The 72089-nt window shown below is 34.5% G+C and overlaps 1 protein-coding gene across 1 annotated transcript; it reads left to right on the plus strand.

The window, feature by feature from the left end:
* Positions 1–35103: 35103 nt before the first annotated feature.
* Positions 35104–52016, plus strand: LOC142351155 (uncharacterized). Its single transcript, XM_075403271.1, has 3 exons — positions 35104–35214; positions 43353–43530; positions 51599–52016. The coding sequence occupies exons 1-3, from the start codon at positions 35175–35177 to the stop codon at positions 52008–52010; spliced, it is 630 nt and encodes a 209-aa protein (XP_075259386.1). The 5' UTR covers positions 35104–35174; the 3' UTR covers positions 52011–52016.
* Positions 52017–72089: the final 20073 nt, after the last annotated feature.

Genomic DNA, 72089 nt, shown 5'->3' on the forward strand with positions numbered 1-72089 from the left:
CAGTTTCCTCAATTGCAGAGATGGAGGGAACACACATGCAACCAGTATATTCGTCACGGAAATTATGCATCACATTCCAGAGAATTTGTTTTTATTTATAAATGCAATGCAACATGTATTATTGTAACTATAACCTGATCAAATATATCACATGTTTAATTGACTGATTAAATGGTTTACTTTTTGGTGGTTGAAAATTAATCTGTGATTGAAGACAATGTCGCCTACTCAATTGCCAAATATTTTGATAAAAATGCTGCAAAGTTTTAAAAAAATTTTAAGAGATGTTCGCGAAATTTTTGTTAAGCCAAATTGGGTAGAAGCAATGAATACGATGTATACTTGAACGGATAAAATTGCCTAAAATTTAAACATTAAAGGAAACTGTTAATTTCTCCAAAATAGATCTAATGGAGGTCTAATTTTTCTGGTACTTCTGAGCACAAAAACATTCATTGTATGCTGAAATTCGGTATGAAAAACGTTCATTTTACATGCCCCTGCTAACAAAATGGTCATTTTGATAGACTACAAAAAACTAAGTCAAATAGTATTATGATAGAACTTCAGACGTCGATGTTTTGGGCGTATAAATAATTTGATCAATTGTTGGTCTTATTCAGACCAGAAGGCAAGAAAGAAATCCTTGCAGCAAAATTCAAATCACACTCTCAGAGCAAACTAAAGTTTTCGTTGGAGTTGATTTCACGAATTGTTGGAGTAATTACGAATCAAGCTGTCCCTTAGCGATGGTAGCAACTTGGTAAAAACTTCCGGCACTGACACTGACACTTCTCACACTGACACTTCTCCGGCACTGACAATGGACTTCTCACACTATCGAAACGCTTGTTGAGAAACCACAGTGTGGAGAGCATGACAGAGAAGAATATCTCCGATTGCAATATGGCTAATCGACTTCAAATTTATCTTTATTTGAGGAATGAGCTCCTACACGCTGAATATTTGTAAATAAGGAAATTTGTTAAATTATTTTAGAAAACATAGGCTTGACTAACAAGCAAATAATTTCCCATAAACAACTTGTTTGTCAGGAAATTTTGTGTTCTGTTGCTCGGGTTCTGTTTAGAAAACATAGGCTTCTGTTTAGAACCCGAACCCCTGTTGCTCGGGTTCTGTTTAGAAAACATAGGCTTGACTAACAAGCAAATAATTTCCCATAAACAACTTGTTTGTCAGGAAATTTTGTGTTCTGTTGCTCGGGTTCTGTTTAGAAAACATAGGCTTCTGTTTAGAACCCGAACCCCTGTTGCTCGGGTTCTGTTTAGAAAACATAGGCTTGACTAACAAGCAAATAATTTCCCATAAACAACTTGTTTGTCAGGACATTTTGTGTTCTGTTGCTCGGGTTCTGTTTAGAAAACATAGGCTTGACTAACAAGCAAAAAATTTCCCATAAACTACTTGTTTGTCAGGAAATTTTGTGTTTTGTTGCTCGGGTTCAGTTTAGAAAACATAGGCTTCTGTTTAGAACCCGAACCCCTGTTGCTCGGGATCTGTTTAGAAAACATAGGCTTGACTAACAAGCAAATAATTTCCCATAAACAACTTGTTTGTCAGGAAATTTTGTGTTCTGTTGCTCGGGTTCTGTTTAGAAAACATAAGCTTCTGTTTAGAACCCGAACCCCTGTTGCTCGGGTTCAATTTAGAAAACATAGGCGTGACTAACAAGCAAATAATTTCCCATAAACAACTTGTTTGTCAGGAAATTTTGTGTTCTGTTGCTCGGGTTCTGTTTAGAAAACATAGGCGTCTGTTTAGAACCAGAACCCCTGATGCTCGGGATCTGTTTAGAAAACATAGGTTTGACTAACAAGCAAATAATTTCCCATAAACAACTTGTTTGTCAGGAAATTTTGTGTTCTGTTGCTCGGGTTCTGTTTAGAAAACATAGGCTTGACTAACAAGCAAATAATTTCCCATAAACAACTTGTTTGTCAGGAAATTTTGTGTTCTGTTGCTCGGGTTCTGTTTAGAAAACATAGGCTTCTGTTTAGAACCCGAACCCCTGTCGCTCGGGATCTGTTTAGAAAACATAGGCTTGACTAACAAGCAAATAATTTCCCATAAACAACTTGTTCGTCAGGAAATTTTGTGTTCTGTTGCTCGGGTTCTGTTTAGAAAACATAGGCCTCTGTTTAGAACCCGAACCCCTGTTGCTCGGGTTCTGTTTAGAAAACATAGGCTTGACTAACAAGCAAATAATTTCCCATAAACAACTTGTTTGTCAGGAAATTTTGTGTTCTGTTGCTCGGGTTCTGTTTAGAAAACATAGGCTTCTGTTTAGAACCCGAACCCCTGTTGCTCGGGTTCTGTTTAGAAAACATAGGCTTGACTAAAAAGCAAATAATTTCCCATAAACAACTTGTTTGTCAGGAAATTTTGTGTTCTGTTGCTCGGATTCTGTTTAGAAAACATAGGCCTCTGTTTAGAACCCGAACCCTTGTTGCTCGGGTTCTGTTTAGAAAACATAGGCTTGACTAACAAGCAAATAATTTCCCATAAACAACTTGTTTGTCAGGAAATTTTGTGTTCTGTTGCTCGGGTTCTGTTTAGAAAACATAGGCTTCTGTTTAGAACCCGAACCCCTGTTGCTCGGGTTCTGTTTAGAAAACATAGGCTTGACTAAAAAGCAAATAATTTCCCATAAACAACTTGTTTGTCAGGAAATTTTGTGTTCTGTTGCTCGGATTCTGTTTAGAAAACATAGGCCTCTGTTTAGAACCCGAACCCCTGTTGCTCGGGTTCTGTTTAGAAAACATAGGCTTGACTAACAAGCAAATAATTTCCCATAAACAACTTGTTTGTCAGGAAATTTTGTGTTCTGTTGCTCGGGTTCTGTTTAGAAAACATAGGCTTCTGTTTAGAACCCGAACCCCTGTTGCTCGGGTTCTGTTTAGAAAACATAGGCTTGACTAAAAAGCAAATAATTTCCCATAAACAACTTGTTTGTCAGGAAATTTTGTGTTGGGTTGCTCGGGCTGGTTCGCTTGTATCCACTCGTGCTCGTCGCTATGATACTCTGATTCGAAAATCTCACAATAAATCAAGACTTTGAATTTCTTGGGGAGCGATCGTTGCTAGGAAGCTTAAAATACTATCAACTCTGGCGTCCTGTAGTTGCCGCCGCGGCATTTCAAGTCACCTTACGTGGATTATCGCTCGCTCTCATTGAGAAAGCAGGCTGTTCAGTGTTTCATTCATTCACGCAGGTTGCCGTCCTACCGTAGCATGCCATTTGATTTGCCGTAATTACTTATTGTTGGGCTAGTTTTTCTCACGAATCCCAGATGACAGACACGGAGTCGTAAGGCCGAGCACTCTGGCAGTTCGATCAAAAATGTTTCTCTTTACTGCTCAAAATAGAGGTAAATATTCAACACGTCGGCTACGTTGGCACGAAGATTGTAATATTAGGATTTGCTTTCTCTGAGCCGGCGTGATTAAAAGTTAGCCTTAGTCTTGAGCTTTGCATTTTTAGTTAATACGACGAAAATTTCCAAGTATTAACATTGAAATTTCAATTATGACAAAATGATAGACATAGTTTTCAATTTCGTTCTTTTTTTAAATGAAAACTAGTTTTGATGTTCAGAAATGTAGACAAAGAGTGGATAGCTTTACCCACCTGCAATTAATATTATTGTCATGAAAATTTTGCAATGCATTTCTGACAACCGTCTTTATTTATCTGAGCAAAAACAATATGAAATAACACAAGAGCTCAGAGTTTATCATCTGTTTAATTAATTGTTTGAGAGCGTTTTCATTTCTCTGTCGGACAACCTAATTTACATGATGTTTCAAAAATACATATCAACAGAATAGACGCCAAGCGGCACTCAGATCTGAAACTTCAGAAACAAAAACTCAAGAACGAGGCTAACAACATGTTCTTTGTCTACCATGGGCGAGTCAGTTCTCCATCGACTCGAAGTAAAAACACAGGCTGGATTCCATTTATACGAACTGTCAATCAATTACGGTTCCTAAAGGCAAATAAGGTGCGACAGCCTTGATACCATGCGCCGTTGCTGCCATCAAAAATTTTAAAACGTTTTTCATGCTTCACATTGTGGGTTTTTCTTACCAATTCTTACTGGTGATAAAAATGTACAAAATGTTTTGCCATTAAACTGGAAAACGAATCATTATTTACATTAGCCTACGATCACCCCAGTGTGAACAACTTCGAGAACCATGTGTATAGGAATATTCCTGATTGCAGTTTTGCTCATCGTGTTCAAGGAAAATTTCTTTGAGGATTTTTTTTTTACCGTTAAAGAACATCTGAAGTTAACATCCTTTTAGCTAAATTAGGCGTGTCCATTAGATAAATGAAATTCCGAGCAAACTTTTGGGTGCCGCTGAAACTGCTCTCACCATATGGGACAACTCCTGTACGTCTCGTGTTCGCAATGTTTCGCTTGAGCTGCTGTGTTTAAAGTACTCATGATACAGCGAGATTTTAATTTTGCATTGATATCCGGTGTTCGCGGGACGGGTGAAATATCACCCGGCACTATTTCTTGCCATCGTGATATCTCAAGACATCATTGACTCCTTTTTGCTCACTCCTGTTGAGAAATCAAATTTTTGCCTCCTCAATAATTCAGGACACCGTCTTGCCGTAACATACCCTATACTTTGTCGCATTTAAGAACTAATTAGCTGGTTTTTAACACGCATCTCATGAAAGAAAAAAATTCACTACTCGGAAAAATCTTGATTTCACTTCTGAAACCCAGTAAAAATTATGGTCAGATGGTCTGAAATACTTATCTTAAGAATGGATACCGAGCGGCCTAAACGTTTGAAAACTCAGAAAAAAACTAAAAAACAACATTATAAACGTATTCATTGTCTACAGTGAGCGAATCAATTCTCCATTTGAGGGAGGTGAAAAAAAATCAAAACAGCAATTTTAAAGTTCCTCTGTTTTTTCTTCTCAAAAACAACAAACACACACACACACACAATTAAAATCAATCAGGCTTCGTTAAATTATAGAGCTAGTTTGTGAACAGTTGTCACTCTGAAGCCACCTCCCCTTATGTGAAATATCACCCGGCACTATTTCTTGCCATCGCGATATCTCAAGACATCATTGACTCCTTTTTGCTCACTCCTGTTGAGAAATCAAATTTTTGTCTCCTCAATAATTCAGGACACCGTCTTGCCGTAACATACCCTTTATTTTGTCGCATTTAAGAACTAATTAGCTGGTTTTTAACACGCATTTCATGAAAGAAAAAAATTCACTACTCGGAAAAATCTTGATTTCACTTCTGAAACCCAGTAAAAATTATGGTCAGATGGTCTGAAATACTTATCTTAAGAATGGATACCGAGCAGCCTAAACGTTTGGAAACTCAGAAAAAAACTAAAAAACAACATTATAAACGTTTTCGTTGTCTACAGTGAGCGAATCAATTCTCCATTTGAGGGAGGTGAAAAAAAATCAAAACAGCAATTTTAAAGTTCCTCTGTTTTTTCTTCTCAAAAACAACAAATACACACACACAAACAAAATCAATCAGGCTTCGTTAAATTATAGAGCTAGTTTGTGAACAGTTGTCACTCTGAAGCCACCTCCCCCTCATGTTGTGTGAAAACTCATAAAATATTGTGGAATATTCAGACACATTTTTTTTCAAAACTCGGTAAAAAAACTAATCAAAATCACAAGCGTAATACACTGGTAGCAAAAAGCTACGTACACCTAACAAATTTTTTAAAAGTGCCACATAAATCAAACATACAACGTTGCCAGTTCAAGTCAGTTCTCTAAAAACGATTCAATACGTTTTCAGTTTTTTAAATATCAACTAGATTTTTTTGCATTTTTTCACATCAGTTTTTACGACACTTTTTTACCAAATTTTCCAAAAGAACTGTTTTTTTTGTAATTGCTGCTTCGAATTGGTCAAAAAATTTTAAAATAAACTAGAACCTTTGGCTTGTTTGAACATCTCACAAACAGCTTCCACCCATTTTATCAATCTTAAAACATAAGCGCTCGTCCGAACTCGAATTTGCTGTGCTTTTACGTTGAATAATGCCGTCCCATTCCCTCTGAGAGAAACCCGCAAAATTCTTTCACATGAGAAGCCTTGGGCATGTTGTTTTTTCGGTATTGATTGTATGCACGCTGTGTACTAAATTTTGAATTTAAGCGGCCTTCCTTTCGTGTTTTGTCAACGAAAGTTTGACATTTCGGATCACAACAGCGTGGCAAACAGTATATGAGCAAATCAGTGCAACTGTCCTCTCTATGTGAGCTGAGAAAATAGGAATAAAACCTCGTTTAAAATTTCAAGGTTTCACGTCTTTTTCACATCCTAGCGCAAATTAAACATTTTGAGCAGAGTACCAATTAAAGAGCAAAAACTGCTCTGTACGTAGCTTTTTGGTAACTAGTGTATATAAAACAAATAGAATGATATAACATAAGGAGTTTTTTTGATAAGTTAAGGAACTGTGGATAAAATGGCCCTTACAACAGTTCAATAATTTGACGAAATGGTCCCTGAGTGCTGCATACACTTATGCAAATTAAACAGTCATTTTGCAAAAATTTTTTACAAAAAATAAAACATAATCGTGCCGAGTCTTGCAAAGTTTTATAAGTTATTGAATCGTAAATGTCTTCCTGTAATCCTTTTTCTAAATCTTGACAAAGTAACCATCTTCTATTCGAAGACGTTTCGAAGATAAAACAGTAGTGATGTTAGACAAGACATGTGAAAAGACATAGACCATGCATAGAGCTCCAGAACATCGGTAATTAAACTAACAGAACAATGTAAAGCAAAGCGATTTCAAGACGAAACGGCCCTCATTGTTCAAATTGAACCGTACTTTTTCCACAAAAAACTTGGTAACTTTTGTTAATATTGAACATCTAAGGAGGAATGTTAAGGATCAAGTTAATAGGTTCTTGCTATTTACCAAACCCGATTGGCGGGTGCTTATAAGCTAAAAAATGTCTAGGTATACGCTATTTTCATGTTTATTATCAGTGAAAACAGCCTCTGCAGCCGCTGCAGGGCTCTACTGACATTTTTGGTACTATAAAATTTTTCCTCATTCTTATTTTAGCTGGGACTTCAGACATGGGATCACCGTGACACACCTGTCACGAAGAAGTGCATACAGTTGGAAGAGTCTAGGAATGGACTTAATTTGCATTGAATGGATGTATAACCCTGCTAGAAGTCCGTTCTGTAAGGGCAGACCCTATTTGGGCGACTTTTACAGCCTTAACGATAATACAGCGAGAGCTACTTATTTCTGCGCGCAAAGATTTACCTAGATCTACCTGACTAACTGACTGAGCGAAACACTGAAGATAAACTTCATTTATTACAGTGGTAAGTATATTCAATACTGGAGTCAATAACATACACATAGTGTATCTATCTAATAAAATGACTTGAATAAAGTAAGCATGCACAATTTAAAAGAGAGTGGACTCTTCTCGGTCTGTGATCAGTGGAGAATGTTGGAAAATACACATTCTGGATCTTCATCTGCTGCACTGTCAGTTATACTTCGCGATTCTTTCTTGGCTCCCTGATGACCACCGAACAAGGAGAAATTTTCATTAATTATACAGTCCAGAGAAAATCAGACGTCGTGGATTTTGGGCCTCCAATGTAGATGACCCAATTTTGGCCTTCCTCAGCTCACGAGGCAAAAAAATTTCAAAAACCTCAAAATTAACCACAAACGTCAATACAGTCAACTTCAGCTGTTTTAAGTACCCAGTACTAGACTAGCGGCAGTGGGAAGCTATGGTTGGACTTGTAAAAAGGGTCTACCGCTGACACTGCCGAAGAGCTGGACCCGGCAGTCTCTGCCAAAATGAGGTATTTTATATGTGCTATTTATATGTGTGCTATCGACGTATTATATTTAGTTTTTGCGAGCGTTACTCAACGGCCGGCTCACATCCAGTTCGCTGACTGCCAGCCGCGACCAGCATTCAACATACGAATTCAGAAGCTGACCTAAGTCATATAAGCTGATTATCAAAAAGCATTATAGATTGCATCACTCTCCAAAACAGGCTTTAGAAAAAAATTATGTTTTCCAAAACAATAAGGAACATCATGGCTACCAAACCCGCCTTTCGACATCAAACTGCTCAACAAACCAAATTCAATTAATCGAGAACTTAGTTTTTGGATAATTAAAGATTGTTCAGATAAGTTCCCGGGTCAACGATCATACAACTTTCTTTGATTTCGTACTAGGTCATATATGATTCTTAGTAATCATACTAGGTCATATATGATTTGTATGAATTCTTGGTAATCATACAAGGACCATATATGATTTCCTAGAAATCATACAGGGATCATACAAAAACAATTCAAAGACTAAAAACTGTATAACTTTGATTTCCCATTGAAGTTGAAAAAATTTCTTGGATATCATACAAGGTCATATATGACACATAATACATTGACTGGTGCCACAAATTCCCGTATAATGTAGTCAGATGACTTATTAAATTATTATATCGCATTTGCAATCCACATTTGTTTCTTTGTGTGCGCTAAAAGAATAACTTTGTGGTTTAAACGTATTCAGAAAACGAAGTTGACGTGATATGCAATTTTTTTCTTGATTAATTTTTTTTATAAATGAGCATTTATATGTATAAACTGGCTTCAGAGTATGTCAAAAATTTTGTTATCTCTTTGGACTTACACTTTTATTTTGTCCCCAACTTACAATTGATATTGTACGTTAGGGTCTTTTGGTGAATCACAATGTGATGCCGGGGTCTCATATAGGTGATGCCCTACCGAATAAAAACAGAAAAACATAAATGGTTGAAGATTTTCAAAATATAGATGTATGATTCTTGGTATTCGTACTAGGATCATACATGATTTCTTGGTAATCATACAAGGATCATATATGATTTCTTTGGTTTCATACAATGATCGTACTAAGAAATCAAGTATGGACAGTATGAAATCATATATGATCCTTGTATGAAATCAAAGAAACTTCAACCCGGGTTCCCTGATCTACTGGAGAACTCCAGAACTTTTGATTGAAGTATTTGAGTGGATGCCGATAATTCTCATATCAGCGCGGCAATTCATAAATTGGGTGAACAGACAAAACAGCCCGAGACAAAACAGTCCCGGACAAAACAGTCCAGGGACAAAACAGTCCCAGACAAAACAGTCCCGGACAAAACAGTCCCGGACAAAACAGTCCGAAATAGCAAAATATTCCCAGACAAAACAGTCCCAGACAAAATACTCAAAGAAACCAGACAAAACAGTCCCAGACAAAATAGTCCCAAGGCCATTATAATAGCTCTCACACGTATGATTTAACAAGCGGATAATTTAATCCTATGTTCGGTTGTGATAGTTTCATGTCAAGTCCCACGGGCCGCTGAGGCATGGCCATGGCCATTAAGTATGTTAAAACATACGGGTAATAGCGACTGCTAATTTGTTGTCGGATTATTGAATGAACATTTCAAAGTACATTGGGTATAATGGCATTAGGTACATTTTATTTGGGACTATTTTGTCTGGGACTGTTTTGTCTGGTTTCTTGGGACTATTTTGTCTGGAACTGTTTTGTTTGGGAATATTTTGCAATTTGGGACTGTTTTGTCTGGGTCTGTTTTGTCTGGGACTGTTTTGTCCGGACACGCATAAATTGAATTGAACAATGTCTTGGGGGGGGGGGGGACAAATGCAAGAAAAATTTTCAAAAAACTGATGTTATTTTTTTCCAAACTAAAGCATTTTGAAAAACTTTTTGAGAATATGTGACCTTGTGACCTAAAAAACAAACTAAAAAAAATAAATAAAAACAAATCATTTTATTAGATATCGCTTTATCAGATCGAGAAAACTAATTAAACAAAACTGATTGCAAACTTGAGCAACAACGATTTTCTTGAAAATAAAAATTAACTCAATTAACATCAGACTTTAACCACTTGAACAGAGAATTGTTTTCGCATTTAAAGAATCTGGATAAGATGTTTGCAAGTATCCGTCTTTATATGAAATTTTACTATGTTTAGAAACCTAAAAGCCAATTCAGTCTATCATTAAAGGCATCGCCGTCTTCTTAAATGCTGAACATTTTGATGGGAAAGTTTCAAAAATTTTAAGGATTTCTGAATAACTAATACTGCATAATTGAAAACTGCATATACTTTATAAGCAGTTCATACCCACAAGAAAATGCAAGTTTTGCTGGTACTTCTGTGCACATAACAATTAGGGAGGAGTTACTGACAAGCACAATTCATAAAACACAGAAGCTTATCTTGACAATCAATTCAATTGGCAGCTTCTCCTCGCTATAACTCTGAGGAACTGTTGTCAATAATTTTATTATTTTCTTTGGATTTACAAATCGATGAGTCAATCATGAGGTGTCAGTGTGAAAGACTCATGTGGTGTAAGTGCAAATTACCAATCCTGATTGATTATTAATTAAAAGCTAAAGCTGCAAATATTGCGTGAATAATTGGTAAATAATTTGGGTGTGGGGGTTTTGCCGGTTCTTCTTTTGACCCGGGTTGAAGTCGAATGAATAACTTGTAAGAACTTGGAAGTTTCTTACAGGTTCGTGAAAGGTGATGCATCGCCTTGCAAATTTCTCTTCCAAAAACCTGCAAGTACAAGTTAACCATTCGACATACAAAATCTTAAAAATTAAATTTGACTTATAAGTTCGTACAATTACCGTTCGACTTTCAAAGTTCTTGAAAATTAACTATTTGACTTCTAGGGTTCTCACAAGTTATACATTGTACTTAAATTATATGTCCTTTCGTAAGTTCTGAGAAGATAGGTTGTTACAAGATGACCATTCTGTGACTATACTGTAGCAAAAAACAAAAAAAAACGTTGCAAAATATGAATGTAAACAGATGATTAAAAATATAGAATCGGGAAAATTGTGAATTGGATTTATTAAAAAAATGATATCAAAAATGAAAGGTCACTAAATCATTTCGAAAAAATGCTGACACATTAAACTGAAACTTCAATCAAAGCCAAAATGGATAAAAGGGTATAAAACATTAGGAATGCTTCAAGAAAAATAACCATGAAGAAGCTAATTGTCATCTACAATTTATGAATGTAATTGCAAAAGGACCTCTTGAGTTGTTAAATTCGACAAGTAACCATTTGGTCAACTTAGATTGAAATGTATTATGCCATTTAAACTAAGCAACTAACTCCCACTGTCTTTCACAGTGAATTTGAATTAACCAATAAGAAATGGGCTCAACTGGATGGAACTCGCAAGAAACTTAAATGTTTGTCATTCGAATTGCATTTAGCAATTGCATGTTAAACATTTTTTGCATGAAACTTGTAAATTTCTACAAGTTAACCATCCTCTGCAAGAAACTTGCAAGTTCTTACAAATTAACCATTCGGTCTCGACCGGGGGATATAACATTTAATGAATTCCTGACAGGCGCAAATAATCCGACACAGAAGCTTATTTTAACAAAAATTTTGGGAAACTGATTTCAATAGGTCTATGACGGTGCTTGAGGCTTGCAAAAAAAACATTGATAAGGTATTTAGCTATCTGCCAAAAAATTGTGGAAAAAAATTTGAGAAGCAAAAAATTTTCACAGCTGTTAGTTGTTTCCCCTCTGTTAGCTGTTTCTTCAATGGGTCGTAAAAATCCATTAAGAAAAATTTTAATGACGTATTTCAGTGCCAACAAAATAAATTATATGAATGAAAGACAACGCAACAAATCAAAGCAAGCCTCTATTTTCCAATGAAGAAAAGAAAAGATACAAACCAGGCTGTCAAAGAAGTTGTTTTGCTTGTCTCATTCTTCAGCTAGAACGAATATGGATCAAATGAACTCTAATTTTTATGCATTATTTGCATACAAATTTAAAATACTGAGCTAATTCTTTTTTGACAATTTTTTTAACACCGTTAATTAAAAAATACGATTTAGTGGTTTTGAACAGCTCCTTGCAATATTTACGACTGAAAATATTTAATAAAATAATTTTTGTAATAGAAACAGTTAAGGCTGTATTTGCGAAAGTTTGATGCTCCTTTTCGACAAGGAAAGGAGCTCTTGAACAATTTGCTGAGGTGGCTTTTACAGTAAGACTTTTCCGGAATAGAACAAAATTTTCATCAACTATGGGAGTTAATTTGTAAGTTGTTTGCTCTCACAATCAGAAATCGGGGAGAGACAGCCTGCTCTAAGTGTTCATCGATGACAAATAGGGAATGTCTATACTCGAATGGAAAGTGGAAAAACCAAAGACAAAAAGATCGTCCTGGTTAATCTTATAATTTATATGGTAATTTATCTGAAAGAAAATGTCTCAAGTCAATAACAGCGCTTAAATTGATACAGAAGATCCTTTTTGGTTTTTCTAGAAACCACTTCAATGGATGAAAACTTAAAAGATGTAAGCTCTAAAAGGAATGTCTTTATTTATGTTCTCTAACCTGTGCCAGCAGCGATAACTTGTAACCCTGTAACTTGTGCCTCAACAATAATATAAAAAATGTTCTCCCGCTTCTTCCTGTTCGTTTTTGAGTACCTCACCTAAGCTGTCTGAGGAATGATCTTAGAGTGCCTGAGGGGTTACAGTGCAGGACTCACCGATATTTTATCTGGATACTCAAACTGATTTGGGACATTGAAGCTTAAAATATGAAGTCCGAGTTGATCTTATTGAAATCAAACAAGAAAATTATGTAATTCAAATAACGAGGAATAGTTTGGAGACGAAATGCACCTTCGGACATAAACAAATTTCGGACAAGTTTTTGGAAAAAATAATATCCCTACTTTTGAACTACTTAAACTTTGAGATCAATAAGTCCATTTATCTGGCCAATAACAAATAATTAGAGAAATTTCAACGAAAAACAAGATGAAAAACGGGAAAAAAATTAGCAAAAAAATTAATTTCGGATAATATTTAAATTTCTTTTGCCTAACCTATTTTTAAGAAAGCTCTTAGTTTTTCTAATTGATAATTTGTTTTATCAGTTCAAGACATTTCATCACAAAAGTTTGAGTAGCAACAAGAATTTTCGAATTAGAGAGCAAGACCGGAAGTTAACGGATCCAATGAATTAACAGAAAAAAGTAAACGACAGAGGAAACTGGATGGCTTGTGTGGAAACTTAAATTCTTGAAAAAAGCAGTTAAGTTATTTTTGCTGCTTTTAAGAATCAAGAAGTGTCCATATAAGCCAGGCGATTTTCCACAACCGGAAAACACCACTGTCCTTCATTTGTTATTTTTTAGATAAATTCAGTGGCTCCTTTGATTTGCAGTCTTGCTCTTCATTTTAAAAATTTTAACGCTTTTTAAATTGACTGACATTTTGATGAAATTGTTTGAAATTATCTTTTTGAATTATTTTAAGATCTGTCGATTAACTTATAGCCAGTGTATAAAAAATGGGCAAGCAGGATGATTGAACAGCTAAAACTGAATAAGGAAATTTCTTAATTACAAAAAAATCACTTTAAGGCACCGTGATCTGAAACTGAAATGCAATCAGCAGCAAGCGCTCGAAATTTCAATTTTGACTACAGTTAAAAAAACAGGCATCAATTCCTTTTACAAACCCATAGGATGTCAAACAAGAAGGTCACGGGAATCAAAAACGTGAAAATATTAAATCCATATTTCGGGATCTGAAAAATTCTGGCCAGTATCTACCGTAGTCAACTATACCAAAATGATACTCACAAAAGCAACATACTGCTCTCCATGTCCTTTTTTTGAATAACTATGGATAATTTTTACAAACAAACGATTGGTTAAGTGACACAAATCTGAAATGAAAATTTTTGAAAGCAAAAAAAGTTGTTTTGTGTGCGCATCCTTGAGGGACCCATCGAATCCAATTATCTAAAAAAGTTTTCAGTGAAACTGTCCGAAAGCGATTTTAGTTTGTCGTAAAATTTGGTTCTGTATTTTTTGAACTTCACACAAACATTTGGATATTTTAGATACATTTTACTAGTGACAAGACCAGTGAGAATATGAAACAGATCGTCTGAATTCCTCTGTTGACTTCTTTGACTAAAAAGTTTATCTAATTGTTCCGACCCCCACTTTAGTGGGGATGGAGGAACTATATACTCAACTGTTTTTTTTTTGTTCAGTCAATTTTGGCCGACCGAAATATTCATCGTAGAGAATTGTGAGTGGTATCATTAAAAACCCGTCCATTGTAGAATGCGCAATAAGAAAGATTTTTTCAATTTTCGTTTTTTACAGGGAGTTATCCAGGTTCAAAGTTTTGTGAACATTCGACTGTTTTTGTTCACATTTTCAGTAATTTTTGCTAAAATTTGGCACAATTTCGCTAATATAATTCAAAATAATGTAAAATTTTTGATGGCAGAGTTTTGCTTTTACCGTAGAAGATAGAATAACGTTGCTGAATTGTTTAGTTGAAGTTTTTTGGCTAAAATCTTCGATAAAATTTTCAAAATTCAATTTTTTTTCATCAAAAATGGCACAAAATATGCCTTTTGCCCACTTTGTTAAAGTTTGCTAGACTCAGTGACATAGAAACCTTAACAGAGACTCCCTAATCTCCAAAAGAGCGCTAGTGTAATTATGTGCCGTATGAAAGTCTTCTGGAGTTAAAAGTTTGCCGATTTAACTTTGCAGATTTAACTCGATAATTATACAAACTGAATCGTTGTTTTTTTTTAATATTTGAAGAATTCCACTCAACAATTGGTCTAAATCGCAAAGACTTGGATCAATTGGTCGGTTTGCTGGTCGCGCGACAAAATCAGGGAGAGGCTCGATAATATCATGGATTCTTAGAATCAGAGACTTTTTGGTTATTATTTTGATGCTGCTTTTTTTCAAAATATTTTGCGTTCGTTTTTTAAATGTTAATTACTGAAATTTTTTTAATTCACGGCTCCATTAATGAGAACTCCAATTTAGGTTAGCTTGAGGCCAAATGTAGAGACAGTTTGTTCTCAGAGAACTAAAGGGTTTTTATGGCTTTGAAGAAGAGTTTTAGTAAAATTTAACTGAATTCTTGTCTTTTGCCTTCAATTGTAATTCATTTGGCAGTCTGATTTTTAGTTTTAACCACTCAAAGATCTAAATTTCCTCCTCAAGAGGTGCAAGTGAGCCTTTTCTGTTCATTAGGTTCTTACCTATTGTTTCTTTTGTTATTTAATGTATTTGGTTTAAGGAAATGTCTGTGATTTTTTTAACTTTTCAATTTTTTTTATATTATTTTAGTCAACATATTGCTTATTCTCTGTAAGTACAGGTCAACTTTTCATCCTTATAAAATACCAACTAATTTTTTGGCCGATTGTTTTAACAGAAGGTTTTCTTGCTTTTGGTACTACGAGTTTTCATACAAAATTTTCTGATTTTTTTTTTTGCGAAATTGCCCATTTTTGCTGCTGTTTTTGCTTCTTTTTTAAGTTGTTACATTATTTAACAACTTAACTAAAAAATTTTACAACATTTGAAACTGAATATATGTTTTGTTTTCATTACATATGGTTTGAAGGGCTGTGACACCGTTCTCTTGCAGAAATTGGTAGAGTTTTTTATTTTTGCCCTTTATTTGTTGTTATTTTTTGTTGTCATATGTCAAATATTGTGTAATTAAAGATCTCAGTGGCCAACTATACATAAACAAAAGAACTTAATAACAGATATCTATAAATAGCTGACGGCTGTTTTGACTTTCGAATTAAAAAAAAGTTATAGTATTCTCAAACTTTTTGTTGTAATTTAAGCTTTTTTCTTCGTATTTTACAATGTTGTATCATTTTCGTAAATTAGCATCACAATTTGGAGCTCTTTTTAATGTTTTTTCGAATCAAATAAGAATTTTTCTGTTGTCTATTTGTTTTGAATGATGTCTTCAGGGCTTAGACAATTTGTTTCAGAAGAATTTTGTGAAGTTTAGTTACTTTTCAGTTTTTGTGGTTCCTTTTGTTATCATTTTGTGATGGTCGTTTTACAAAAAGACTTTGTGATGATCAACGAAGACGCAAATGAAGAGGTTATATTCTCGCTGTTTATATCTTTAAAATTTAATGGCTTCAAAACTGTTGTTTTGTGAAGTTGTTTGTGAAACTTATTAGTTCAGCTTGTATTTAATGTTATTTTAAAGTCTTATAATTTAGTCTCAATAATAACAGTCGGAATTAGTTTTCCAAATAGTTGCAAGACAAACTGTCTACTTTTTTAGTCGACTGCTTTTGTTGGCTATTAATTTTGTAAAAATTTATTTTTTAATAAAAAAATTTTTTGAGATCTGTCAATTTTCTTTCTGTTAAATTTTAGCTAAGCATCTCTATAAACAATTCACGTCATTTATCTAAAGAAAGACATTTTGCTCTTCATAACGGTTTTATATTCCTCAAATGGTCTTTATTCCTGGAACAACCAAATTTCATAAAACTAATTTTTGTGATTTTTGCATATTTGCCCTTTTTTGTAGGTTTTTGCTTTCTTTTCACATTATCACAAAAATGGGCGTCATTTGATTTACAAATGTTGTCAACTGTAAAAAATGCGAAGGATAATTTTTATTTTTTAATAATCAGCTTAATATTTAATTGATTGGGGGACATCGTTTTCGTGTATATTTTTTCGTGCAAATTTTTTGTTTTTGCGTAAATTTGTCGTTCTTTTTGTAGTCGTATGACATATCCTGGATAATGAAAGACATCAGTCACTCTCTACTGAGATATAAAAGACTCTCTCAATGATTTCATTTGATGCGTAATGTTTCTAATCAGTTCGAACTTAATTCTTTTTTTTAAAAAAAAGGAATGTTTTAATAAACTTTGACCCTTTTGCTCATTTCTAGTCAATTTTTTGCAAAGTAGCAACAAGGAAAAGTCCCATTTTTTCCCAAAAAGTACCGGTTCATCTTCTTAGTATAAAATTTTTTGATGCCATTTTGATTTGATTATTAGTGGTTTTCAAAAAATGGACAAGGAGTTTTGGTCGTAATTAATATTTGTAACGATTTGATTTTTATTAAAATCTTTTCTGGTAGTCATATTATGGTAGCCACAGGTCTCATAGGCCCTCTAGAGTAGATTGTTTTATTTTTTTAGTATTTTGTTGAACGATATGTTGATATGTTAATTTTTTTTTATCTCTTCCTCATTTGGTAGACATTTAAGTGAAAAATTTAGATGAGCGGGGTCGGAACTTAATGTGCGAACGCACATTACCGAGCCTCCTTGTTTTTTTAAGCCATTATTTTAGTATCAAGATGTTTTTGATGTCAACTAATATATGTTTCCATGTGAACGCTGGGAACATTTTCTTAAAGTAATGTTTGTGTTACTGTTATGTTGTTATCTCCAGATTGAAAAAGGATCACAACCTTTTCTAATCAGCTCATCTAAACCAGATCTCGTGCTAGAAGAGCTAATCTAATTTACACAAACATAAGGTTTCAATTGGACATCTCAAATTTTCCAGCGAAATAATTGATACACAATGATAAATGCATTTTGCGGTCATAATTGAATCTTAACTGCAGTCAAAAGAAGTTTTGAGCTATTGAAAGCACCCGGTTTGTTCTGAATAATTTTTTTCTGTAAACTGCAGCAAGTGCTTGAAAGTCCCAGGTTCACTGCAGTAAAGAAAAAGAAGCATGAGTATAATTATAACTCAAAGGATTACAAATAAAATAATCCAGAAGCAGCCACGGAATGCTGGAATGTAAATCCATCAAACCAATATTTCGAGAGAGAAACTGTCTGGCTGGTTTCCTTTGCCATAGTGAAACATAATTTGGAAAACGGTTAATAATAAATGCCAAATAAATGACAAACGGAATGCTGTAATGAAATACATCAAAGTGATACATTTAAAGGAGCACAAATGTTTTCTCAAAAATCAAATCCTGTATTCATCATTCAGAGCTTCAGCATATCCAATTTTGTTGAAGAAATTGTTGTAGAAATTGTTGCCGAGTGTATTTCACTGTGTATGAAGTTTTTTCCATTTTGTTACGAAAATTCTTCAGGCAGTTGGTGTCGGCTAATTTTCTATTATGCGAATTACTTTCCAGCTTAAACAAAAACCCCCTGGTTAACACGTATTGAGAATTTTCCAAAAAGGAATATAAACTCGTTTAACAAATTTATAAAAACTTTGGTGAAATCAACTTTACTGAAGGCCCGGAAAAACCCAGAGATGAAAAAGTTTTTGAAAGTCAACGTTAGTAATGTTTTACTAGATTGCTTTCTCTAATAAATTTACTGAAAAATGGTAATATTTTTTTAAAGTAACAGAGAATATTTTTTAGCGGTTGCTCTCCTAAGAATTTGCACATCAGAATTGACACAGTAGAGTGATAAATTGAGCCAGAGTCATCTGAATTTTATAGATGAGACACTTTTAAAATTTAAATAACATCTAAATTTTTTCATATTTACTTTTTCACATTTACTTTTAAATCGCATTCACTTTTTCTGACGAATACGTTGAAAATTAAGTTTTTAATGAATACTGCAAAAAATAATTCAATTTTTTTTCCAAGCAGAAATTTGGAGATTTTGCGTTGCCAGTTCAACTCTATAAATAGTTTCTGAAATTTTCTAAAACATGAATTGTTATTTTTGTTTTAGACAAATTTCAACCAGGCACCATATGGCTAAATTGAAATTTTCAAAAACTCACAAAAGAGTTTCAAACCGGAAACGTATATTTTCAACCCAAATCACTAAAACGTTAAAAATGTGCAATGCATTATCTCTAACTGCTGTGCATTTTTCTAACTGCTATTGTTCAATTGGCAGTCATATCTGGTTTTTAAATGATCAAAAGTCTTATCACTTTGTTGACAGCCAGTAACTTAATATTGGCAATTTCTAGCGGTAACACTTGAACATGTAATGCAATATAAATTGCATATTCAATCGCTTGCTGCTATTTACGAGTAAAATATCAAGAAAACATTTAATACTGCACTAGTATTAGGCTTACATTAACAAGAGATTGTTGGAATTACATTAGTTGCTGCTTTTTTTGGTGCTTTTAGTCAAACTATGTTTGCGATGTGATCGATTGAGCTCAATTGGCCAAAAACACATTCATCTGGAACAACAATTATGATGAAAATTGGTTTGAAATGCGTGCAGTTTTTCGTTGCCAATGACTCAAACAATTTTCAACAGTACAATATATGTTTACGCAATTGTTTAGCAAGCCTTCTTTCGAATTTCAACAATCAGAAAATCATGTGTTTTTGTGTGTTTGTGTGTGTGTGTGTGTGTGTGTGTGTGTGTGGATGGATACAAGAATGTATTTTGCTTTAACGTGAACCCTTTGTCGCTTTGTAGTCAATTCAATGATAAAGGATAAAGAGATCTCCTCTGAGCCAGCTCTGTCAGTAGTTGTCCCAGAGTGGGTCTGCTCTGAGCCTGCTCTGTCAGGAGTTGTCCCAGAGTAGGTCTGCTCTGATCCAGCTCTGTCAAGAGTTGCCCCTGAGAAGGTCTGCTCTGATCCATCTTTGTCAAGAGTTGTCCCAGAGTAGGTCTGCTCTGAGCCAGTTCTGTCAAGAGTTGTCCCAGAGTAGGTCTGCTCTGAGCCAGCTGTGTCAAGAGTTGTCCCAAAGTAGGTCTGCTCTGAGCCAGCTGTGTCAAGAGTTGTCCCAGAGTAGGTCTGCTCTGAGCCAGCTCTGTCAAGAGTTGTCCCAGAGTAGGTCTGCTCTGTTAAGAGTTGTCCAAGAGTAGGTGTACTCTGTCAAGAGTTGTCCCAGAGTAGGTTTACTCTGAGCCCAGCTCTGTCAAGGATAGCACAGAGTAGGGCTACTATGGGATCTCTACTGTCAAGTGAAGTCGCATAATTCTACTCTGGAGCTACTCTGTCAAGCGTAAAAAGTGACCTGATCAGACTCTGATCAAGTTCTGAGAGTTTTTCTGAAATTACTCTGTTCCAGCTTTGATCTAATCTGGAGGTTCGGTACGGGGACCATTGTGTTTTGCTGGAGGTATCATTTTGTTATATTTCATTACAGCATATTTCATTTTGTCTGTACTTCTCTTGGCTGCTTGCTGATAATCTTTTTTGTCACTCTTTGGGTTGTGATGATAGTTATACTTGTTATTCGTGAGTGTAGACAAATTTTAATTTTTCACATATTGCCGCTGTTTGCAATTACAATAGTCAGAAGTCTTTGAATGTTGATAGGCTTGAATCTTTGTAGAATTAAATCAGGTGCTCTCCAATTGGCAAAATGTTTTTTTTGTTACAGCCAATTCCCGAGTATGACTGGCAAATGGAAGATATCTTTTCAGAAGAAATCTGAGCATTGAAAGGAGCGCAAAATTTGTTTGGTAGAATTTAAAATCCAGATATGGTTGTCAATTGGAAAATGGCATTAAAAAATTTCAGGGTTTTAATATGAGTTGAAAAGTTTCAGTTGTCACATTAAAAAATCTTTTTGCGTTTTGGGAAAATGTCTTTTTAGCCGTTTTGTTACGGGGTCTGTTTGACAAGATTTTTTTAAGGTTTGAGTGTTCTAAATCGTCATTTAGAAAAAATAGTTTCAATTGACCGTATAAAAATGTTGATACTGACGCAGATTTATATGGAAGAAAATCAGACTTTTTTAATGACAACTCTTAAATAATATCATTAGATGATTTAAAAGTTTTTCCTTCTCCTGTAAGAAATAAAATAAAAACCCTTTTTTTAGAAGAGAGTGAACTAGCAGAACGTTTATGTCAGTGTCGAAAGAATGAGTTTTCATTTTAAGACATTTCCCGGCTTTTAATAGAACTGGGTTCAGGATCCAATAGAGGGCAAACGACTGGTTCACAATACATTCTCCGAGAACTAAAGTTTTGTGTTAAATGAGCTTACATTCCGGGAAAAACTTTTTCAAACAGATCCAAACAAATCATTTTCCTTCATGCAACTGTTCAATGTATTGCAAAGTGTATTTCATTTTTCAAAAACTGGCATTAGACGGAAGTATGCAGTTCGAGATGCGTAGAGTTACAGATAAACTTTTTTTACAACGTTATATCTTTTTCAGATAAATTTACGTCATCTTACTCCAGAATCATGTAAATTCTTGAGCTCAGAATGATGACTTGATGAAGAAAAGATTTTGCTTTTTTTAAACAATTTGACAACTGTTTAAATAATATTTTAATTATCAATACATTTGATATCATAATTGAGTTGATAGTAACGGAGATTGATATAAAAAAAATCAGACATCTTTTTGATGAAAACTGCTAATTAGATGATTTGTTTCACTTTATGACTCGTTTCCTAATTTGCAAAATATTACCACATCAACAGCTATAAAATGTTTACGTATTTTCCGGCTTTTAAAAAACTAAGTGCGTAATGCGATAAAATGCTATTGACTGGCTCACAGTACAATTTTCAAGAGCTAAAGTTATGTGTTAAATGAGCTTAGATTCCGTGCAAAAATGTATCAAATAGGTAAAAAAAACGAAATTGTTCAAAATTAGTATCAGATGTAACTCTGCCGAAAGAGGTGTCTATATTAATAAATAAATATTCTCATTTGTAATTCGTTAAACCGTTCTCAGGTATATTTACATCAGTTTTAGCTAGAAATACGTAAATTTTAAAATTCAGAACGATGAATACATGAAACGATTTTGCTGAAATATTTTGACCACTAATTTAATATTTTTATTAATAATATATTTGACCTCAATAATTAAAGATTTAGTTATGCAGTCTGAGCTGTTTAATAATCCCGTGATTGGATTGTTAATACAAAAGTTGTAAGACAAAAACAACAGCGCGCTGGCAATATGCGAGCCGGAGCTTGCGAGCAATGATTCATTCTATAGCCCTTGCTTCAGCCAGCTCAATAAGAAGACGGACTGAGATAAGAGTGCGAACACATCATATTGTATTGATAACATGCCGCGGCTACTGTCACTGGTTAGAGAACGAGAATGATGGCATTCACTATACCGTTTGATATTTTTTAATTTGCTTTCATAGGTTGAAATTCTTCCTTGAAAAAAGAGAAACAGCAAAATGCTTCTTAAACATTCGAAGGCCATTTTCTGTTTCAGAGAATTTGGCTTACGTTCAGATACGGTCCGTTGTTTACTGTGAGAGTACGTTTTGGTCATCAATGAACACTATGAGACGGCTACATTTCTCCATAATGTGAATGCGAGATCGAACGTTTGGCGATCTAGCTTAGCTATTCGATGAATATTCTGTCCTATTCTGGAACTGCCCTGCTGTAAAAGCCCACTCAGCCAGCTATTTCTACATCAAGAACAATCACTCCCCAGGTTGAGGTGCCAGGGAGTAACCTCTGATCAGATTGATATGCGCTCGAAGCTCTCCGATCAGACATTCCCAGACAAAAGCGACTACGGATTAGACCGAAATCAGTCCATTTTCCAAACCTTTATGCGACCCAGACCCAGACCCATTGCGGACCAACCATTGTACAGACGTCTGTGCGCTGGAAATTACTTCTGATCAGATTCAAGTGCACTCAAAAAAGTCTGATCAGAATGGTTTTAAATTATGTAAGGATCTCATAATTTTGCTATAATGTGTTCAGTTGACAAAAAATTAGTGTTTCCAGTAATATATTCGACTAAGGAAAAGCCAATTCTAAAAGTATTGATAATAAAAATGAAAAAAACTCAACTTTTGAAAAAATTTTTTGCCATACCGTTAGTGCATGCTTCTGACACAATGGACTAACTTAGACGACTTTGCATGAGAAAAGTATTGATATACAGTTAACCAAAAGTTGTTCCAAAGGGGACCCGCATTTGATATCAGCTGGTTCTGATCTGAGCCATCAGAGTCTATGAACAGAACGCTGCTTTATTTTTGCCTCTTGGAAGACCCAGAATCTCTCAGTCAAAACAAATTGGACAAAATGCGCTCGAAATGGTTTCTGATCAGAGCCAATTGCTTTCGATTTCTTCTCTGATCAAAATAATCTGCGCTTGAATGATCAGACCAACCCAGACCAAAGTGATCAGACCAACCCTCTGAGCTTACCAGCCCAGACAGAAGTGACCTCCGATCAGACCAAAATTATACCATTGCCAAAACTTCGATGAACTTGAATCAATTCCAGGACCCTGTAATTTTGGTCTAGAAACACACCTCGTTCGACTTGAATCTGATCAGTGGGCACCTGGACCTTGGTCTTAGTTTACTTAAGGGAGCATAATAATCTTTTATAGAAATTGTTGTGGATATAGGTGTGCGTGTTTCGGAAACACACCCAAAATTCACTAACATATGTATACAAAGTCTGAACTGCTTCTGTTAAATACTTTAACTAATGCTTTTAACTATTGCAATTTTAAATAGAGTTCTCAAACAACTAACAAACCATATTTAAACAAAAAACGGTTTTTTTTATTGGTTAATGAGGAATATCCAGCAAATAATAAAGTGTTTTTTCAATTAATCGTTTTTTTGAAATAAAAAGATATCACTTTTGAATATTATGAGCAAATTTTTGGCAAAGAATTTTAAGCATTTGTAGTTTTCTTATGAGGCGGGAAATTTTAGGTTTCTTTAATCAATGTAGGTTAAAGCTGAAGAAAGAGAACAGCAAAACAAGTTTCTGAAGAGGCTTCCTCATGCTTTTTTAAAACTTTTACTTTGAATAGTAAAATAACTTCCCAGGATTCTGAATATTAATGAAAGTTACCTAGTTTTTTCTCGCGTAGACAATGCTTCATTTAGAAGAATAAGCTCCACTAGGTCTTCAGCCGGATCACTTGGCAATTAACCTTGGTCGGTCAGTTTGAGCACTGGTTTTCAGGAGCTGCATCGATAGTCATCTGGAAGCCAAGTACCGTGATTGAGTTAGCAGTTACAGAGCACACTTTTAGGTATTGTATGCAACCTTCCAATGCAATGGAAATCCTCTACTAGAGTCCCATCCAGCTGCTTTTATGCGTTTCATTAGTGTATGCGCGTCACTTGTGTGCTCTTCCTACTGTATGCAAATTTTCCAGCCAGCTGTTTCAGAGTCTTGTCTGTCCCTTCAACTATTTTTTTTGCGAGTGAAACCACGAAATCATTAAAAAATAGAGTATATAAATCAAAAGAATGAATTTGCCGAGGAATCAAAAACAATGTGTGTTTTTTTTTTAAAAAAAATTACAAATAATGCACTCAATGACCAGGATCAGATAAATTGAAAAAATAACATTGCTGCAACACACACTTTGCAAAATTTTTGTGCCAATCTTGTGGTTTTCTACAATTTCAATCTGTTAGCACTCGTTTCTGTATTTTCAATGTAATAAGAATATCTAATAAGGATTAACGTCAATTGAGAAAAATTGTTTAACAAGCTTCACCGTTTCATCTGCCAATCGTCTTTGAAAAGAGAACGGTCTCTTTGTAATTAGAAGAAAGAAGTTTACCATCCAAAAATTTTTCTAAAATTCTTATGCGGTTAGATCTTGTGGAAATGATGCAAGACTCTGGCATGATTCTTTTTGTTAGATTGCGTCGGTTTTATAAGATAACCGGCAAATTTTGATAAATGTACGCAGAAGTCTTAAGGGTCACTTTATCGACATTTTCTTAGTTGCTCGAAAACCCTATGTTAAATATTGCTATTTTCCGTATATATTACGTTACACTATTGGGTTTGTTTCCAGAACTCAAAGTTTTTATTGGTACTTCAAAAAGCTGCTTTTCAAATTGTTTTTGAATGAGTTTTAAAACAAACAAGATGAGCTTTAGAGTATGGTAGATTTTCGGATCTTGCGGACATTTTCTGTTTTTTCCACATCGAATAGGAAGAGGATTGATTTGCCCAGGGTAGACAAGGAACAGGTTGATATCCTGGCTCTGAGATCCATTACGCTGGGCCTCTGCTCTTAAGATACGCAATTCTGAGACATCATGTAAATAAACAGAATAAAGAAATCAACTGAATCATTTATTTAAACAGATGATGAATTCTGGTCAGTTCAATTATATCATATCATTTTTGCGACCGTAATAAAGAAACGGTTGACTAAAAACTAAAAGCGGTGCGGATTTTTCTCAACTATAATTTTAGCTAAGACTGCCATCTGAGTTGGTTGTACAATAACTGGTTACCAAGAGTTCTCTAAGTCAACGATTTTTGTAGCAGCTGCTACGAACTGATTGAATTGTTCAACGAGACCTAATGGTTAGGTTTTTCCACAGCCGTTCATTTTGTGTAGGAAACGCAGAAGAGCTATCCAATTCTCAAAGCCCCCCGTTTGGGCATCTTGTAGGCATTCGAAGATTTTATTTTCACCTCGACAAAGTTAGAATTGACGCTCCCATGGTAGACAAAGAACATGTTGATAACCTCGTTCATAAGTTTTTTTGTTTCTGAAATATCAGAGCTGAATGCTGCCTGACATCTATTCTTAGGATGCGGATTCTCTAAATATCAAGGAAACTAGGTTGTGCGAAAGAAAAAAGAAAGCCGCTCAACCAGTTAATTGAACAAATGATAAATTCTGAACACTTTAATTACATCAAAATAAAATAAATATTTTGCAATCATAAATAAAAACACCGGTGTAAAATGTGGTGCCATATTTTTTTAACAATAATACTGGTGGAAGGTAAGAAGCATCGTCAACTTGATCTATAAAAAATTGGAAAATCGAACCTATTCTTTTAAACCGAATCGGACACCTGGTCGATCTTCTTGATAAAAAACTGGTTATGTTTGAATGTCATTCGTGACCTAAATTGGAAATACAAAGTTTCACATCCACGCTGAGTTTTCATAATGCTGACTTCGGTGAAACAAATTATTTTGATTCTACAGTCTTGCTGCCAATGTGGCCATAGTTTTGACCCGATACGTTAACTGATCTCTATTTTTAGCAGTTAAAATATGTTTGATAGAATTGTCAGGGCTGTTGTCTTTAGGATTCCAGCTTCTTTGTTAAAAAACTCCAACCTCAAATGTTGAATCACAATAGGAAGAAAACAATAGCAGACACGGGTGAAACGTTAGTGAACTAGAGCAAAATTACTCGAAAAACAAACACGCAAAAATTTTCTGGCACCCAAATTTTTTAACACCCAGATTTTATCTACTTGTTTGTTTTATCTTTATTTGATAGACCCTTAACGGAGGATGTTGATCCACGAAAATTTCCTATCTTTTTATATCTTTATTTGATGGATCTCTAACGAAGGTTGTTGATTTAGAAAAATTTCCTATCTTTATATTTTATTTTGATAAATCCCTAGCAAAGGTTGTTGATTTATTTATATATATATTTATATAGCTAAATTTTTTGATTTTTTAATTTTTTTAACGCTCACTACCTCTGTGTTGCGGCTAAGTCATAATACCTTTACTCCTCAATCTGTCGGAAACATCCATTGAGCGACACTTGAATGACGATTTTGAGTGCCAGCAAAATAAATTTTATAAATGACAAATGCGCAACCAATTAAGGCAACCTGTATTTTTACGCATTATTCGCAAATTATACAAGCTTAAAATACTGAGCTAATTTTTTCCCAAAGACTTTTGTTCCGACCTCATTTGTGGGAGGAGCAACTATATACTCAGATGCGTTTTATTTGTTCCAACAAATTTGGCCGATCGATATACTGTTAGGGAAATGTGAATAGTATCATTTAAAAGCTTGTTCAGCGTAGAATCCGAAATTAAAATGTTTTTAAAAATTTTTCTGAGGATTTATCGAGGTTTAAATTTGGGTGAACACATGGTATTTGGCATGACTTTGTTCATTTTTAGCTTAATTTTCGTTCAGATTAGGATTTTTTCTGTAAAAGTAATAATTCAAGGTTACATTTCACGCTACTAAATGAAATAATTTTGCATTCCTTATAGACGAAAGGCGACAAAAATGCTAGTTTTGGTCTCATGGGTAAGTTTACTATAAGAAAAATTGGAGTTCTATTTGAGAGCTGTTTTTTTTAGAAATTTTTTTTCATTATTTTGTTTTTATTTCACTTATAATTTAGTCACTTTTCATATCCAGATTTTGTTAATGACAAACCTCAACACTCAAATGAAGCCCAAAGCAAAAAATCCGTTTTCTAGGAATCGCTAGAATTTTGGTTTTCTTTATGAGATGTTACTAAATATTTGTTGTCCTATCGCATATACTCGTTGACAAAAAAGGCAATAGGCTTCCTAATTCGCATTAAGTTAACCTATCTAGCGCTTTGAGTAGACAGCTCACGGCTGTTAAGAAATTAAAGATAACTTTTCGAATGTTTTTCGAAAATTAACCGATCTCAAACTTATTTTTTCAGTAACTCATTCTTAGTTATCACAGGACCTCTATCCTTTCTAATTCAACCAAAATTAGTTTGTATAGCGATTTTTACTCCTAACTATTAGTTTTTTGACATCGATATCACGAGTTTTCATAAATTTTTTTAAAACTTTTGGTTATTTTTTTCATTATTTTGGTTCCTTTTGTATTTTTAAAACTTTATCGTAACACTGATAGTTCCCACTGGTTTAGAGAAGTCTTTCAATTGGTCACAGAGGAGGTCATCAGAGAAAAGTTTATGGACTGATGGCTTCGGAAATTTCTTCACGCACTTTTTTATTGAAAATTTAATTTTTGCCTGTATTTGTTGCTGTTTTGGTTGTCATAGAACTTATTGTGATGTCCTTTTAATGACGTATGATTGAAAAATGACATAGTCTTCCTCCGAGGCTCAAAATAGCGTTTTTATTGACTTCGGTTGAAAACTATTGGAATTAATGTCGTTGATATTACGTGTTTTTTCAAAAATTTCATGGTTTTGTTATATTTGTTCAATGTTGGTCCTTTTTTAATTAAAGAAGCATCATATTGCTTTTAAAAGAAATCAAAAATGGAAATTTTTCTGAAAAATTTACTTTTTATGGCTTCGACACTTTTCTCTCTGAATTTTTTTGACTTTGCTATTTTTGGCTGTTTTTTTTTAATTCTTCTTGTAGTTGTAAAATGCTGAGAGGTCTCAAAAACCTCTAATTTAGGATCGAATAAATGATGTTTCTCAATGCAGTCAGTTTATAGCAAAAAGTCTTAAATTGTTTGATATTAATCGTTTTCAAAAATCTTTAAAAGTCTTAAAGTGTTTGATATTAATCGTTTTCAAAAATCTTTAATTTTTTTTAGTTTTTGTTGTTCTTTTCCTCAATTTATTCTCATCACTGAGAGGTCACATTCATTTCCATGTATTTCAAAAATTAACATGTCTCTTGTTATTATATTGTAACTGATGTTTTGTTTGGTGGACGATATGCGTTTTCATAAAAGTTTTGTGAGTGGTCAATATTTGTGTTTCTTTTTCTGCTTTATTAGCATCTTCGCGAAATAACAGATCCCATTGATTTTCAAGTAAGTACCAAGTGAACTTATTTAATCGTTCTGTATATATTTGGTTGATTTAGGAAATATGACAATTGAACTAAGAAAACCAATATTCAGATAGAAGCTAATGATTTTAATGACTTCAATAATTTTTGTTTTCGCAATTTGTTTGTGTGTTTTTTTGAGTTTTTCTACAGTTTTATTTAATTTGTATGTCTTAGTCCAAAGACTTTTTACTAGTCCCATTAAAGAAAAACCCCATCTGCTGTGCAGTCAAGAAAAAGTAAGTTTATGTAGCTCAGGTTTTATCTAATTGCATTTTGACGTTATTACTAGGTGCCTTTAATTTTAGATAATGAGATTTTTCTGTGAAATTTTAGATTTTGCTCTTAATGTTTTCTCGTACTCTTTAATGGCAGATCTTGTGAGCGCTGTAATGAGGCATGGATGGCAATTTTTTTCAGTTTCAGCTTTCTAATAAGAAAATCAAGCAAAATTCAATTGTTAGGTTAAATATTGTTTAAAAGCTTCGGACACATCATTGCCTTGTTTACAACTGAAAACATGCTTACACACGCTTATAATCACAACAAGTCCGATAAGTTGCTTCTTAACATAAATTATGGCAATTGGAATAGATCTTAAGCCTAACCTTTGTCAAATTCGATTGAGTGATATACGCAAATAAACCGTTGTTTGATGCCAGTGTTTCATATTGCGTTATGGAACGAGGTCAAGCGACTAAAAATCTCATTGCAACCCTAGTTTGCTCATGGATATGAAAAAAAGCTCTCGAACAATTGGCATAGGGGCTCTTTACAGTAGGGCTGTTCCGGAATAGGTCTAAATTTTTGTCAAATACGGGAGTGAATTTGTAAGATGTTTGCTCTCACAATCATAAATTGGAGAGAGACGGCCTGCTCTCAGTGGTCATCGATGACAGATACCCGGGTCGATGTTTGGCGGTAAATTTTCGTAAGAAATGAGGTTAAATGTGGTGAAAAAAAATAGTTTTCACCGCGTATTTCTTAAATCTTTTTGCGGTGAATGCAGTGAATCGCGTTGAATTATTTATTTTCACCGCGTTCTCAGTACTTTTCTAAAAAAGGATCGTCCAAGTACGGGTTCGAACCTCTGACGTCCTTGATGCCTTGACCTGCTTAGTTCACTGCGCCAACTGTCACTTTGCGATTTGGATTAGATTGAATAAACTTCGGAAATCATATGCCGTGAAATTTTGTAAGAAATTCGGTGAATTTCGTAGTGAATTTTTGTAAGAAATGCAATGAAATGTGGTGAATTATTTTTTTCACCCCATTCACCGCAATTATTACATTAATTTGCCACAAAAATTGATGCGGTGAATTTTTGTAAGAAATCCGGTGAATTTTCGTAAGAAATGCCGTTAAATGCGGTGAAAAAAAAACAATTTTCACCGCGTATTTTTTATATCTTTTTGCGGTGGATGCAGTGAATTGCGTTGAATTATATATTTTCACCGCGTTCTCAGTATTCTTCCAAAAAAGGATCGTCCAAGTACGGGATCGAACCTCTGACGTCCTTGCTGCCTTCACCTGCGTAGTTCGCTGCGCCAATTGTCACTTACAACTTTCAAATTTCTTGTGAAATCAAATTAGATTGAGTAAACTTTGGAAATCGTATGCCGTGAATTTTTGTAAGAAATTCGGTGAATTTCATAGTGAATTTTTCTAAGAAATGCAATGAAATGTGGTGAAATATTTTTTTCACCCCATTCACCGCATTTATTACATTAATTTGCCACAAAAATTGATGCGGTGAATTTTTGTCGGAAATCCGGTGAATTTTCATAAGAAGTGCGGTGAAATGTTCTGAAAAATTTATTTTCACAGCATTCAGCGCAATAACCGCATTTCTTACAAAAATTCACCGCATTCATCGCATTTCTTACAAAAATTTACCCAGAAACCTCGACCCGGGTAGGGAATGTCTATAAACTTGAATGGATAGTGGAAAAACCAAAGACAACAAGATCGTCCTGGTTGATCTTATAATGTATATAGTAAATTATCTGAAAGAAAATATCTCAAGTCAAATAACAGTGCTTAATTTCTTGCAAATGATCCTTCTTCATTTTTCTAGAAACCGCTTCAATGAATAAAAACTATAATGCTCTAAGAGGAAAGTCTTTCATCTTCTGCAACTTGTGCCAGTAGCGGTATCTCAACGATGTATTGAAAAGTATTATCACGTTTTCGCCAACTCGTCTTTCAGAAAATTGGACGCTTCATCTGAGCTGGCTGAGGAAAGATCTTGAAGCACGTGGGATAAAAATGCATGACTCACCAATATTTTGTCCGAATCCCTATATTAACTTAGGATATTAAAACTTAAAATCTGAAATCCGAGTTGATCTAATCAAAATCAAACAAGAATTAATCAGCAAAAATTATGTAACTCAAATAACGAGGAATAGCTTGGGGACGAGACTCTATTCCCGAAACAAAACCTATTGAAACTTTGATATCAATAGGTCCATATATCTGGTCAAGAAAAGTTATTTAGAAAAAATTCAAAGAAAAACAAGATGAAAAACCGCGAAAATCAAGTTAAAAAAATTTTTTTTGGGATAATGTTCTATAAAATTCTATTTTCCACCCCATTTTTTAAGAAACCTTTGAGATTTTTAATTGACAACTTTTTTAGTTCAAAATTACTCATTACGAGAGTCTGAGAAGCCACAAGAATCTTTAAAATAGAGAGCATGACTGAAAAATCCACTGAATAAGCAGAAAAAATAAAAAGTAAACGACAGAGGAAACTGGATGACGTATATGGAAACCTAAATTCCCGAAAAAAGCAGTTATGTTAGTTTTGCTGCTCTTAAGAATCATAAGTTTTCACATGAGCCAGTCCATTTTCCTCTATTGGGAAATACCCCTGTCCTTTATTTACTATAATTGGGTTTATTCAGGGCCTCCTTTGACTTGCAGTATTGCTTCCCGTTTTAAAAATTTTAACGATTTCTAAACTGCCAAACATTTTGATGGAAATATTAGAAATGATCTTTTTGAAATCTTTTAAGACATGTTGATTAAATTTTAGCTGACTTGTGTATAAACATGATTGAATATCTACCACTGAAATTGGAAAATTATGAAGAACACTTTAAGGCACTGTGGCCTGAAATTTAAATGCAAACAGCAGCAAGCGCTTGAAAGTTCAGTTATGACTGCAGTTAAAAATACCGGCCTTAATTTTTTCACAAAACCATAGGACGTCAAACAAGAGGGTCACAGGAATCAGAAACGTGAAAATATCTGCATTTCGGGATCGAAAAAGTCTGACCAGTTTTTTTTACCATAGTGAACTATACCAAACTGATAGCTACAAAAGTAACATACTGCTCTCTATATTCTTTCGTCTTTTTTTAAAAAAACTATGGATCATAATTACAAACAAATTGTTGATTAAGTGATAAAAGTGTGAATTGAAAGCGTGATGAAAGAGAGAAAAAATGGTGTATTGTTCTCTTTCGTGAGAGAACCATCGACTCCAATTTTTTCATAATTTTTTCTTTAATGAAATTGTCTGAAAGCGATTTTTTTGTGTCGTAATATTTGGTTTCGTATATTTTTTGGCAATTCACACAAACATTTTTTTTATTAGCAACTTTTTCATTTGTTCTCTATAAGAGAAAATTTTGTCATGGGTATGACAAAAATTTACACAGAAAGAGACGAGTGATAAAATGAAGCAGATAGTTTGAGATTCTACGCTGACTTCCCTGATAAAAATTTACCTAATTTTTTTTCAAAACAAAACCTTAGTCTCAAGGTGTTTTTGATAGCAACTAATATATTTTTCTATGTGAAGATTGGGAACACTTTCCTAAAGTAATGTTTGTATTACTGTTCAATTTATGTTGTTGTTTTTAGATTAAGAAATTAAAGGATCACAACCTTTTTTAATTCTCGTACTGGAAGATCTAAACTGGAAATTTACCAAAAAAATAGCGTTTCAATTTGATATCTCAATTTTTTCCACAAATAGTAGATCTAAAAGGTTCAATTTATTTATCGGTACTTAATTGAATATTAACAGCAGTCAAAAAACGTTTTTAGCTATCAAAAGAACGCAGTTTTTTCTGATCTTTTTTTTTCCTGTAAACATAAGCGAGTGCTTGACAGTTCAAGTTAGACTGCAGTCAAAAGAAGAAGCGCGTGTTAACCGCTCAATGGATTACAAATAAAAGAATCAAGATGCAGTCATGGCAAGTTGGAATGTTGAATATATCAAGTCCATATTTCGAGATAGAAATTGTTTGGCTGGCTGGTTTTTTTGACATAGTTTAACATAACAAATCGATACCTACAAAAACAACGCTCTGATCTCTAAATCGATATTGAGAAAAGCATAATAATAGATGCCAAATAAAGGAAACACTCAATGCTGTGATGAAATACATCAAACTGATACCTCAAGAGAAGCACAATATACTCCATAATCTGCATCGTTTTTCTTGAAATTAAGCAGCAAGTTTTTTTCCATTAAATCAAAATTATATCATGTATTCATCATTCAGAGCTTAAACATATCCAGTTTTTTTTTACAGAAATTGCTGTCAAAAACTTGTCGAGTGTAACTTTACTGTGTATCAAAATTTTTAAATTTACTTAGAGACCTCCTCAGACAGTTGATGTTGGCTAAATTTTTTTGTTGCTATTCATTTTAAAGCTCAACAAAGAGTTGTGTAAACAAAAATGGCATCGTTAAAACGCATTCAGACCTTTCAAAGAGGAATCTAAACTCATTTAGCGCACAATTTCACAAAAAATTGGTGAAGTCAATTTTTAATGTTCAGTTTTTATATGTTTCACTAGAGTGTTGTTCACTAATATAAATGGCTTAAAAAATGGCTTTAAAGTAACAGAGAATTTTTTTAAGTGGTTGCTCTGATAAGAATTTGTTGAGCAGTAGTGGCACAGTAGGGTGCCTAATTGAGCCAGGGTCATCTGAATGTTTTGCAAGAGAGTTTTTAATTGAAAAAAAAAACGTTTGGTTGTTTTCATGCAGATCACATTTATTTTTTCTGATGATTACGTCGAACAAAAAGATTTAAGTGAGCACTTCAAAAAGAATTTCAATTTTTTCCAAGTGAAAGTTTGGATTTTTTGCGCTATCAAGTCTACTCAATAATTAGTTTCAGCAGCATTTATTTACAAATTGATTTCAACCAGACACCGTATGGCTAAACTGATATTTTCAAAAACTCACAATGGCGTTTCAACATGGAAACGTAAATTTTGAACACAAAACAAGACCTTAAAAGATTGCATTGAATTATCTCTGAAATTTTTTCTAGCTGTTATCGTCCAATTGGCAGTAATATCCAGATTTTAATAGCAATCAGAAGTCTTTTCACTTTGTTGACAGCCACTTAGTTGTAATTTAATTTTAGTGATTTCTAGCGGTAACACCAAAACAATCCAGATATGACTGTCAATTGGACAATAACATCTTAAGAAAATAAAAAATTTCAGGGTTGTCATATTAATCGCAATGTTTTAGTTGTCACATTGGAACACATTTTTGCGTTTTGGTAAATGAATTGTTCTGGCTGAAATGAATTGTTTACAACTCTTGTAATTTTTTTCAGATTTGACCAGATTTCTTTTAGAAATGACTAGGCAGCACACAAGTTTCATTAAGAGAGTGTTCCAAAGAGCAATTTAGAAAAAACAGTTTTAGTTGACTTCAAAAAAGAGCTGATACTGACGCAGATTTATATGAAAGAAAATCAAACATCTTTTTAATGAATACTCTCAAATAATTTTATTAGATGATTTGCTTCATCATCCGTCTTCTAATATGCAAAACCTCATCAAATCAACTGCTATAAGAATGTTTCTTTCTGCTGTAAGAAAAGAAATGTGCAATTCCAGAAATTGAAACCATGTATTTGGAAAAAAACGGAGACTTGGTTGTTCATTTTGTTAGAAATAGGGGATACTAGAATTTCACACGGCAATGTAATTAGATGTCCTAAGCTCAACAGCGGAGCTGTGTTTTCACTATAACGGTTCTGACGAAAAGTTTTCTTGAGTTTCCATTCCTTTATACAAAGTGGACATAGTCTTCACTGGATACGAACCCTGAACAAAATTTTAAGAAAAAAAATCTGATCGAGTTTTGAGGACTGTTGATTTTACAATTCCGTTCTATCTCATTAGATTCGGGCCAAGGTCATTCCAAATACTATTATTTGATTACTAGTACGCAATTAAAACGGCGTACTACAGCAAAACTGCGATCTGAAATGATGGAACTGGTTATCAAGAGTTCTCTAAGAGGACGATTTGTGTAAGAGCTGCTCAAGAACTGATTGAATAGTTCAAAGAGGCCTAATTGTTAGATTTTTCTAAAGCATTTCATTTTGCGTAGGAAAAGCAGATGAGCTATCAAAATCTTGAAGACCCGCAATTGGGGATCTTGTAGGTATTTTAAAATCTTTTCCACCTCGACAGGGTTAGAATAGACGCACCCATGGTAGACAAAGAACAGATTGATAGCCTCGCTCGTGAGCTTTTTTGTTTCTGCATAAAGTTTCAGATCTGAGGTACCGCTTGACCTCCATTCTCGAGATGCAGATTTTCTAAACGTTAAAGAAACTAGGTTGAGCAAAAGAAAAAAGAAGGTCGCTCAACCAGTTAATTGAACAGATGACAAATTCTGAACACTTTAACTATGTCAAATTAAATTAACTATTTTGCAACCATAAACAAAAAACACCAGTCTAAAATGTGGTGCCATATTTTCTTAACAATGACACTGGTTGAAGGTAAGAAACATTGTCAACTTTGTCTCTGCAAATCTGAAAATCAAAACTAATCTTTTAAACCGAATAGGAAATTGTTCAAACATAAACAATTTAACAGGCAAGTCCTTCTTCTTGCCTGTTAAGTTGTTTATGTTTGAATGTCACTCGTGATCTAAATTGTAAAAAAAATTGACATTACAGCTGAGTTTTCCTAATGCTTGCTTAGGTAAAACAATTTATCTTGATTCTGCAGTCTTGCTGCTAATGTGACCATAGTTTTGAGCTCATACGTTATTTGGCCTCTAATTTGTTTTGAAAAACTGTTAAAAAATGAACCTCAAACTTTGAATCACAATAGCAACAAAATAATAGCAGATACTGGTGAAACACAATTGAAACATGAGTGAACTTGATTAAACGTACTCAAAAGACAAACATCTGGCACACGAACAAATATTCGGACAGCCAAGTTATTGCTCAGAATTTCATCTACCTGTTTGCCAAGACTATATTAGCTGCAAAAATAAGCTGACGTGTATTCCGTTGGTACAAATTTTTAACTTCTGAGAGCTTGTTCCTCAAAAAAATAAATTTGAACACGATGAGCCAAAATGCAATCAGGAATATTCGTTTAAATCATAGCCCTCGAACCTACGTGTACTGGGGCAATCATATAATAATGTATTTAATGCAACATTTCGAGTTTAATAGCATACCGCCATGTTGATTTCAATATCTTGTCACCAGTATGAAGTGGTTTTGACAAAAAACTGTTAGTGGAACCTGAATAAGAATTTTGAAATTTGATGGCAAGAATGGCGCTTGGTATCAACGTTCTCGCACGTCTTTCGCAAACTAAGATTCGTGGGCAGTCATTTTGATAGTGTCCGTTGTCGATACTTCTTAGGAGAGAAATTCAATCGATGCTTGTTACGCCGCTACCTGACCGCTTAATTTGTAATTACAACATGTGAAATCGAGTGGGCGGAAAATTCCGGTCTACTTTTGGAATTTTGATTGAATTTTCACTGCAAGGATTTCTTGCCTTCGGAATCGGAGTCCAAAATTTGACTATTTTTTTCCATGCTCAAGCTTAGTTTGCAATTCACTTAGGCATTATTGTAAGATTTTCACAACAAAATATAAACGTTTCTCAATTCACTGGCCTAAAATCCGGCAGAAAAACTTTCAAACCCGCTTTAAGTAAAACTGCCTCACATTTTGTTGGCAAAAAACTATAAATTACTTGTCAGAACAAGATTTCATTTGAAGTGGACAAAATGTGCAAAATCTGAAATCTTTTAAGTATATCCTCATGAGTGAGCCACGGTATTTCTATATCACAAAAAATCTGCATTTCACAAAAAGAACATAGCGTCAAACATAATTCAATTAATTTAGAAGCTAAGTATTTGGAATTTTGTTTTTTAAAAAGCCTTTCTTTGGGTTTTAATGCGGTTTCCATTTTTCAATGCGATTTTTCATCTCCATAGAACTCGCAATTTAGCTTGATTTAAATTCACGGTTCTGGTCAAATAATTGTTTTAGCGGGTAGGTTTGTTCGCACGTTTTTTGTCCACATATTTGAAGATTACGATTCAAAACTTTGTCGGCAATGAGTTAAGGTTTGCCCACCTGCCTCAAAACCTAATTAATCCGTCATTAATATAACAAATTTTTTTGCAAGAACCAGATTTCTTCAATAATATCAACAATTAGTTTCCTTCATAACAAAGTTTTTCCTCTAACAATCCAAGTAAAAAACTTTAGAGGAGTTTTCCGTGTAGGAACAATCGTTTTAGCCAAAATTCTTGATCTAACAGTTATATACTATATTTTCATGCCGTCTGCTTCCAAGGACTATCCCCTATCACTGGAATAACCTATCACTGTCTTTAAAAATGTACGAAAGCAAAAATGCATCAAACCACAAAACCTTTTTTATTTGTACTTGATTGGTACCAAGTTGCACTTACGAAGGAAAAAAATGAAGCCTGATTTCAGATCATTCGACAGAAGTTTTTTGTGGACGGATTTAAGTTTAAAAGTGTTTGATTTACTAGTATTTACATATTCACATATTCACTTAATGAATGCAAACTGTCTACTTCATGTTAAGCATCATTTTCTGGTAATTTATAGGAAAAAAATTACGCATTTATTTATCTGCTTTACTATTCCAAATCGTAAATAATTTATTGAACGTATGCTTTTGCAATTCAAACGTTTTCTTGAAAATTTATGAGCCATGATATAAATTTGCGCTAATAGATAATTTGTCTTTTCAATATCCAAAGACTTGAAAGACTTGAATTTTGTGTCACTGTTGAATCTAGTTCGTAGCCGGGTCAATGCTAATTGATTTTTTGCAAGTTCTGCCAGAAAAATGACTATCTTGCAAGACATGCAATAAAAAAGGTCTTATCGTTCAAACAGTTCAAAACAGTAGCAACATTTTTTTAAAAAAAGAAAAATTTCTCCAGACATTATTTTCCTGCTAATTATTTTGCTCAATTCACTGTGGGATTTCATTATATAATAAAGAAACATTGAAAAATTTCTAAATATGTGTGCTTCGAACAGTATTGCTAACAAAAGAATAACATATTTTGACCGCTAATACTTAACAGCGATTTCTTGCCTTCGCAATCAGAGTCCAAAATTTGACGATTTTTTTCCATGCTCAAGCTTAGTTTGCAATTCACTTAGGCAACATTGTAAAATTTTCACAACAAAATATAAACGTTTCTCAATTCACTGGCCTAAAATCCGGCAGAAAAACTTTCAAACCCGCTTTAAGTAAAAGTGCCTCACATTTTATTGGCAAAAAAATATAAATTATTTGTCAGAACAAGATTTCATTTGAAGTGGACAAAATGTGCAAAATCTGAAATCTTTTAAGTATATCCTCATGAGTGAGCCACGGTATTTCAATATCACAAAAAATCTGCATTTCACAAAAAGAAAATAGCGTCAAACATAATTCAATTAATTTAGAAGCTAAGTATTTGGAATTTTGTTTTTTAAAAAGCCTTTCTTTGGGTTTTAATGCAGTTTCCATTTTTCAATGCAATTTTTCATCTCCATAGAACTCGCAATTTAGCTTGATTTAATTTCACGGTTCTGGTCAGATAATTGTTTTAGCGGGTAGGTTTGTTCGCACGTTTTTTGTCCACATATTTAAAGATTACGATTCAAAACTTTGTCGGCAATGAGTTAAGTTTCAGCCAAAATTCTTGATCTAACAGTTATATACTATATTTTCATGCCGTCTGCCGCCAGGGACTATCCCCTATCACTGGAATAACCTATCACTGTCTTTAAAAATGTACGAAAGCAAAAATGCATCAAACCACAAAACCTTTTTTATTTGTACTTGATTGGTACCAAGTTGCACTTACGAAAGAAAAAAATGGAGCCTGATTTCAGATCATTCGACAGAAGTTTTTTGTGGACGGATTTAAGTGTAAAAGTATTTGATTTACTAGTATTTACATATTCACATATTCACTTAATGAATGCAAACAGTCTACTTCATGTTAAGCATCATTTTCTGGTAATTTATAGGAAAAAAATTACGCATTTATTTATCTGCTTTACTATTCCAAATTGTAAATAATTTATTGAACGTATGCTTTTGCAATTCAAACGTTTTCTTGAAAATTTATGAGCCATGATATAAATTTGCGCTAATAGATAATTTGTCTTTTCAATATCCAAAGACTTGAAAGACTTGAATTTTGTGTCACTGTTGAATCTAGTTCGTAGCCGGGTCAATGTTAATTGATTTTTTGCAAGTTCTGCCAGAAAAATGACTATCTTGCAAGACATGCAATAAAAAGGTCTTATCGTTCAAACAGTTCAAAACAGTAGCAACTTTTTTTTAAAGAAATGAAAAATTTCTCCAGACATTAATTTCCTACTAATTATTTTGCTCAATTCACTGTGGGATCTCGTTATATAATAAAAAAACCTTGAAAAATTCCTAAATGTGTGTGCTTCGAACAGTATTGCTAACAAAAGAATAACATATTTTGACCGCTAATACTTAACAGCGATTTCTTGCCTTCGCAATCAGAGTCCAAAATTTGACGATTTTTTTCCATGCTCAAGCTTAGTTTGCAATTCACTTAGGCAACATTGTAAAATTTTCACAACAAAATATAAACGTTTCTCAATTCACTGGCCTAAAATCCGGCAGAAAAACTTTCAAACCCGCTTTAAGTAAAACTGCCTCACATTTTGTTGGCAAAAAACTATAAATTACTTGTCAGAACAAGATTTCATTTGAAGTGGACAAAATGTGCAAAATCTGAAATCTTTTAAGTATATCCTCATGAGTGAGCCACGGTATTTCTATATCACAAAAAATCTGCATTTCACAAAAAGAACATAGCGTCAAACATAATTCAATTAATTTAGAAGCTAAGTATTTGGAATTTTGTTTTTTAAAAAGCCTTTCTTTGGGTTTTAATGCAGTTTCCATTTTTCAATGCGATTTTTCATCTCCATAGAACTCGCAATTTAGCTTGATTTAAATTCACGGTTCTGGTCAAATAATTGTTTTAGCGGGTAGGTTTGTTCGCACGTTTTTTGTCCACATATTTGAAGATTACGATTCAAAACTTTGTCGGCAATGAGTTAAGGTTCAGCCAAAATTCTTGATCTAACAGTTATATACTATATTTTCATGCCGTCTGCCGCCAAGGACTTTCCCCTATCACTGGAATAACCTATCACTGTCTTTAAAAATGTACGAAAGCAAAAATGCATCAAACCACAAAACCTTTTTTATTTGTACTTGATTGGTACCAAGTTGCACTTACGAAAGAAAAAAATGGAGCCTGATTTCAGATCATTTGACAGAAGTTTTTTGTGGACGGATTTAAGTTTAAAAGTATTTGATTTACTAGTATTTACATATTCACATATTCACTTAATGAATGCAAACTGTCTACTTCATGTTAAGCATCATTTTCTGGTAATTTATAGGAAAAAAATTACGCAATTATTTATCTGCTTTACGATTCCAAATCGTAAATAATTTATTGAACGTATGCTTTTGCAATTCAAACGTTTTCTTGAAAATTTATGAGCCATGATATAAATTTGCGCTAATAGATAATTTGTCTTTTCAATATCCAAAGACTTGAAAGACTTGAATTTTGTGTCACCGTTGAATCTAGTTCGTAGCCGGGTCAATGCTAAATGATTTTTTGCATGTTCTGCCAGAAAAATGACTATCTTGCAAGACATGCAATAAAAAGGTCTTATCGTTCAAACAGTTCAAAACAGTAGCAACTTTTTTTTAAAGAAATGAAAAATTTCTCCAGACATTAATTTCCTACTAATTATTTTGCTCAATTCACTGTGGGATCTCGTTATATAATAAAGAAACCTTGAAAAATTCCTAAATGTGTGTGCTTCGAACAGTATTGCTAACAAAAGAATAACATATTTTGACCGCTAATACTTAACAGCGATTTCTTGCCTTCGCAATCAGAGTCCAAAATTTGACCATTTTTTTCCATGCTCAAGCTTAGTTTGCAATTCACTTAGGCAATATTGTAGGATTTTCACAACAAAATATAAACGTTTCTCAATTCACTGGCCTAAAATCCGGCAGAAAAACTTTCAAACCCGCTTAAAGTAAAAGTGCCTCACATTTTATTGGCAAAAAAACTATAAATTAGTTGTCAGAACAAGATTTCATTTGAAGTGGACAAAATGTGCAAAATCTGAAATCTTTTAAGTATATCCTCATGAGTGAGCCACGGTATTTCAATATCACAAAAGTCTGCATTTCACAAAAAGAACATAGCGTCAAACATAATTCAATTAATTTAGAAGCTAAGTATTTGGAATTTTGTTTTTTTTTTAAAAAGCCTTTCTTTGGTTTTTAATGCAGTTTCCATTTTTCAATGCAATTTTTCATCTCCATAGAACTCGCAATTTAGCTTGATTTAAATTCACGGTTCTGGTCAGATAATTGTTTTAGCGGGTAGGTTTGTTCGCACGTTTTTTGTCCACATATTTAAAGAATACGATTCAAAACTTTGTCGGCAATGAGATAAGGTTCAGCCAAAATTCTTGATCTAACAGTTATATACTATATTTTCATGCCGTCTGCCGCCAAGGACTTTCCCCTATCACTAGAATAACCTATCACTGTCTTTAAAAATGTACGAAAGCAAAAATGCATCAAACCACAAAACCTTTTTTATTTGTACTTGATTGGTACCAAGTTGCACTTACGAAAGAAAAAAATGGAGCCTGATTTCAGATCATTTGACAGAAGTTTTTTGTGGACGGATTTAAGTTTAAAAGTATTTGATTTACTAGTATTTACATATTCACATATTCACTTAATGAATGCAAACTGTCTACTTCATGTTAAGCATCATTTTCTGGTAATTTATAGGAAAAAAATTACGCAATTATTTATCTGCTTTACGATTCCAAATCGTAAATAATTTATTGAACGTATGCTTTTGCAATTCAAACGTTTTCCTGAAAATTTATGAGCCATGATATAAATTTGCGCTAATAGATAATTTGTCTTTTCAATATCCAAAGACTTGAAAGACTTGAATTTTGTGTCACCGTTGAATCTAGTTCGTAGCCGGGTCAATGCTAAATGATTTTTTGCATGTTCTGCCAGAAAAATGACTATCTTGCAAGACATGCAATAAAAAGGTCTTATCGTTAAAACAGTTCAAAACAGTAGCAACTTTTAAAAAAAAAAATGAAAAACTTCTCCAGACATTATTTGCCGACTAATTATACTGCTCAATTCACTGTGGGATTTCGTTATATAATAAAGGAACATTAAAAAATTCCTAAATATGTGTGCTTCGAACAGTATTGCTAACAAAAGAATAACATATTTTGACCGCTAATACTTAACAGCGTTACTGAGGGAATAAAATGAAAAATCAACACTATCATTTCTTTTGAAATAAAATTTACGATTAACTATCAGCTTTCTTAAAAAACTGGAAAGAAATGAAACCTGGAATAAATCAAGGAAAATAAGTTTTCAGAAAGCAAAAAGATCAATGATAAAATGTTTATTTTCCGATGCCTTATATTAGTCTTTTTTTGCTGTTTTTTTCTTTATTTTGATGCACAGAATATCTATGAATTCAAATTTTGCGGCGGTTGAAATTTTTTAGTTTGAACTTTCAATAACTTAAGAGTGGATTTCGGGCAGTGTTTCAAATGTAAAATGCAGTTGCAAAAATGGCTATCTTTTAAGACTCTGGCCAAAAATTAGTTATCTTTTAATATTATGGCAAGAACAAATGGCTCCAGAATCTTTCAACATAACCATTTGATTTCAACCCCGGTAGCTAAAATAAGTAAAAACTCACTTTTATCATTTGATAATCATTATCAGATGAAAATCTCACTGCTGACAAGTCTGATTCCAAATTATACATAACTACAGTTCTTATTCATTTTTATTTCGAATTGTTTGACTTGCTGTGAACACTACTAGCTTTCTACTAGAAAGAATCAAACTGACGCAAAACAAAAAGTGCTGACCAAAGAGTGGCAACATAAGCTCAGGAACGTCAAATACGCCAAGTGGTCGAACTCAGCTCGTGATTTTCGTTTTAAAAAAATATTTTTGCAGACAGAATTTTTCTTCCCTTGCAGCTTGGCTCAGTTTCTGTACCAAAAGTTCAATTTTTAAGATCTAAATTTTTTAAAAATCAAGTTGTAACAAAGAACAATTTTTAATGGTTCAAAAATAGTCAATGAAAGATATTATATCAACTTAATTTATTTCTGGAATTTTTGTGACGTCTGATGACCAATTAGTACCTTTATTTTTCATTTATTTCAATTTGTTTTTCTAATGGATAGCTAAAGAAATATTTGGCAGCTATTTTCCAAAGACAAACATTAATAAACAGAAATATATGATGGATTTTTCATGGAAAATTACGTCGAAATGAGGAGGATGGCGAAATAATTTTGAAAAAAATTAAATTTCTTTCAAAATCGTTGGTTTCAAAATCGGCTCAAATGAAGCGCTGGTTTATAAAGCCGAGTGAACAATGTGAAATTCTTAGTTTCACGCTTTTTGTAAAATTTTTCAAGATTTCTAGCAGAATTTATATATCTGTGTTCGTCGCATATCCTTATTTTAGCTGTAATTGGACAAACGGACGACATTTGCCCATCAGGCTACAAAAGCTCATCAACTATTCAAATACTGAGAGAAGAGAGGTTCGCCTTTACGAGATGTTTCAAAGCCATAAAGGACCCTTTCAAAATTTTTTACGAAGCCCGACAGTATTGCATGGCGTCAAATCAAGAAAAAGACCTGTAAGTAATCTGATTGGAACTCTCGGCTGATATCAGAGAAGAGATTTTTTTGTTTGTTCTTTTGATTTCATCTGGTGATAATTTGTTTCGGCAACTAATGAAAACAAAAAACAAAAATATTTAAAAAGGGATCAAAACAGGTGCTCTGACTGTCCTTATCAAGCTGGTCATTGCTAGAGTTCAGCCAAAAATGGATATGAAAACTTTTTCCCAAACGTCACGGTCAACCTTGACTTTGAGTTTCTCTAAGCCACAAAGTACTACGCTCACCAATTTCCAACGCCAACTTATCTCCTCTGGAGAAAATATGGCAGATTTTTTGTTCAGATAATTAGTTGCACGTTATCAAAATTAATTCCTGAGTAGTATTTCGTTCCTTTTCTGATTCAACAAAACATTTCACATTGGATCTATCCAGATAGTATCTATATACTAACTTTTCATTTCCCGTACATATAGTTATTGTCATTTGGGAATTGCAGTTTCTGTTTTATCTTCAGTTATAGTACATTTTCTGTTGGTTACTTGTTTCTTTTGTTGCCCAAACGCATTTTCATTGGGATGCCCAGTATTGCGCAATCGGCGTAGTTCCATAAGCTGAAAAATTATACATTGCTTTAAGTCGATTGATTTTTTGCACTGTTAATGAAGATTTAGTTGGTAGCATAAATTTAATATCCGTTCGTGTTTTTAAAAAATTGAGAAAATAAGTCTCCAAATTTATAGCTATTTGAATATCGATGCCTGCATGGATGCACCGGCGCATTTTTTAATATGTGAACTTCACGCTCAAATATTAGCGTCTGGGAATATTAGAGTAGTAACTGTTTGCGTCAAAAATAAGAATCGGGTTCTCCTGTTTACCGCGATAAAATCCAATGTAAATATACACTGATCTCAACCACCTATATATAATCATTTACTCCGATTATATACATTTTTGTCCATTTCCTTGAATTGGCTGGAATATTTATGCAAGGGCGTTTTTTCCAAAGATCTATTCTTAAATTTTGAAATCACTCTACATGGAGAAGTATGGTACCATAAGCAACCTCATAAAGCATAAAAATCAATCTTTTTTATAATTATAAAATATGGGTTTTGTTTACTGCTGACTTTTTCAATGTTATCGAATGTCAAACCGGCATTCTAGTGGTGCTGTCGTCTTTCTGCTAGGCTCAGCAGTGAGGGGACTCTGTCGCCCAGAAGATCGATCAAACAAAATAAACTAAAGGTTTTGAATTAGTGAAGCAGCGTTACTTTGTTACTCTGCTAGTTCCCCTCTTCCACTCTTGTATGCTGTTGCAAGTTAGATTGCCTTGAAATAAGTTAAATCACAATGGGGCTCGTAATATCAATTCTAGTTATTTGGAAAACACATGTAAGAAGATTACTTGCACGTCAATGGAAAGGACAAATTTAAGACAACTTATAATATTAATTAACATAATAATAAAAACAACATTGACGGTTCACTTCCCAATTGGACTAAACCAAAAACGCCCACATTATCATAACTGGTCTTGCAATTACAAACTTCCAGACTTCAGTCTCACTCTCAATCTCCTCTTTAATTTTCTTACTATCTTGTAAAGTTTAGTCCCACTAAGCCAACTACTTTCTCTCGCTTGTGCGATAATCTCTCTTGTGTCCAAACTTGAAGTTCTCCCTAACTTCTCGAACGTCTTTCTCTTTCTCTACCAAAATTTCTCTGTGTTCCTTCAATTTATCCTCAATCAATACGCTCTTATCTTAAGCAAACAAACCTTACTCTCTTAAGTAAACATTGCAATTTACACTTGAAATGATCACATTCTGTAGGAGGGCTTTGTTTGCTGTGCAAACACACCAATATCAAATTATGCTCTGTCATTCAACTGCTACCAACTATTGTTCAGCTTTCTCTTTATCTTAGGTAAACGACCTTTGGACTCTTATGTAAACAAATCCACTCCGCATAATCTCATATATGCACTTGACATGTCAATCAGCGTTTGCTTAGTAAACAATGAACGTTGTTCTAAAAATTTCTTATTTTTCTATTTCCGCTAGGAAATTAACTAGCTGCAATCAATCCCTGTCAACAATCATGTGTTGGATAAATAACTGAACTCAACCCCAAAACTAAGAGCAATAGTTATTCTGAGTTTTCACAACATTTCATGCAATTCCCTAGTTAGAACCTGCGAAAAGTCTAATATTCCTAAACGCCCCTAATTTAACATCTAGAGGTCATCCAAAGGTCACCCGTCTACAATGAGGAGTCAAGTTGATAAAGAAAACTATTGTCACGGAAAATTCCCTCATAGTTGCACCTGCCTACAAAACTTCAAGGCCTAAGTCCCACTAGAACACGAGCTATGACCGCGCAGACCTTTCATCGACCTCCAGGATTACTCCAAAATTCCAAACCTAATAACTCGCGAAGTAGTCGTCAAAACGCCTCTGGGTAATTTTTTATAGTGATTGTTGGGTACCAACAACATGCCTGCCAAGTTCTTCTGACCTACGGATTAGGCGTTGCGAGTCAATGTAATTTGAAAATTTTAAGTTTCGTGGGTTCCGAAACCAACCTGAAAAATCCGAGTTCGTCAAAATTGAACGGGGTGGGTGTTTTTTGTCACTAACTGTCTCAAGTTATCATATTATAACCATTTCAAAGTTTTTCGGCCGCTCAAAAAGGCCAATTTTAGTTTTTCGGCAATCGGGTTATTCCGAAGCACCGACTTCCCGTCGCACCCGGAAGTTAAAAATAGCACCAATAGAAATCCCTTGAAAAGCTACACTAACCCTCCAAAAATCATACGGCTGCTACCAATACTCCACGAGCAATCAAAATTTTACGTCCCGCAGCACCGGCGTGCGCTAGTCCCGTGCAGGTTGGCGGGGGATCTAATCTGACCTCAAAATCGGATTCCTCATACCCAAATTGGCCTATTCCTTTTTTTTCAGGTAAATCCGATTTCAAATTTTAGAGAAATTACTATTTCAATTTAAGTTGTAACTATTTTTTAATGAAAGCTGTCTTTTCTTATTTCGAAATGCTAATAAATTTCTCCCACAACTTCTTAAACCCTTCGCATGATCATCTGGTACCTTACTCTGGACTTAATACCCATTGCAACCCTTAACTAGCCTTTTATCATACTCAAACAGTCATTTTTGCTTTCAAAATATCGAAAACTTTAAAATCACCTGACTTCCGGTGTTAATTGCTCGGGGCTGGGTGGTCGATTGCCCCGAAAGGTATGCTAGCCTGAAAGAACCATTAATTGTATTTGACATTAAAATTGGGTAAACGTCTGCTGAATATAAACTTCCATGGGTGGCGCGGTTCAAATCTGCTAGGTGGTATTTCGAAAAACTGATAAATTGACTTCTTATTTAGTCTAAATCAACAAAACTCTACTTAACGAACTCAGAACGAAAAGGTGTAACCGGCCGCGTATCCCTATTGTATACGGACAATCATTAGGGGAACATCTCCACAATTTTTCAGAGTCCAATGATGAATATAACTTAAAGAGTTGAGAGTACCAAGTTTTGGCGTGCCAATTAAATCGCAAATTTGAAATCCCTTTTTTAGTTACTTCAAATTGAAATTCTAATTCTGTTCAAAGTATCTAGTTCACTTCAAAAGATCGCTCTCCAGTTTACTTCACTCATTTCGGCTTTGGCCTGATGCACAAATACAACTTTGCTAAGTAAACGAAATATATCGACAACTCAATATGCTTTTGTTCATTAATTTGTTTGTTTAAGATATATCACTCAACTCTCCTCAGTGGCGCCTTCGAAACAATAACCCTACAAGAAAGAACTCTTATTTTAAACATATAATTAACTTGTCTAAGTTGACCTAAATTATCTAACTTACTCGCAATATCTACTTGAAAATTTCCGGCATCGTACAGGTGCATATGAATTTTTAGAATCACCTAGCGGTTTTTTTAGAGTTTGACAATTTCATTTTTAGGAATACAATTTAAAATTTGAGTTTTACCTGTTTTCGCTCACCGATATGGCTGGTTTTAATGATTTGGCTAGTCGTGTTGGATAGTTTTAATGAGGCATTGGCGCTAAGTTTTAATAGCTTCAGACTATCGCTTTCTGTTTTAGAGACTTTATAACTAATTTTCTCACAAAATACAGAACTTTTGAGTTTTACCTGTTTTTTGTTTTTCTTGTTGTCTAGGCACTCAGTTTCCTTGAGAAGTCGTATTAGCTGTCGGTTAAAGTTTTAGGGAAAACATTTAATGGTACAAAACTCATACTTTACTATTGTAACCGCTTATACACAATGTAGCGTCCTCACGTCCTCAGCCAGCTATTCTTCCACGCCTGATCTGTTAGTTTGTCAAACAAAAACATGTTTCAATTCCTTCAAATTTGTAGCGTTTTCATCATTTTGCGCAAATTAATTATAACTCACTAATTCTGCTCAAGATGCTTGTAATAATAATAATAATTTTGGTTCCTGCGTAATCGCAGCGGAACAGCATTAGGCCTACAGTAGCCTGTTCTCAGCTGTCCTTTTTCTTATTCTTCCCCATATTTCAGACTGTTCTTTTTAAGAGCAGCATTGCTCTTTTTTTGGTGCTATTGGCAATTTTTTTTGCGTCTGAAACTTTCACGTGGTACCATCATTGAAGCCAACATTGGTCAGGCTATGGTCAACCTGAAGCTATGGTTAAGTAAGAGCTCATCCTTATACACGCCACAAAAAGTTGTAAAAAAGTTTCTCGTAGAACCACTCCAGAAACAAAGCAACGCCCATATTAAATTCCCGTTTTAGATGTCCGGTATTTGTACATTGTTCTAGCTAAACTTAATTAACAACTTTTTTATCTTAATTGATGTTATTGATAATTCCCGTATCCGCTTGATAAGAAACAGGGGGCGTGCAATAGCGCGCAACTGAAGGGGTTTAAAAAACTTTTTTCTGCTCTTGCTTCGATCTCATTTGTGGCAGTGGGAGTCAAGGACGGCTGAAACATTCGGATATTCTGTTTGCATTTCGGGAAATAAATGGATATTTTTGAAATCTCTAAGTTTCCTTTGTTTGACTTGTTGTTATATCCTTTGTGTTATCAAAAACATGTCTCATTGGCCTTCTTTATACTACGTCAATTTTATTATTTTAAGCTTGTCTATGTTGCATACTTTGAAATGTTTATTTTCTCACTTTGAATTGAAGTTTTGCTGTGGAGTTAGGTCTCTAAGTTTGGATGGAACAGAAGATAGAATGCAACTATTATATTCTGGCATATAAACACCAAGTTATTTGACAATAAACTTATCCATCTTTTGACAAAAGCTTTAAGTTCTACTGCATCTGAATTGCAGCTCAACCTTTGGAAGAAGGAATAAATTTTTTAAGCAAAATAAAGTACCAGTATGGTTGACTCATTTGTCAATTTTAAGAGAAAGGAATCATACTTAACCCAGCTCTAAACCTTATAGTTCTTGAGTGAAGTGGACAGCATTGGGTAATATGGCGTGCAGACGTACATTTGTTGTACTAATTATTTTAGATACTTGTCTCGCGAAGAGCTGCTCATGCAGATGGACGCAACTTCTGAATGTTATCATGATCAAAATTTCCCTGATAACTTAAATGTCCACTTGCAATCACGAAATAATTTAACTTTACCGAGCTTTCAGGTTATGATTCGGAACCGGAAAATTATTTTTGTCAATATGTTTCAGACAATTTCTACAAACGTCTGGTTGATTGCAAGAAATGAAAATTTTTTGACTAACTAAAATGCAATCAAATAAATTACCTAATGAGTTTGTTTTTTGATATTCAATTGTTCCAACTAAGTATTATCACGAATTGTTAACGACTAGAAACCAAACCTGTCAATCTCAAAGAATTCCCCTATCAAAAATAAACTCGATCTGACCCTGACTATGCTTGAAATAATCTCACCATGTCAATTCAAAATAGTTTTGGTTTGTCTAACAAGCTTTCCCATTGCTTATGATAACACCGCAAAATGCAAGATTTTATATTCACAAAACTATCTGTCAGCAAATTAAACTGTGTGTTAGCAGGTATTAATCTTACTGTTCAAATTTTGAATAATCTCATTGGCTGAGATAAGAACGGATCTGCCGTGTATTGCAAAAGTCAACCTGACAAGTACAGTTTCGAGCTTGAGTTGAGGTCAGAATAAACACATCCAAATATGAAAGAAAAAATCTAACACAATCAACCATCCCTTTCCTCCCTTGCATGCTGGCATGCTCTTTGTTCTGCCAAGAATCTTTTATAAAGGTCCAAAATTATTTTGATAATTTTTGAATTTTGACTCTGCAATTGGAATCGAAACAGAAAACGTATGGCAACAGAATTCTTTAACAATTCTTTTAATCCATTTCCTATTTTCCTGTTCATCAAAAATTTATTCTTGCGCAAACAGCCATTTTTCAAAAATTGAGAAACATACGTTGGATCGTGTTTTACACAAAATAAGCCTTCTTAAACCAATCAAAGAAGCTGTGTTAGGTAACAACAATGAAAAACATTTGTCTACTTACATAGAATTAGGCAGGCTAATGTTTTAATGAACTTGGCAATCAGTCACGGTGAGAGCAACCAAACACCAAAAACAAGACCACACATTAACGTTTGCATTGAAAAACACAGGCTTATACATGTAGCAGACAAAAAATGTTATATTCCCCGCGTTCAATTGATCACAGTCCGGTGAAATACTGCAACACTAATCCAGACAAGTTAAAAATGGGCCACCACATGGATTTTTGTTGCTGCAAAAATTTGACTGCAGCAACAAATCAGAACTGGAAATTGGTCCTGCTGAAATGAAAAATAAAATGAAGAAAAAACTTTTTTTTATGGAAAAAACAAGGCAAGTCGCTCATCAATTCTTCCCGTTCAAACTTTGCAATTTTTCTATATTCTCAACCAAACTTCACGAAAAACAATGTTCAAACTTGAAGAAACTAGTTGTTTCACAATAAAATTTAATCAACCATGTTGAGGATTTATTTTTATTGAAGATTTTTGTACAAATTTGTCGAAATTGGCGATTTTTAATCGTAAAAATTGCTATTTTTCTCAACGCAAGCTGTCCTATAATAAACCGTTTGTATATAAATTGCTTTACCGCATGTTTTAAACACTTCTTTTTGTAAAAATTTTGGTAAGAAATGGCTATTCGTTTCTCCTGTAAAGCTCAGTTTGAGTTCAATAGCAGTCAGTTGGCTAGCAGAAACAATAATTATAATAATATTAACACCGTTATAATCGATGTTTCTCTTTAGCGTTTTCCAGTTTCGGTTAGTCAGATTGATAAGTATTTCTACTTAGCGCGCCCAAATAAGTATCACGTGTATAATGAACATATTGTTAATTATGTTTTAAGTTTTGATCAACCTAGGACTATATTTATAGGTTGCCAAAAGTTGCTGTCATTGGGAATGTCTGACAATGTTGTTTGGCTTAACCATTATGCTCCTTTGAAAACATACGTAAAATGCGCACGGCTTCTTGGACAAAACGTCTAATTAATGAGAACTCTTAAACTTGAATTTTTTCTTGCATAGCGGAAGGTCTTCGTTTGTTACTATTTCTCTCGATATTATTTACCATATAATTGTATATACTCAAATAAACTTAGGCATAAAATTTTTTCTATTTCGGAGACCCTATGAGCAAGCCCTCGCGGAAAATGTTTTTGAGAAGTTAAATAATTCATCAGGAGCTGAGTAGTTTCAATAATTACACAGGAGTGATTCCACCCAAAATATCTACATCTGAAAAATAACATCCCGGGTCGTAGTAATATAGTAAATCAGCGCTGAATCGTAGTATTTATCAGTCTGTATTTTTACTATGAACATATTATTATCATGTCATTTTTTACTATGAAGAGCGTAAGTTCAGACAAAGAAACGATGTCTGTTCAGTGTAAAAACAGCATTGAATTCTTATACTTAGTTTAAACTGTTCAAAATTGTTTTTCAGCCTTTTTTTGCTCTGATCAGAGCTCATAACTTAAATGGTTACAAAAAATACTCCACTAAAGTTCAAATTTAGATTGGATAGAGTACGCCTGTTTGCTCCTCAAAGTAAAGATGAATTGACTGCAGTGCGAAGGTGGCTGACAAATGAGATTCCTGGCTTTCAATATGATTCTACTGCACTTTGGCTGGGTTTTGAGAAACCCCGCTATTGTGATGGAACCGGACGAATGCCAGGAAAAAAAGACTTCTTTGAGCAATGGGCGCCAGGATCATGTGAGAACCGTACCGCAATGAAAGATGGACTTTTCAAAGATGGGGAACCTAACAATAAGTGGAACAAAGAGCATTGTGTTCTTAATCCGCATGAAGATGTTGTCTGGGACGTAACATGCGAAAATGATAATGCATATGCAGTATGTGAGATCAATGTGGAGTTCGAGTTTCCGGAAATTGATACTGATTTAAATTATATATATAGGTTTTGATGACAAAATAAGGTAAGAATTCGGTGAAAATCGGTGATATAATTTTAAATCACAAAGTGCTTGCATTTGTTGCCGATAAAGGCAGTGAAAGCGATAAAATTTTGTAAAATTTGTTATTTTTAGCGGTGAAATTTTGTGAAAATTTTACTGCTGAAAGTTTTTAGCGGTGAAAATTAGGAATTGCGGGTTTTTAGCGGTGAAAATTTTATTTTTGCCGCATTCACCGGAGTATATACAAAAAAACTACTAACCTCTTACCTGCTACCTGTCTACCAATTCTTGTTCCACTGTGCCATCTGTCAATTGCTTTCATAGTATTTCTTTCGAATTTAACCACTAAATTATTTAAACTTTATGGAAAACATATTCGTTTAAATTTTGCAGGACTAGAAGTTTTTAGCGGCGAAATGTTTTTAAAATTTCACTGCGTGAAACCCCCAATCTTACAATTGTTCAGTGCAAAATATCTACATTGATTTTTGCCGACAAATTTACGTAAGATATGCGATTTTTTATGCGATTTTTAGGGATTATGCGTAAGGTATGCTTTCTGGAAATTTTAGGCGAAAGATTCTTGATGTTTCAGTTATCTCATACTTTGGTGATATCTGACTATGAGTTTAACTAGATTTGAATAACTCCTTGTTCCAATTAAAATCCACAATTTTTGAAAAATTTTATTCGCTTAGTTGCAACTAAAAGCAAATGAAAATCTAACTTTTTCTAGAGATGTTGCAGCAAAAGTTTTTGATATTTTAGGTTTCTCATACATAGGGGAACTCGGATTGTTAGTTGAAGTTAATGTCAATAACTCTTTGTTCCCACTAAAGAGCATCATTTTTGAAAAATATTATTTGCTTATATGCAACAGATGCAGATGAAATCTAGCTTTTCTGTAGAAAAGCTATGTCATAAATTCTCGATGTTTTAGACTCCTCATACATAAGGTTTATCTCTGACTATGAATTTGAATTGATTTCATTTATTCTTTGGTCTATTTGAAAAACAGTTTTTAAAAAGGACAAAAGCGAATATGTCTTTAAAAACGTATGAGAAATCAACTTTTTTCCTATGCAAACAAGAGATTTTCCTGGCGTTTTGGACTCTTCTTACACGGGAGATTACTGACTATGCGTTTGAAGTGAGTTAATTAACACCTTGGTCCGATTAATAAGAGGACAATAACAGGCATGTCCTAAAAATCGTTTAGAAAACAAATTTTTCCTACGTACGCTAAACAAAAATTCCATTGAAAATGTTTAATTTAAAACTAAATGTCACTAAGAACTAAAAACGGATGAGAAACTATTATAAACAGGCCTGATTAATATTTTATTTTTTTAAAAAACGTTTACACGCTTATTGGCGACTGAGTTAACGAGAAGCCTTACCTTCTTTAGTCCAGCTGTTCCAATTATTCTTGTTGTTTCAGAATAGTGGCTGAAATTAGCCAACCTAAATAAACGCTAACTACATTTTGAATGTTTCAGACTTCAACGCAATACGAAAAAACAGTAATAAAGGCCAAATTAATTTTCTGTGGGAGTAGCAAAAACAAGAAGCAACAACGTATTTGTTTTCATTTCAATTGACACATAGGCTGTAGCCTAAAACGGTATCGTGATTTATATATATATATATATATATATATATATATATATATATATATATATATATATATATATATATATATACCTTGTTTAGTTTTAAAAGTTAGCTTCGAAGTTTTCCACCTCTCTGCCGGTTGTCAAAAAACTATTCAATGAAAACGGCAACAAAAACCAAAACCATAAACAGAAAATCATTGAAGGACGACTTTAGCTACCACTACTGCAGCTCTCTGCCCCTTTCATTAAATTTTGCTGTAAAAGAGGTCAAATTTGTTTTACCGCTTTCAAAAATTTCAGCTCAAATCTTTCCTATTTTCTTTAAAAATTTCAGTCCACAGGAAAATTTTACTTACTTAGCCGTTACACTTTGTTATGTTTTGGTTTTCTTTTCAACACTAATCTTACATCTTTTCTTTGCAATTTTTTTCTGTAATGATGATAGTTGGCAAATTTAATGGTAAGATTTTTTGTAAGATATGCATTTCTTGGCGGTCTATTCGTTTTTTCACCACATTCAATGCTAAAATTGCAGTTCTCACATCTTTTCACCGCATTCACCACAATTCTTTTATTTTAAAGTCATTTTCAGCGTTGACAACTCGACCATGTGAGCAACATGTAGTTTTGACGGTATAATGATTACAAACTGCGGGATTGGTAACCAACTGCCGATAGAAAAGGTCATGGGTCATTAAATAAATTTAAATTACAAAATTTATTCAACTACAATATTTGTTTTTTCAGTTAACAAAATTGAAAGTTCAGTATTCCTGAAAATCAACTTTAATGAGTTTCCTGTACAATTTTATTGTGGAGCAAAGTAAAATAGAATTAAGGGCCGAGCAGTCAGAACATAAATTTCAAACATGAATTTAACAGGAAAAAATCCAAAATTCAGCAACTCATATTTTGGTTAAAAATGACCTGAGATGTTGATGATTCTACTGGAACTCTAAAACTCATTGCAGTAGTTTCAAACAAATGTGCCGTTGCAAGAGTGCTCTTTTAATTACGAACAACCTTACTATTAGAATTATACAAAAAATTGATTCACAGCATTACCCTAATGAAACCATTTAACGGCATCAAGGTTTGAAAATATTCAATTAGACTGGCTCCTCAATAACTTTGCTATAAGATTCAAATAGTCCTATTTGTGCAGTGTAGATGTCAAAGTGTGAACTTCTGCAAGGTACCGTCAAAACTATTGCGGAAAAGCAAAGCAGAAAACTTGTCGTTTCAGATCCACTTATGAAAACCTTGAAATCAATCGATTTACAGAAAAAAATTTCTAATTTGTGGAAACAATAAACGATAACAAAATACATTGTAAATTTCGAGAACGTACCAAAAAGCTCAGCATCTTAAATTTGAAAAATTTGCCTTTAAAGTTAAGAAAAATAAGTCTAAATGAACAATGAATATAAGTTTGATAGAAATCAGAAACTAAAGAGAAAATGCACACAAATACAAGAATCTCTAAGCTTGACAGGCGTTCTTTGGACACTTGGAGGCTCCTGATTAGAAAAAATTGGCCCAAAAGAATCCTTTTGTTATTCATTTAATCCCTATAAAAATAAATGACAGCAACAAAAAACTCGGGACAAATATCGTCAACAACAAAAGTTTATGATTCAAGAATGTGATTTCTCACCAAATAAGTGATGATGAGAAAAAAAGATTGAAGATTTCATATATTGTAGTTATAATGTGCAGGTTTTAATTCAACTTGAACGTACAAGTTCCTACGTATATGATGTGGCTGCCTTTAGTGCTATTATCAGTCGTTTTGAATAAAAAACACCATAAGAAGTCAAAACCCTAAGAACGTACTCTAGTGTGAGTAACGGTTACGCCTTGAACTTGGTCAGAGCAGTCATGGACAAGTTTGGTCTTACAAGAGCTTTTTCCGCGTCTAATAGGTGTGGTCGAATCACTATTTTTCATCGGCTGTCTGGCCAGAGCCAAACTTGTACCAAAACTGCTCAATCTGTCCAAATCCACTTTCTGTGTCTATTTAGCCTATTCATAGCTTTGTTACACGTCGGTTCGTGTTCCCATTAGTCTGATCTGAGCCACTTTTATAGTTTTCTAAGACCATGCAGCCGCTGTCGGAGACCTCTATCAGGTTTTTTTGAGAATCTCCGTGGATAGAGGTGTTTGTGCATACACAAAACTTTTGCAAAAATTTGAAGATAAACTCCATTCAACTAGAATGGATAGCGGCGAGTGATTTAACAAAACTTGATTAAAAACTAATTATTGTAGCTCAATTTTAGACCCTATGCACAGCTATCTATCTTAAATAATGAAAGAACTGGAAAATTCAAGTTAAATTTGCAAATTTAGCAAACGAGAAGTCGTTGAAAAATATTATATACAAAACTGTGTATATGAAAAGTGTATAAGAGATCCGTTTTGTCCCTTTTACGCAATGTTTTGAATTAAATTTTTGCCATCAATTTAAGCAATGACTTTCATTGACTTGAACGAGGGTTTTTCCACCTTATTTTGATTGTTGTGAGAAAGTAAACTCTCGATTTTTGATTGATACTTTTACATGTGGAGTTGGCACCAAAATGTTTTAACTATCGAAAAGCATCTATTGACATGAACTAAACTGATGGTGTGAGGTTTTTTGTAATTCAAACAATTTTTTTTTGGTAATTGAGAAGAGATAAATAACGCACTTACAAAAAGATCCGATACATCAAATAATGAAATCCGAATTATTAACAAGAATTCATACAAGTCATATGTAATCTAATCTGATCCGATAAAAGTTTTGATTATTTTATTATTGGTTCTTTAAGCCGTGGAATTTAAATTTTCGTTTTGATCCTTGTATGAGTTTTTTAAAATTATACAGATGATGTATGACTAAGCATGATAACTAAGAATCATATAAATCATTGTATGAAATCAAAGAAAATTGTTTGATTGTTGACCTCAACCAATTAATAGGAGTTGAGCAAGCACCACTTGAACAAATTAGTTGAACTTTTTACTTTTTGCTAATTCATGTGGATTGATCAATTTAGTTTTTTGTTTGAATTGATAAGCGCAAAAAACTATCTGAAAATTTTAGCCCAATCATAGAGGTCATTCAAAAACCATGCGACACAAGTAGAACTTAAAATCTAGGTTGGTAAGAAACAATTTGTAGCTAAATATATTCATGTGACGCAAAAATGCTCTGTATGTTTCCGGTTTCTTCATTCTTAGCTAAAACAAAGTTGGTCTGTGGTCTGAGCATAATTTCTTATCGGTTTTTTTCCGACTTCGCATTTATCTGGAACATTTATTTTTCCAATAACGGTCTTTATTCTCAACATTTTCAGCTGCTCTGCTATAAACAGTAACTCAACTATTGCAACCTCATGTCAGTAAGTTATGGTTTATTGTTATTTGTGCTACTAATTTAGCTTGAAATAACGATGCACTTTACCAAGTATAAAGGTTTTCTATAATTTCAATTTGAGGCAGAGAGCGTTTATGCGGGTTTTAAGCTGTGTCAACTTATCTCATGTTGCATCAGTTTTTAAGACAATTTTCTATATAAAGTTTTCAAAACAAATTTTTCTTTTGATTTTTTCAATTTACATAAAATTTGTAACCTAATCAAGATACTCTCAAAAACTAGTCCCCGGACTACGTTGACGGGCTTGAGGCCTCATCCACAGAAAAACTAATAGCAAATCAATTGTATGAGCAAAAATAAGGCTCTTGTTGCGCTAGGAAAATGATGACTGTTAGTTTACCGGCTACTTTTCTAATGAAATTGCCCTTATCTCTAACTCTCTCACCAGGGAAACACAAAGTGAGCTACATGGCAATCCACTCCAGGAAATATTCGGATTTCGTTCTCTAATTTTTATTATTTTATAAGAGGACATTATTCTGAGGGACCTTCTGATGCCATCGAGAACCGTAGTGCTTGAGGGGGTTCTCTGATATCTGTCACCACGTATCCCTGTCATCCTCCCAATAATATAAACCTAAAAAATTGGGAGCTCTTGGTTTTCCGCGTCAAATTCACAAATTTTGCTGTCTCAGTAAATTGACTCTATATCCTGTCCTATTTGTGCAACCTAATCTTGAATAGAACAAGAGTCCCTAAATGCTATGATCAACATTTTAGCAATGAAATTTTTATTATTTTTGGAAGGAAAAAGGATCTTTCTGACACGAAGTAGGATCCCGGAACTAATCCTGACCAGACCCGTTAAATTGCCTTTTGAGTTGTTTTTTTGGTAGAATATGTTTTGAAACTATTTGGTGTATAGACCCTGCTGCCTGGCACCACGCAACTGTATAGGGGTCCTCAAACTCGATCACGGTCTGCACCAAGATTAAGTTGTTTGGACCAGGCGCGCTTTTTGGATGAAACCAGTATATGCTCAATTCAGAAGTAACTTGATCAGGTTAAAAATATCATCGTAATCTTTTTAACCAATTTTCGCTAGTGTTGAAATGCATTATTTGAAAAAAAACTTCTTCTTAAAGTTCTAAAGTGATACTAACCACGCAATAAACAAGACTTGTCAACACATGTTCAAGACTTTACTGAAGACTTGCCATGACTTGGCTAAGACTTGACTCAGGATTTATATGTGTTGAGCAAGTCTTGACATATCTTCACAAGACTTAAGCCTTGAGAAAAGACGAGATCAGTTCTAATTTGTCAATTCAAGACGTGCATTTGACTGAAGAAGAACTGATAAAGTCTTGAAACTCATTGCGGATGGTTGTTTGAACCAGTCGCGCTATTGGGATGAAGGTCCGGCGTAACAGTTGTGTAAAAAAGATGCTTCTGGTTCTTTTTCTTTGATTTTTTTGTCATTGAGTTCTCGATTCTGCTGAGTGAACAACAGGTGTCTTATTAGGCACAAAATGTTGCTGTGACACCCGTGATGTTTGGATTATTATTTTTTATAATGTTCAGTTTAGCTGTTTTGCGATGTTTAGGGTCCCGATAATCCTAGTGAAAAGCCTGTTATTGCTCACCTAGAGCTTGCATCCCCTAAGCTTATTGAATATTGATGTGAATTGAGTTCAATGAATCACAAAGTTTTTTTGTGATCATGAGAAATCAAGTGCATAAGTCAGTTTAACATGACTATCTTTGACTTCAAACTGAGCAGACGTATGGTTTCTTATATTCAAAATTTAACATACCGAATTAAAGAAACCGAACCCGTTAAAATCGTTTGGATGAGGAGCGGTTTTCGGATGAAACCGGTATTTGCTCAATTCAGAAATAGTTTGGTCAGATTAACAAATTTCTCGTAACATTTGTACGCAATTTTTGCTAGTATAGAAATGCAATTTTTTTTAAAAAAAAACCTCTTCTAAAAACTCTAATTTGATTTTAACCGCGCAATAATCAACGCATGTTCAAGATGTTACTCAAGACTTGCCAAGTCTTGTCCAAGACTTGACGTAGGATTTTTATGTGTTGAGCAAGTCTTGACATGTCTAAACAAGTTTTAAGACTTGAGATAAGACGTGATCAGTACTGATTGGTCAATTCAAGACGTGTATTCCACTAGATAAGTACTGATCAAGTCTTGCAGCTCGTTCCGGGTGGTCTTTTGAACCAGGCGCGCTAATCGCTTGAAGGCCGGCGGATCAGTCGTGGTGTAATGATGATGCTTCTGGTTCTTTTTCCTTGATTTGTTTGCCCTTGAGGTCTGCCCAATTCTGCCGAGTGAACAGCAGGTGTCTTGTTATGCGAAATCTGTTGCAGCGACATCCGCGATGTTTGGTTTATTCTTATTATAGAGTTCAGTTAAGCTTCCTTTGAGATGTTTAGAGTACTGATAATCATACTGAAAAGCCTGCTTCCCCTAAGCTAATATTGATGTGGGTTGAGTTCATTGAGTCACAAAGTCTTGATATGATCATGAGAAATTATGCGAACAAGTCAGTTTCACATGACGATTTCAAACCGATCTATTTGTTCAACTTTTTGGGAGAAAAAGGGATCTTTCTAATACAAAATAGGATCCCGGAGCAAATCTTGACTATGATTCGTTAAATTCGGACACTTTTGAATTGTTTATCTGTAGAATATGTTTTGTAACTGTCCAATGTATAAGTGTACAGACACTGCATAAGATCATCATACATGACCACGGGCTCACCGAGAGGACTGAACGTCAAGTCCTAATCAGTACTGGTTCAGTGACAATTGAAGGTCTTGGACCTTAGTACTGTATGAGTGCTCTGATCATGTCATTTTTTGGACTGGGCACGTCTTAAATTAAGTTTTAAGTCTTGGCAAATCTTCTGGAGACTAAATGGGTTGAATGTTTTGAGCTTAAGTAGGTCCGTGAGATTTCATATCTATGAAACCAAGTTTTTCTCTGGTCCATTCTCGTATATTGTGAAAAAAATGATTCATTTTGTAGGAATGCCCAAAGTTTTTGAAAATGATTTTGAATAACCGACAGAAAGCTGGTGTCAAGTCAACGATGAGCTCAGTGGACATAGCCCATAGATATATTATCAACAAATAAAAGTCTATCAGATTAATATGGCAATACAAGCATGCTGTTCGGTGTGTTGTACAAAGCAGAACTTTACAATTGAAAGATTGTATTGCACTGCTCAATAAAGAGAATTTATACTCCACATTGAGATGATTGCGAGCATATACGTTTTCAACGGAAACTAATCACTCTCTGACAAAAATAATCAAAATTTCAGTAGGAAAAAAATAGAAGTTAACTGAAATATTAACACGAGTTGTTACAAAAGACCACATGAGAGTAGTATAAAAAAATGACTAGAACCTCAACGGGGGGGGGGGGGGGGGGACGGACGCTTTTTTGGCAGGTGATTTTCTCGGCCCGACAACAACGGGGTGGGACACTTGAAAATTTTTAAAATTTGAATAAAATATCCCCCCTATTTTTGAGGTTCTAGTCAATTTTTTGAAGATTTTATGGTGTTATATTATTATTTCGTTCGTCTTAATTTTTCTTCAGCTGTTTGAAACCAGTTCATATTTGCAGACTTTGCTACTTTGTTTATTTAAATTCCCACCAAATTTTGCAACGCTAGACAGCGGAGCGTCAAGATGACTTGATTTTACACTGCATTTTGATCATTTTATTGCTTTGTAGCTTAGTATAGCAAATCTTGGCGTTCATATATCCGATTTTAACAAAACTAACCCAATTTTTAGCAAAAAATGTTCCAATTTTTCGGTTTTTTGTCCCCCCCACTAGATTTTTGGGGTAGAATCTTAGAAAAATTGCCGAAAGATCAAAAATATAAAACTATGGGAATTAAATATAGAGTGTCAGGGGAACTAAGGAAACCGGCTTCATAACATTTTTCGCCAAAAAAACAAAATCCTGGTTGAAAAAAACTTCGTCTGGTCCAAAATTGTTTACTGACTTTTGTCCAGAAATATTTATTATCTGAAAATTTAATTTACTGCTTGGTTGTTTCGAATATTCCGTTCTGTGGTTTGCTCTCTGTCATTAAATCTTCAAATTGGCGAACTTTTTTAAAGGATTTTTCAGATCAACTCTGCCACCCCCATTGTATTTTTGACCCTCGGTAACAAATTACGTGTTATATTATAGCATTATAGGGTTATATTAAAAGCAATGTTATAGCAAACATTCGGAATGCTGGGGGGAATAGTTTCGATTTTTCAAATATTCAACAGTCTAAAATTATGCAAGTATGTTTAATTATGCAAGAATACAGTAGTTAACAAAAATCCTAAACTATATATATATATAGAAAGTTTTGAGCAGAATCTCATAAATTTTTCAAATAAGTTCGCCAATTTTGACCATCAAGCACTGTTGAACGAGTTCATGGAAAGCATTAATAGTGGGCAACAACCTACAAATCATTGTAAGTAAACGAAAAAAAAATTGAGGTATCAAAGCTGGAGTTTTTTAAAATCTTTTATAATACAGAAGGTAAGACTTTTTTTGGTCTCTCAATTCTTTGTATTAGAAAAAGCTACGAAGCGAAATGCATTGTTTCAAAAGTTTTAGAGATTAAAATTCAAGTCTTTGGTTAACAAAATAATTTTTAATTAATAGAGATTATGAAGTTTTAATTATTCAAAAATTGATATTTGTACATTTTTCGATAGGCTATACGAATTGTTGTGTACATTCATTAAAGTGTTGAGTACATTTAGAAATTTAAAACACTCATCTTCACATTTTCAATTGACGAAAGTCTGCAGAGCCAGAAGTAAAAACGTCAAAAGTTGTTACTTAGCCAGAAGTTGAAACTCTTTGATTTTCGTCATTTTAAAACGTGAAGTTGCGTGTTTTAAACGTGGTTAAGTGACTCTACAGAAGTCACTTAGAAATTTTGACCTAATACCTTGAGCCGCTTTACGGTTCTCAATAAACACCAGAAGTTCTCAGTGACTTCAAGTAGAGTCACTTAATCATTACTTCAGGTCCCATCAGAAGAGTTGGCCAAATTAAATTTTGCATCAACAGAAGAACTATCATTGATTTGAATATTTGCCACTGTGGAAAGTGTAGGAATCCACGAATTTTCAATATTCAAGATCGCGTTGTCCAAGAGGGTATCAACGGACAACTATTATCACCCTGCGCAACCATTGAGTAAGAATTGTTTTTTTAGTAGACCGGATATATGGGTAGGAACTTTTTTTTTCAAAATCCGATCCTACTGATTTTTATTGGGTGTAAAATGAATAAGAAAAACCCCGATGTATGACAGCGGAAAAGCTGACTTAATAGGTTCTCTGCGACACAAATTTTGTTGCAAAACGAATTTTCAAGCATTCTGATATGTGCAGGAAGAACTGTGTTCTGTCACATGCCGTGGCAGATCAACCCCTCCTGGTACGCCAGTGTCCCTCCCTATCACATGACCTCACTCACTAAACACACGAAATTGTTAGCCCAAAAAAGGGGAACGGAACAAATTTAACTTTATAAAAAAGTCAATTGGGCCATATAAGCCCGGCCTCAAGTGGTTTTTGGACAATATAGGTACAAATACAGGATGAGGCAAGACTTTTTAGTTTTGTTGTGGTTCTTCAGTCCTCTTCGCTATTACTTTCTATGATTCTTGTTCGTCTTCTCTTTTTGGTAGGTAGTTGATCTTGCAGATTTTTTTGTTCAATTGTTACTGAGAGGTTGGCTGGCGGTTGTTCATCAATTGTGATTGGAGGTTGGGGGCTGCTGTCTGAATCGTCTATCGCTTGCCATAGAATAAACCTATCGCAAGCTGCGTCCGTAGAAGAACCACTTTCCGAAAACTCTGACAAATTGTCAAAATCTACCAAATTTTGATTCAATTCGTCCTCGCTATAATTTCGCTGGTGATTCGGAAATTGAGTTGAAACTTGCGTTTAGAGTGCTATTAGTTTGCGGAACGTTTGCTGACTGTTTCATTTGACGCTTGTTTTTTTGTTGGTTCTGTTTTTTACCTGCTGCGAGCTATCCTGCGCCAGCTGCCCGCTTTCCTGCGCCTGCTGCCCGCTTTCCTGCACGCTTTCGCCCAAGTCATCCGCGCCCAAATCGGGCTCATTCATTATTGATTTGAAGAAAATATATTCTCTTATTGAACGTTGACCATAGGGCGGCATGGGAACCTGGTCACTCATAATAAATCGTTTGTCATCGTAGCCTGACAAAGATTTCTTGTTGACAGCAATTGTGTGCAGCCTGTGGTTGCTTGAAGCTATTCTTGTGTTGAGCAGACGCACCACCTCACCGCCCAAAAGAGTTCGTTTGTACAGCTCATGGGTCATACTGCGGCATGCATCTTTTGTGACTCCTTTTGCTGACTGCTTAGCGGAACCTGAAAAATAAACTCAAATCATTAGCAAATCATTCCAGTTTACATGCCTGCAGTAAACTTTTAGTTCACTGCTAAAGCCTCTCGTATGCTTGTTTTTTGTTGAATGTCTGGTCTCATATAGTGAATGAATGGTTTTGAAAAAGACTTATACTGGCCTTCAGCGAGCTTGATTGAGTACAGCTTGGGTTTCAGTCCACAAAATTCTGCGATTGGCTTGCATCCCATCTCGTCTTTGAACTTCAACGTGACGCGGGCGTTGTCCCTGTTCTACAGAGGGTGCTGAGCTGGGAAGTTTGAAAAATCGAACTGTTCAGCTAATGACTTTTTCCGCTGTAGTTCTGCAAAGAAGTCTCTTGAGCGCACTTCATACACGAAAGAGTCCGTGTCTGATTAAAGCAAATTACAATCAAAGTTTTTCTTCATGACCTTGTAGTGAATTTCGAACATGAACTTCTTAGCAAAATCCAATATACAGGCACCTACTATTGTTGGTTTGTCCCAAAGAATTTCGGATTGCTGGACACATACAGTGGCCAGCTCTTCACTAATAATTTTGAATGATTGATATTCTGGCTTGTCTGTTCACTTCAGTGTTTCGTCCTCCGTTCGTGTCAACTTGACTTTCATACGGTTGCGTTTTCCCTCACAGGTGTTCCCAAACGATGAGTTGACCATCAATTTGAAAAAATCCTCCTCAAATTTATTCTGCGCTTGCTTTCTTTTTTCCGTATTTAGTTCCACATAGGGCGCCAACTACTTGTCTTGTCTAAATGATAGCACTCGATGGAGCTTGGTTAGTACCATTCCTAATTCAACATAGAGCTTCAACGTTTGGTAGTGCAGTGTATAATGTTGTTTATCGAAAAGCGTCTGGATGAGCTTTTTCACCTGAGGAGGTTTTTTGATTTGCATATCAGCCAACAAATCGCACTGATAGTCGCCAAGCCAACATTCATTTATTGCTTCTTTTGCCGGCGCCAAGGGAAAATCTGAGTGAAGATCTTGCAAGCTATCCGGATATCTGAAGTCAATTTCAACAATATATCCTGTTTCATCATCGTCCGGTGAGTTCAAGATTCGATTCAAAATTTCTTTGGCATTTTCATCTGTCCACTCACTTTTGTCAAACAACTCGAACTTGCGCAGGGGAAAGTGGGAACTTTTGCATGATTCCACTGTAAAAGTTATTGGCATCGATCATTATGATAAAAGATGAAATGTTTTTTGGTTTATAGTCCGGCATGAATTTGTTGTTTGCTCGACAGAGGCGTTTACTTTATACGGAACTAACTCCTCCCCTGATCAACCTTTCTACCATGTCAAGGTGTTCTCTCTGTGTTAGAAGATGAAGTTCCGGCTTGCAAATTTTACGCATGGCATCACCTGATAAATTTGATGCAGTGTAGTATTGGCAACAATCCAGTCCATATGTTTCATAGCAAAATTTTCTGAAGCATAGTACTACAGCAGCGAGGAGGAAGACATATGTTTTCAAGTACAAATTGTAGTATTCTCCGATAATTTTGCATCCGAACAAATTGAACACTTCAATGGATCTCTCATACTCTTCATCAGTGACTGTTACCTCGTACTGCTGCAAACTATTTGTCCACATTTCACAAGGAGGGAGTTGAGTCTCTTCTAGATTTTCGAAATTGTCTATATAGCAATACGGGAAAGAACCTTTTTGTTTCAACATATTGACTGATGAGTCGGGACACATTTCGAAATGTTGTTTGAGCAAAGTGAATTGATCAGCTGGCAGTTTCTGCACCAACTTTTCAAGTGATGTATTCTTGAACTTGAATGAGTCCAAAGGTCTTATATACTCATAATGGCCAGTCCAAACACCTTTTTTGTTTTTTGATGTTTTGATATGCACTCCAATTTGCAACGAGATGAATTTCTCACTTGTGCTTGGGACAACTGAAATCGTATTTTTCTCATTCAATTTTTGTAGTGCCAGTATTACATGATAAAGGTCGTAATTTGCCAAATTGTGAGCAAACAGCGGTGTGAAATTTAAAGTTTTGCTTTTTAAATTACACTGCGCATGAGCCCATCCTAGAAAATTCCCTGTAAAATGACAGTGGTCTAACATCGTGGGATCTTGTGCAGATGTATTCAATTCGGTTTCACAAATCCAGCACAAATTAGCTTGATCTTTGTTAATTGTTGGCACACCAGAGAAGTTTTTGTACTGTTCTTTCACGTCGTAAATATCCCTAGCAATTTGTTCGAGTGATTTAACAAATTCCATCATGACATTCGGACCACATTTGAGATCAAAGAAAAATGGCTTTGTTTCATTCAAAGCAACGAAGAGCAAAGCATAACTGCATGGTTTGTGCTCTTCAACTGCCCTCGTAACTGAGTTATGTTGCGTGTTCTCATTTTCAACCATGGGTTCAATGATTGACTCAAAATCAAAAAAACCAACTATCGGCGCAAACCATCTGGCTTGAATGTTTTTTAATTCAAAGTTTTGCTGCTCCGCTTTCGGCATTTCTATTACTGCCTGTGTGTTTTGATGGCATATTTCTTCTTGTCTCTTTTGTCTATCCAATGATGAGCTGACGTGGAAACAGTTTCGACACAAATGGTTGTCAATGCGCTGATGTTTTCCAAGATATTTATGGATCAGTCCCTTGATATTTGTAATGAGAACATAGTGATGCATTGATCCACAGCATGAGCAGATCTAAGTTGAAATAAACGTTTTGATTTTTTGATATGCGGAAAGGAATCAGTTTTTTGTTCGAGTGCCGGAAAACATTAACGCGTATCTTGTTGGACTGTTCAAACTTTTCTATTTGGTGGAAAGCCATAGGCATCATGAATTCGCCAACCGGTTGTTTTGCTCTGGGGTTTTTTGAACTGTACATAATTGGATTTGATTTCTGTCTCCACGAACCATCGGCGGGTATCAGCGCTGGTCCAAATAATTGATGGTATTGAGCGGTGTAACAGTAGAGAAAACATTTCTCGTCTTGTCGATTAAGAATTTTCAATAAATACTGACATTTTGCTAGCTCATTTGGTAGAGCTAAATAGGAAGAAGCAGCAATTGGTTTTGACCTAGCAAATCTAAAATCAATGTTTTCAATGCTATGTACTGTCCAGCCACTGCCATGCGAGGCAAAATTGTTTAATGAAAGCAGCATTTGTTTAACCATTCCAGCAAAACAGGGTTTGCTCAGCCCTGTGAAATCAACCCGCTGCATTTTTGAGTTGATATATATTTTGATTTGACTTGGTTGGCTGCTAGTATTCTCATCAGTCGATGGTTTTGTGAGTTGAACCAGAGCGCTAAACTGTAGTTTCTGTGCATGGTTTTGTGTGTTGAATTGAACAATGTTTTCAATCTCATCACGTTTGCTACGCATGAAACTTAGCAAATCTATTTCATGCTCTCCCACTGGTATGTCATAGGTTTTCAACAAACCACCGAATGCTTGCTCGAAATGAAGAATTCCCAGGTTTTGTTTGTTTTCCGGATCAGCATCCCAACCGGGCAGCCCATGGTTTTTGTTCATGTGCTCCATGTACTTCAGGCTGTCTGTGTAGAATTTGTTACAGTATAGACAATAACGTGGGCGGGTTGAGTTGTGTTGTTGATTCATGTGCGCTTCCAGTTCGACAACTTTTTCATTAGCAATTGCACACTCATCACACACAAATTTGTTTGTTTGCACATAATGTTTATGCACAACCTGCATGTGTCGACGTAGGCTGCGTTTGTCTGAGAGGTTTTTCGGACAAACTGTACACTTTACTGAATTCATTGCTGGTGTAAGAACTGGAGACAAGCGGGAAGAAATAATGGAAAGTGAAATATTAATAAAATTTTAAGGAGAATGAAAACGATTTTTTGCAAATTAGCTGTTGAGAAAAAGGTTGAGAAGAATTTCAGGCAAATGAGTTGAAAGTTAAGGCTAAGAGCAATGAGAAAAATTTAGTGTTGGTGGGCACACATTTTCATAACACTCTCAACCAATCACAGCGCGCGTCTCTTTTGCTTACTTTTCGAAGGGAAAGCTACTGCTCCACAAATAGTGGTTGGGGGCAGCAAGTCTACCAGACTGTTGTGTCAATATCACATAGATGCACATGTTTACCTGCTTTTCTAGTTTTTGTTGGTTCATCGCAGATGATTTTGAGATCACAGTGTTACCTCTTATTTACATAGCCCAGTTTTGTTTCAATTTCTATACTGAATAATAGCAATTGGTGAAATATGTTTATTGACTGTTTGCGTTAAATGAAAAAATCCAAGCTTTAACTGGGTTTATTTCACCCCGGTCTGTTTTTGCTTATTTGTTTACAGCAATGTCTCAAATACGTGTCTGTTCATAGTCTGAATTTCTCCGCAACGCCTAAATCCTTCTCTAAAAAATCATGCTATGTCTAGCGCTAAGATTGATTGTTAGCGAAAATTAAATTGAGAACTAGTTTAAAAAAGGAAACACAAAGTTCATACCTTGGAACACAATTAAAAGCAATAAACAAAATGTTCAATATGTACAATGAGTTCGAGGAAGTTTTGTTTTTTTAGAGTCGAGATTACTTGATGACCGTCTTGGCGGGAGCGTAACATTGATTCAACGGAGGAGTTTCATTGATGTTGACGTCATCAGAAAAAATTGTTAGAAAGCAATGGGAGGCTTTTTTCTGGAGTTTTGGTTTCTTCAATTGGCGACTGAGAATGATCAAAATTCCAAAAATCTGCTATCTGCTCAACCTTTTCTAGTTGACCCAGTTGATTTTCCCTAATTTCAATGCAGTCGTTATAGTAGTCGGCAAAAAGTTTTCTTGTGCGCTTTGTCAATTTCCTGACGTCCTGCTTTTTCTTTTGAATTGGAGTAATACATCCATAATATTGGGGGCATAAGGAGACTGTTGTTGTCTTGATGTTTTTTCTGGTGTTTTTGTAAGCTGAAATAAATCGTTTTGTTCTGTATTTTCAAGTACTGGTTCAATGTAATTCACTGGTATAATAAAGCTGTTTTTTGTATGCCACAATTCTGTCTTGTCATCATAGCTTTCCTTGACAAGGACAATATTTTTAAAATTGTGACACATTCGCACAAGCGTTTGGCTGCCCCGCTCACTTGTTTTTTAAATTTCTAAATATACAGCAGCCGTATTTCGAGCAAGAAATAAACAAAGAATGTTAACAATATGCAAAATTTTTTTGGTTATTTTCCTGTTTTGAACGGTAAATGCGAGGAATTTTTTCCAATAGAAAATGGAATAAATATTTAACAGCAAAGTTCAAGAGATGAAAAAGTGTATTCAAAGTTTAAGGAACTGAACCCAAGTTCAGATATAAGGTTGAAAGACAATCGTGGAAACAAATTGAGTACCAAATGACTGGAAGTAATGTAAAAAGATGCCAGAGAACTGCGGAAACTTGAACTGAATTGAACAACGTGAAAGAGCAATGATGGAAAAAATGAAAAATTGTAGCTGAACAATTTGTTTATTTGGCTTAATTATTTCATCATTATTCCGTCATGTCTATAAATAGAATTGTGTCATGTTGACGTAAGGGAGCTAAACTAAACTGGAAGGCTCTCGAGAAATATCAATAGATTCCAAGAGGCGAGCCAGTTTATCCATTGCTAATGCAAATCTACCAGCTTTAGACTTTAATGGTCGGGACTTGTAAAACTGTTTTGTGCTATGACCTTTATAATGCTTGGCCCGTCGATGTTGCTTTAGTGAATGGAAATTTTTAAATTTTCTTGGACAGTTATGACATTGAATGGGTCTTGATTCTGCAGGGTATATTTTTTCCGATCTTTTGAATTTCATATTTCGTATAAACGTCATAGCTGATATAGAGGAGTATAAATTTGTTTACAGGCTAGGGTGGGGAATTTGTTTGTTCAGCTGTTATCTTGTCTAGACGTGTTGACGTGGGGTTTGAAATTGCTTACGTTCCAATAAACAGTAAAGTATTAGTCATTTATTATTTCAGATTACTGTGATACAGTTTTTTCCAATATATTCAACATTATGGGTAATGTTCTGTCTAAGGATGCTGAGTAAAGCGACTTTCATTTGGATCTCTCGCTCAATGAAAAACGGCTTGTTATAGCTGCTGCTGTTAAGAGTTATCATACCACTGGCACCTATTTATCCGGACATTTTAGCCAGGTTTTTTTCGCGTCTGTCCCTTGAGAGAATTCAATTTCTCTGAAACTTTTATGTGCATAGTGTCCGTTAGCTGTTGAAATTTTGATACCATTTGCGGAAACAGTACAGTCGGCGAAAAGCGAATGAAGGATCTTATTAGCAAATTATGGAAGATCACTGGCATTAGCGTCACCAGGTGTTTAGTGCAAATCCGTTTCAACTGTTTGAAGTTTTCGACACTTGATCTCCAGGTAAATTTTTTGTAAGTCAATTAAATTGTTGCGATCAACAACAACTTCAAATTCCAATGATGAACCTGAAGGTGAATAAAGCGGTCCTGTTTTTTGCTCGAATGATTGATCACATGTTACCAGAAAAGGTGGTTTTTCAAATGAGTCCAAGGAACTGTGAGTGGCTTAAGATGGTATCACAATACTAGTTCGCGAGAAAAAATCGAGACGACTCCTTTTGGACGGGGTTTTTGAGAAATGATTCTTCTGGTTGAGATTTTTCGTTTTTGTTTTGGTCGCGTGTATTGTCGTCTTTTTCGTCTAATTATTTTAAGACCCGATGCAATACGTGATTGAAGAGATGCACCTATTTGTTTAGGAGCTGTTTTGGCTACTGTATTTTTCAGTGCTTGTTTTGCTGATTTTCTTTTGGTTGCAACTTCTACCAACTCTGGTGCGCCCTGAACCAATAAATCACGACCAATCTTTTTCGCTGCGGGCCAGAGAAAATTGCGTGCTAATGGCAGAGCAACTCGTTCAAAACCGCTGCCTCTTTGTCTGTAGTGTCCAGAAAAATGCGGCATTGATTGAGATGCTTGATTGTTGTAGTATTCCTCCATATCAGATATTTTAACTGACTATAACTTTTCCGGTCCCAGTAAAAGGAATTAGTTTTACAGTTTCGTTTCTCAACTCTACCTGGGTGTTCTGAATTTTGTTTTATAATATTGGCTTAAAATACAAATTTGTGTAGGACTCGTGGTGTATGGGTGTCACTGTGTTTATGCTACCGTTTTTCAAACGTCTTTCATACTCAATGTTTTTTATTACTGGTTCAATGTAATTAACTGGTATAAAAAGCTGTTTTTTGTATGCCACAATTCTGTCTTGTCATCATAGCCTTTCTTGACAAGGAAATAATTTTTAAATTTGTGACACAATCGCACAAGCGTTCGGCTGCCCCGCTCACTTGTTTTTTTAATTTCTAAATATTCAGCAGCCATATTTCGAGCAAGAAATAAACAAAAAATGTTAACAATAGGGAAAATTTTTTGGTTATTTTCCTGTTTTAAACGGTAAATGCGAGGACTTTTTTCCAATAGAAAACGGAATAAATATTTAACAGCGAAGTTCAAGAGATGAAAAAGTGTATTCAAAGTTTAAGGAACTGAACCCAAGTTCAGATATAAGGTTGAAAGACAATCGTGGAAACAAATTGAGTACCAAATGACTGGAAATAATGTAAAAAGATGCCAGAGAACTGCGGAAACTTGAACTGAATTGAACAACGTGAAAGAGCAATGATGGAAATAATGAAAAATTGTAGCTGAACAATTTGTTTATTTGGCTTAATTATTTCATCATTATTCCGTCATGTCTATACATAGAATTGTGTCATGTTGACGTAAGGGAGCTAAACTAAACTGGAATGCTCTTGAGAAATATGAATAGATTCCAAGAGGCGAGCCAGTTTATCCATTGCTAATGCAATTCTACCAGCTTTAGACTTTAATGGTCGGCACTTGTAAAACTGTTTTCTGCTATGACCTTTATAATGCTTGGCCTGTCGATGTTGCTTTAGTGAATGGAAATTTTTAAATTTTCTTGGACAGTTATGACATTGAATGGGTCTTGATTCTGCAGGGTATATTTTTTCCGATCTTTTGAATTTCATATTTCGTATAAGCGTCATAGCTGATATAGAGGAGTATAAATTTGTTTACACGCTAGGGTGGGGAATTTGTTTGTTCAGCTGTTATCTTGTCTAGACATGTTGACGTGGGGTTTGAAATTGCTTACGTTCCAATAAACAGTAAAGTATTAGTCATTTATTATTTCAGATTACTTTGATACAGTTTGTCTCATTTTATTCAACATTATGGGTAATGTTCTGTCTAAGGATGCTGAGTACAGCGAATTTCATTTGGATCTCTCGCTCAATGAAAAACGGCTTGTTATAGCTGCTGTTAAGAGTTATCATACCACTGGCACCTATTTATCCTGAAATTTTAGCCAGCTTTTTTTCGCGTCTGTCCTGTGAGAGAATTCAGTTTCTTTGAAACTTTTATGTGCATAGTGTCCATTAGCAGTTGAAATTTTGATACCGTTTGCAAAAACAGTACAGTCGGCGAAAAGCGAATAAAGGATATTATTAGCGAAATATGGAAGATCACTGGCATTAGCGTCACCAGGTGTGTAGTGCAAATCCGTTCCATCTGTTTGAAGTTTTCGACACTTGATCTCCAGGTAAATTTTTGGTAAGTCAATTAAAATGT

This window comes from Convolutriloba macropyga, chromosome 12 (genome assembly GCF_964194025.1).
Source record: "Convolutriloba macropyga chromosome 12, txConMacr16.3, whole genome shotgun sequence".
Taxonomy (NCBI): domain Eukaryota; kingdom Metazoa; phylum Xenacoelomorpha; order Acoela; family Convolutidae; genus Convolutriloba; species Convolutriloba macropyga.

Excerpts from the sequence above, each read along its gene's own strand:
- LOC142351155 (XM_075403271.1), top strand. The coding sequence starts at position 35,175 with ATGTGGTGCCATATTTTCTTAACAATGACACTGGTTGAAG. Across the intron at positions 35,215-43,352 it reads AACAATGACACTGGTTGAAG|CTGTAATTGGACAAACGGAC; the intron begins GTAAGAAACATT and ends TCCTTATTTTAG. Across the intron at positions 43,531-51,598 it reads TCAAATCAAGAAAAAGACCT|ATTGGATAGAGTACGCCTGT; the intron begins GTAAGTAATCTG and ends GTTCAAATTTAG.